Here is a 62,778-nt window from a genome sequence, read left to right on the forward strand (position 1 = left end):
ATAACTGGCCGACCCCTCACAGTGTTCAAGAGAGAACTGGATAAGCACCTCCAAAGGATACCTGATCAACCAGGCTGTGACTCATACGTCAGGCTGCGAGCAGCTCCGTCCAACAGCCTGGTTGATCAGTCCGGCAACCAGGAGGCCTGGTCGACGACCGGGCCGCGGGGACGCTAAGCCCCGGAAGCACCTCAAGGTAACCTCAAGGTAAGGTAACCTCCCAGGAGTTGTTGGAAATATCCAACATTTATTTCTCATTTAGCACTCTGCTAAATTATATTTGTGCTAATAATTATAATTTACTGAAATTACTAACCAGTAGTTTACTAATATTAATTCATATCCTATCACAATACAATTTTGCTAAATCTTTTCTAGTATTTTATGGCGCATCGTAGATAGCAAGCCTGCCACAGGCAATAATTTTCCACATATTTGTGGATCAAATTGAGTTCACTTATTTACTTACCATTATTAAGGATAATCATTTATTAATAAGTTTACTTTATTTAGTATACTGCAGTTTACTGGAATTCCCTTACCCAGCTAGATAGCTGTTCCAGTGACTAATATTATAATACAAATTTCTCTCCATTTAAATGATTCTCGTTCATTTTGCGCTGTTTGAATTAACCAACTTTCCCTACAAGAAAATATATTACAATATAACACATTTATTTATGACATAAATATTCGTCAAAACCACTTTCTTTCCTATTTAGGATTTAATGCATAAATATAATTTATGCTCAGGGGGGCCCCTACTGGGAGCTTTTGCGCATGCGCGTCCCCGAGAGAGGACTCGCCATTTTCAATCTTCTGGCAGCAAGGTGTACCGAAGCGGCCCTACCAAATCTACCAATTCTGCAAGCATCCATACATCTCCGGGCTTCAGATTGAGGGTGCGGCTTATCCAAATCACGGACACAAGTTTCGGTAGGCATTTACCACTTAGTATTATTTTTGAGCTCATAAATATGTTCCTAATGTAGGTATCCTGTCGTGACGCTGCAGGCGAATTTAAACCCCCATGTAAGTGCTGCTTCCACCCCTCCAATTATCTTAGATCTTGCATTTAAATGTGTGAATACTAGTTTGGAGTAGAAATTATGTAAGTTAATTATTTCAGCATGGTGTAAGTCAACTGAGGAGGCGTGTGACTGTCCCCATGATCACGTGTCCTAAGGATTACTATCACCCAGCTGGTTTCAACATGTTATAGAGATTGGACGCATTCTACGTTCCTCTAAACCAGCTGAGAATGTTACCAGTATTAATTGTAGATAGTACCTTTTAATTAGTGAGAATGATGACACTTCAATTATTATTTGCATATTAATTATATACATGATTTGATCATTATTATGCATAACATTTACATTGCATTTAACTAACCATTACACATGCATAATTTGTATTCTATGTATCTGCATTTATTATTCTCATTACGTTGACTAACCTCATAAAGACCCCCCAAAATGTGTTATGGGAAGCGGCTCTAGGATATATTGAATTTACAGTTCATTATTGCATAAGAATAGAATCTTTAGGATTTAACTACATATAATCATAGAGATCCATAAACCACTGGTTCTCTCATTCTTTATCTCATTCTGGTCCTTCGAGCATCTTAGCATATAAACTAGAACCAGATTTCCCCACACTCCTTCCCCAGCCTCGGGACCCACACTCTCCTCCCCCAGCCTCGGGACCCACACTCTCCTCCCCCAGCCTCGGGACCCACACTCTCCTCCCCCAGCCTCGTGACCCATGCTCTCCTTCCCCAGCCTCATGACCCATGCTCTCCTCCCCCAGCCTCGTGACCCACACTCTCCTCCCCCAGCCTCGTGACCCACACTCTCCTCCCCCAGCCTCGGGACCCTCACTCTCCTCCCCCAGCCTCGGGACCCACACTCTCCTCCCCCAGCCTCGGGACCCACACTCTCCTCCCCCAGCCTCATGACCCACACTCTCCTCCCCCAGCCTCATGACCCACACTCTCCTCCCCCAGCCTCGGGACCCACACTCTCCTCCCCCAGCCTCGGGACCCTCACTCTCCTCCCCCAGCCCCGGGACCCACACTCTCCTCACCTAGCCTCGGGATCCTCTCTCTCCTCCTCCAGCCTCGGGACCCACACTCTCCTCATCCAGCCTCGGGACCCTCACTCTTCTTCCCCAGCCTCGGGACCCACACTCTCCTTCCCCAGCCCCAGGACCCACACTCTCCTCCCCCAGCCTCGGGACCCTCACTCTTCTTCCCCAGCCTCGGGACCCACACTCTCCTCCCCCAGCCTCGGGACCCTCACTCTCCTCCCCCAGCCTCGGGACCCACACTCTCCTCACCTAGCCTCGGGATCCTCTCTCTCCTCCTCCAGCCTCGGGACCCACACTCTCCTCCCCCAGCCTCGGGACCCTCACTCTTCTTCCCCAGCCTCGGGACCCACACTCTCCTTCCCCAGCCTCAGGACCCACACTCTCCTCCCCCAGCCTCGGGACCCTCACTCTCCTCCCCCAGTCTCGGGACCCTCACTCTTCTTCCCCAGCCTCGGGACCCACACTCTCCTCCCCCAGCCTCAGGACCCTCACTCTCCTCCCCCAGCCTCGGGACCCACACTCTCCTCCCCCAGCCTCGGGACCCTCACTCTTCTTCCCCAGCCTCGGGACCCACACTCTCCTTCCCCAGCCTCAGGACCCTCACTCTCCTCCCCCAGCCTCGGGACCCTCACTCTCCTCCCCCAGCCTCGGGACCCTCACTCTCCTCCCCCAGCCTCGGGACCCACACTCTCCTCCCCCAGCCTCGGGACCCACACTCTCCTCCCCCAGCCTCGTGACCCACACTCTCCTCCCCCAGCCTCGTGACCCATGCTCTCCTTCCCCAGCCTCATGACCCACACTCTCCTCCCCCAGCCTCGGGACCCACACTCTCCTCCCCCAGCCTCGGGACCCTCACTCTCCTCCCCCAGCCCTGGGACCCACACTCTCCTCACCTAGCCTCGGGATCCTCTCTCTCCTCCTCCAGCCTCGGGACCCACACTCTCCTCATCCAGCCTCGGGACCCGGCCTCACTCTTCTTCCCCAGCCTCGGGACCCACACTCTCCTTCCCCAGCCCCAGGACCCACACTCTCCTCCCCCAGCCTCGGGACCCTCACTCTTCTTCCCCAGCCTCGGGACCCACACTCTCCTCCCCCAGCCTCGGGACCCTCACTCTCCTCCCCCAGCCTCGGGACCCACACTCTCCTCACCTAGCCTCGGGATCCTCTCTCTCCTCCTCCAGCCTCGGGACCCACACTCTCCTCCCCCAGCCTCGGGACCCTCACTCTTCTTCCCCAGCCTCGGGACCCACACTCTCCTTCCCCAGCCTCAGGACCCACACTCTCCTCCCCCAGCCTCGGGACCCTCACTCTCCTCCCCCAGCCTCGGGACCCTCACTCTTCTTCCCCAGCCTCGGGACCCACACTCTCCTCCCCCAGCCTCAGGACCCTCACTCTCCTCCCCCAGCCTCGGGACCCACACTCTCCTCCCCCAGCCTCGGGACCCTCACTCTTCTTCCCCAGCCTCGGGACCCACACTCTCCTTCCCCAGCCTCAGGACCCTCACTCTCCTCCCCCAGCCTCGGGACCCTCACTCTCCTCCCCCAGCCGTGGGACCCTGACTCTCCTCCCCCAGCCTCGGGACCCACACTCTCCTCCCCCAGCCTCGGGACCCTCACTCTTCTTCCCCAGCCTCGGGACCCACACTCTCCTTCCCCAGCCTCAGGACCCTCACTCTCCTCCCCCAGCCTCGGGACCCTCACTCTCCTCCCCCAGCCTCGGGACCCTGACTCTCCTCCCCCAGCCTCGGGACCCACACTCTCCTCCCCCAGCCTCGGGACCCACACTCTCCTCCCCCAGCCTCGGGAACCTCACTCTCCTCCCCCAGCCTCGGGACCCACACTCTCGTCCCCCAGCCTTAGGAGCCTCTCTCTCCTCCCCCAGCCTCGGGACCCACACTCTCCTCCCCCAGCCTCAGGAACCTCACTCTCCTCCCCCAGCCTCGGGACCCACACTCTCGTCCCCCAGCCTTAGGAGCCTCTCTCTCCTCCCCCAGCCTTATGACCCTCTCTCTCCTCCCCCAGCCTCGGGACCCACACTCTCCTCACCCAGCCTCGGGATCCTCTCTCTCCTCCCCCAGCCTCGGGACCCACACTCTCCTTCCCCAGCCTTAGGACCCTCTCTCTCCTCCCCAGCCTCGGGACCCACACTCTCCTCCCCCAGCCTCAGGACCCTCACTCTCCTCCCCCAGCCTCGGGACCCACACTCTCCTCCCCCAGCCTCGGGACCCCTCACTCTCCTCCCCCAGCCTCGGGACCCACACTCTCCTCCCCCAGCCTCGGGACCCCTCACTCTCCTCCCCCAGCCTCAGGACCCTATCTCTCCTCCCCCAGCCTCGGGACCCACACTCTTCTCCCCCAGCCTCGAGATCCACACTCTCCTCCCTCAGCCTCGGGACCCACACTCTCCCCCCCAGCCTCAGGACCCTCACTCTCCTCCTCCAGCCTTAGGACCCACACTCTCCTCCCCCAGCCTCGGGACCCTCTCTCTCCTCACCCAGCCTCAGGACCCTCTCTCTCCTCCCCCAGCCTCGGGACCCACACTCTCCTCCCCCCAGCTTCGATACCCACACTCTCCTCCCCCAGCCTCAGGACCCTATCTCTCCTCCCCCAGCCTCGGGACCCACACTCTCCTCCCCCAGCCTCGAGATCCACACTCTCCTCCCCCAGCCTCGGGACCCACACTCTCCTCCCCCCAGCTTCGATACCCACACTCTCCTCCCCCAGCCTCAGGACCCTATCTCTCCTCCCCCAGCCTCGGGACCCACACTCTCCTCCCCCAGCCTCGAGATCCACACTCTCCTCCCCCAGCCTCGGGACCCACACTCTCCCCCCCCAGCCTCAGGACCCTCACTCTCCTCCACCAGCCTCAGGACCCTCTCTCTCCTCCCCCAGCCTCGGGACCCTCTCTCTCCTCACCCAGCCTCAGGACCCTCTTTCTCCTCCACCAGCTTCAGGACCCTCTCTCTCCTCCCCCAGCCTCGGGACCCACACTCTCCTCCCCCCAGCTTCGATACCCACACTCTCCTCCCCCAGCCTCAGGACCCTCACTCTGCTCCCCCAGCCTCGGGACCCTGACTCTCCTCCACCAGCCTCAGGACCCACACTCTCCTCCTCCAGGTTCAGGACCCCCACTCTTCCCCCCCCCCAGCCTGTGTGGGGAGCAACATACTCCTGGTGTATTACCAGGGGCCGGACAACATCTGGCTCGTGTGTGGGGGAGCAACATACTCCTGGTGTATTACCAGGGGCCGGACAACATCTGGCTCGTGTGTGGGGGAGCAACATACTCCCGGTATATTACCAAGGGCCGGACAACATCTGGCTCGTGTGTGGGGGAGCAACATACTCCCGGTGTATTACCAAGGGCCGGACAACATCTGGCTCGTGTGTGGGGAGCAACATACTCCTGGTGTATTACCAGGGGCCGGACAACATCTGGCTCGTGTGTGGGGAGCAACATACTCCTGGTGTATTACCAGGGGCCGGACAACATCTGGCTCGTGTGTGGGGAGCAACATACTCCTGGTGTATTACCAGGGGCCGGACAACATCTGGCTCGTGTGTGGGGAGCAACATACTCCTGGTGTATTACCAGGGGCCGGACAACATCTGGCTCGTGTGTGGGGAGCAACATACTCCTGGTGTATTACCAGGGGCCGGACAACATCTGGCTCGTGTGTGGGGAGCAACATACTCCTGGTGTATTACCAGGGGCCGGACAACATCTGGCTCGTGTGTGGGGAGCAACATACTCCTGGTGTATTACCAGGGGCCGGACAACATCTGGCTCGTGTGTGGGGAGCAACATACTCCTGGTGTATTACCAAGGGCCTGACAACATCTGGCTCGTGTGTGGGGAGCAACATACTCCTGGTGTATTACCAGGGGCCGGACAACATCTGGCTCGTGTGTGGGGAGCAACATACTCCTGGTGTATTACCAGGGGCCGGACAACATCTGGCTCGTGTGTGGGGAGCAACATACTCCTGGTGTATTATCAAGGGCCTGACAACATCTGGCTCGTGTGTGGGGAGCAACATATTCCCGGTGTATTACCAAGGGCCTGACAACATCTGGCTCGTGTGTGGGGGAGCAACATATTCCTGGTGTATTACCAAGGGCCTGACAACATGTGGCTCGTGTGTGGGGGAGCATAAATGGTGGCGTAAAACATGAGAGCTGGCATCCGCCCGCCTCTTCAAGGTCTTTCCCATCCAGAATATTGTTAGCGTTCATTCCCAGCCCACACAACCCCTAGTGCAGCACTGTCCCTCCTGCACCACTCTTGCGTGTTGTTGAGTGTTTACACCAGTACCAGGTGAGGCACAGCTATTGTGTGATGTTGTGTGTTTACACCAGTACCAGGTGAGGCACGGCTATTGTGTGATGTTGTGTGTTTACACCAGTACCAGGTGAGGCACGGCTATTGTGTGATGTTGTGTGTTTACACCAGTACCAGGTGAGGCACGGCTATTGTGTGATGTTGTGTGTTTACACCAGTACCAGGTGAGGCACGGCTATTGTGTGATGTTGTGTGTTTACACCAGTACCAGGTGAGGCACGGCTATTGTGTGATGTTGTGTGTTTACACCAGTACCAGGTGAGGCACGGCTATTGTGTGATGTTGTGTGTTTACACCAGTACCAGGTGAGGCACGGCTATTGTGTGATGTTGTGTGTATACACCAGTACCAGGTGAGGCACGGCTATTGTGTGATGTTGAGTGTTTACACCAGTACCAGGTGAGGCACGACTGTTGTGGAATGTGGTTTCACATCACAAAGTGTTATTGATAACGATATACGGCTTCATAATGGTCCAGGGCGAACCGAAACATAGTCGTCTCTTCATCTGGTGTGTGGTTTGGTCATTAAAATTGTGATTATAGTGTTAAGTGTGAGTAATACAACAGTAGGAGTATTCACAGTCAACAACAGTAGGAGTGCACACACAGGCAACAACAGGAGTATACACACAGGCAACAACAGGAGGAGTATACACACAGGCAACAACAGGAGGAGTGAACACAGGAGTGTGTACAGGAGTGTACACAGAAGTGTACTCTCCTGTGTACACAGGAGTGTTGAGAGGAAGGGGAGAAGGCTGGTGGAGTCAAAGTTAAACAACTGGATGAACATAGAGTATTAATTGTACAAATGAATATGCATTTAACACCAAGGTCCGACTTGTGGAACTTTGTATTCATAAAGATATACTAATATGACTTGCAGATATGTTCAGGTGGTGAGGTGGGTGGCTGGTGAGGTGGGTGGATGGTGAGGTGGGTGGTTGGTGAGGTGGGTGGTTGGTGAGGCGGGTGGTTGGTGAGGTGGGTGGTTGGTGAGGTGGGTGGTTGGTGAGGTGGGTGGTTGGTGAGGTGGGTGGTTGGTGAGGCGGGTGGTTGGTGAGGTGGGTAGTTGGTGAGGTGGGTGGTTGGTGAGGTGGGTGGTTGGTGAGGTGGGTGGTTGGTGAGGTGGGTGGTTGGTGAGGTGGGTGGTTGGTGAGGCGGGTGGTTGGTGAGGTGGGTGGCTGGTGAGGTGGGTGGATGGTGAGGTGGGTGGTTGGTGAGGTGGGTGGTTGGTGAGGCGGGTGGTTGGTGAGGTGGGTGGTTGGTGAGGTGGGTGGTTGGTGAGGTGGGTGGTTGGTGAGGTGGGTGGTTGGAGAGGTGGGTGGTTGGTGAGGTGGGTGGTTGGTGAGGTGGGTGGTTGGTGAGGCGGGTGGTTGGTGAGGTGGGTGGTTGGTGAGGTGGGTGGTTGGTGAGGCGGGTGGTTGGTGAGGTGGGTGGTTGGTGAGGTGGGTGGTTGGTGAGGTGGGTGGTTGGTGAGGTGGGTGGTTGGAGAGGTGGGTGGTTGGTGAGGTGGGTGGTTGGTGAGGTGGGTGGTTGGTGAGGTGGGTGGTTGGTGAGGTGGGTGGTTGGTGAGGTGGGTGGTTGGTGAGGTGGGTGGTTGGTGAGGTGGGTGGTTGGAGAGGTGGGTGGTTGGTGAGGTGGGTGGTTGGTGAGGTGGGTGGTTGGTGAGGTGGGTGGTTGGTGAGGTGGGTGGTTGGAGAGGTGGGTGGTTGGTGAGGTGGGTGGTTGGTGAGGTGGGTGGTTGGTGAGGTGGGTGGTTGGTGAGGTGGTTGGTTGGAGAGATGGGTGGTTGGTGAGGTGGGTGGTTGGTGAGGTGGGTGGTTGGTGAGGTGGGCGGCTTGTGAGGTGGTTGGTTGGTGAGGTGGGTGGTTGGTGAGGTGGGTGGTTGGTGAGGTGGTTGGTTGGAGAGGTGGGTGGTTGGTGAGGTGGGTGGTTGGTGAGGTGGGTGGTTGGTGAGGTGGGTGGTTGGTGAGGTGGGTGGTTGGTGAGGTGGTTGGTTGGAGAGGTGGGTGGTTGGTGAGGTGGGTGGTTGGTGAGGTGGTTGGTTGGTGAGGTGGGTGGCTTGTGAGGTGGTTGGTTGGTGAGGTGGGTGGTTGGTGAGGTGGGTGGTTGGTGAGGTGGTTGGTTGGAGAGGTGGGTGGTTGGTGAGGTGGGTGGCTGGTGAGGTGGGTGGCTGGTGAGGTGGGTGGTTGGTGAGGTGGGTGGTTGGTGAGGTGGGTGGCTTGTGAGGTGGTTGGTTGGAGAGGTGGGTGGTTGGTGAGGTGGGTGGTTGGTGAGGTGGGTGGTTGGTGAGGTGGGTGGTTGGTGAGGTGGGTGGCTGGTGAGGTGGGTGGTTGGTGAGGTGGGTGGCTGGTGAGGTGGGTGGTTGGTGAGGTGGGTGGTTGGTGATGTGGGTGGCTGGTGAGGTGGGTGGTTGGTGAGGTGGGTGGATGGTGAGGTGGGTGGTTGGTGAGGTGGGTGGTTGGTGAGGTGGGTGGTTGGTGAGGTGGGTGGGTGGTTGGTGAGGTGGGTGGTTGGTGAGGTGGGTGGCTGGTGAGGTGGGTGGTTGGTGAGGTGGGTGGCTGGTGAGGAGGGTGGTTGGTGAGGTGGGTGGTTGGTGAGGTGGGTGGTTGGTGAGGTGGGTGGTTGGTGAGGTGGGTGGTTGGTGAGGTGGGTGGTTGGTGAGGTGGGTGGTTGGTGAGGTGGGTGGCTGGTGAGGTGGGTGGTTGGTGAGGTGGGTGGCTGGTGAGGTGGGTGGCTGGTGAGGTGGGTGGTTGGTGAGGTGGGTGGCTGTTGAGGTGGGTGGTTGGTGAGGTGGGTGGTTGGTGAGGTGGGTGGTCGGTGAGGTGGGTGGTCGGTGAGGTGGGTGGTCGGTGAGGTGGGTGGTTGGTGAGGTGGGTGGTTGGTGAGGTGGGTGGCTGGTGAGGTGGGTGGCTGGTGAGGTGGTTGGTTGGTGAGGTGGGTGGCTGGTGAGGTGGTTGGTTGGTGAGGTGGGTGGCTGGTGAGGTGGGTGGTTGGTGAGGTGGGTGACTGGTGAGGTGGGTGGCTGGTGAGGTGGTTGGTTGGTGAGGTGGTTGGTTGGTGAGGTGGGTGGCTGGTGAGGTGGGTGGTTGGTGAGGTGGGTGGCTGGTGAGGTGAGTGGTTGGTGAGGTGGGTGGTTGGTGAGGTGGGTGGTTGGTGAGGTGGGTGACTAGTGAGGTGGGTGACTAGTGAGGTGGGTGGTTGGTGAGGTGGGTGGTTGGTGAGGTGGGTGGTTGGTGAGGTGGGTGGTTGGTGAGGTGGGTGGTCGGTGAGGTGGGTGGTCGGTGAGGTGGGTGGTCGGTGAGGTGGGTGGTTGGTGAGGTGGGTGGTTGGTGAGGTGGGTGGCTGGTGAGGTGGGTGGCTGGTGAGGTGGTTGGTTGGTGAGGTGGGTGGCTGGTGAGGTGGTTGGTTGGTGAGGTGGGTGGCTGGTGAGGTGGGTGGTTGGTGAGGTGGGTGGTTGGTGAGGTGGGTGACTGGTGAGGTGGGTGGCTGGTGAGGTGGTTGGTTGCTGAGGTGGTTGGTTGGTGAGGTGGGTGGCTGGTGAGGTGGGTGGTTGGTGAGGTGGGTGGCTGGTGAGGTGAGTGGTTGGTGAGGTGGGTGGTTGGTGAGGTGGGTGGTTGGTGAGGTGGGTGACTAGTGAGGTGGGTGACTAGTGAGGTGGGTGACTAGTGAGGTGGGTGGTTGGTGAGGTGGGTGGTTGGTGAGGTGGGTGGTCGGTGAGGTGGGTGGTCGGTGAGGTGGGTGGTTGGTGAGGTGAGTGGCTGGTGAGGTGGGTGGCTGGTGAGGTGGGTGGCTGGTGAGGTGGGTGGTTGGTGAGGTGGGTGGTTGGTGAGGTGGGTGGTTGGTGAGGTGGGTGACTAGTGAGGTGGGTGAATGGTGAGGTGGGTGGTTGGTGAGGTGGGTGGTTGGTGAGGTGGGTGGTTGGTGAGGTGGGTGGTTGGTGAGGTGGGTGGTTGGTGAGGTGGGTGGTTGGTGAGGTGGGTGGCTGGTGAGGTGGGTGGCTGGTGAGGTGGGTGGTTGGTGAGGTGGGTGACTGGTGAGGTGGGTGGCTGGTGAGGTGGGTGGTTGGTGAGGTGGGTGGTTGGTGAGGTGGGTGACTGGTGAGGTGGGTGGTTGGTGAGGTGGGTGGCTGGTGAGGTGGGTGGTTGGTGAGGTGGGTGGTTGGTGAGGTGGGTGACTGGTGAGGTGGGTGGTTGGTGAGGTGGGTGGTTGGAGAGGTGGGTGGTTGGTGAGGTGGGTGGTTGGTGAGGTGGGTGGTTGGTGAGGTGGGTGGTTGGAGAGGTGGGTGGTTGGTGAGGTGGGTGGTTGGTGAGGTGGGTGGTTGGTGAGGTGGGTGGCTTGTGAGGTGGTTGGTTGGTGAGGTGGGTGGTTGGTGAGGTGGGTGGTTGGTGAGGTGGTTGGTTGGAGAGGTGGGTGGTTGGTGAGGTGGGTGGTTGGTGAGGTGGGTGGTTGGTGAGGTGGGTGGTTGGTGAGGTGGGTGGTTGGTGAGGTGGGTGGTTGGTGAGGTGGTTGGTTGGAGAGGTGGGTGGTTGGTGAGGTGGGTGGTTGGTGAGGTGGTTGGTTGCTGAGGTGGGTGGCTTGTGAGGTGGTTGGTTGGTGAGGTGGGTGGTTGGTGAGGTGGGTGACTGGTGAGGTGGGTGGCTGGTGAGGTGGTTGGTTGGTGAGGTGGTTGGTTGGTGAGGTGGGTGGCTGGTGAGGTGGGTGGTTGGTGAGGTGGGTGGTTGGTGAGGTGGGTGGCTGGTGAGGTGGGTGGTTGGTGAGGTGGGTGGTTGGTGAGGTGGGTGGGTGGTGAGGTGGGTGACTAGTGAGGTGGGTGGCTGGTGAGGTGGGTGGTTGGTGAGGTGGGTGGTTGGTGAGGTGGGTGGCTGGTGAGGTGGGTGGTTGGTGAGGTGGGTGGTTGGTGAGGTGGGTGGCTGGTGAGGTGGGTGACTAGTGAGGTGGGTGGCTGGTGAGGAGGGTGGTTGGTGAGGTGGGTGGTTGGTGAGGTGGGTGGTTGGTGAGGTGGGTGGTTGGTGAGGTGGGTGGTTGGTGAGGTGGGTGGTTGGTGAGGTGGGTGGTTGGTGACGTGGGTGGCTGGTGAGGTGGGTGGCTAGTGAGGTGGGTGGTTGGTGAGGTGGGTGGCTGGTGAGGTGGGTGGTTGGTGAGGTGGGTGGTTGGTGAGGTGGGTGGTTGGTGAGGTGGGTGGTTGGTGAGGTGGGTGACTGGTGAGGTGGGTGGCTGGTTAGGTGGGTGGTTGGTGAGGTGGGTGGTTGGTGAGGTGGGTGGCTGGTGAGGTGAGTGGTTGGTGAGGTGGGTGGTTGGTGAGGTGGGTGGTTGGTGAGGTGGGTGGTTGGTGAGGTGGGTGGCTGGTGAGGAGGGTGGTTGGTGAGGTGGGTGGTTGGTGAGGTGGGTGGCTGGTGAGGTGGGTGGTTGGTGAGGTGGGTGGTTGGTGAGGTGGGTGGCTGGAGAGGTGGGTGGTTGGTGAGGTGGGTGGTTGGTGAGGTGGGTGGCTGGTGAGGTGGGTGGTTGGTGAGGTGGGTGGATGGTGAGGTGGGTGGTTGGTGAGGTGGGTGGTTGGTGAGGTGGGTGGTTGGTGAGGTGGGTGGTTGGTGAGGTGGGTGGTTGGTGAGGTGGGTGGTTGGTGAGGTGGGTGGCTGGTGAGGTGGGTGGTTGGTGAGGTGGGTGGCTGGTGAGGAGGGTGGTTGGTGAGGTGGGTGGTTGGTGAGGTGGGTGGTTGGTGAGGTGGGTGGTTGGTGAGGTGGGTGGTTGGTGAGGTGGGTGGCTTGTGAGGTGGTTGGTTGGTGAGGTGGGTGGTTGGTGAGGTGGGTGGTTGGTGAGGTGGTTGGTTGGAGAGGTGGGTGGTTGGTGAGGTGGGTGGTTGGTGAGGTGGGTGGTCGGTGAGGTGGGTGGTTGGTGAGGTGGGTGGTTGGTGAGGTGGTTGGTTGGTGAGGTGGGTGGCTGGTGAGGTGGGTGGTTGGTGAGGTGGGTGGTTGGTGAGGTGGGTGGCTGGTGAGGTGGTTGGTTGGAGAGGTGGGTGGTTGGTGAGGCGGGTGGTTGGTGAGGTGGGTGGTTGGTGAGGTGGGTGGCTGGTGAGGTGGGTGGTTGGTGAGGTGGGTGGTTGGTGAGGTGGATGGTTGGTGAGATGGGTGGTTGGTGAGGTGGGTGGTTGGTGAGGTGGGTGGTTGGTGAGGTGGGTGGTTGGTGAGGTGGGTGGCTGGTGAGGTGGGTGGTTGGTGAGGTGGGTGGCTGGAGAGGTGGGTGGTTGGTGAGGTGGGTGGTTGGTGAGGTGGGTGGCTGGTGAGGTGGGTGGTTGGTGAGGTGGGTGGATGGTGAGGTGGGTGGTTGGTGAGGTGGGTGGTTGGTGAGGTGGGTGGTTGGTGAGGTGGGTGGTTGGTGAGGTGGGTGGTTGGTGAGGTGGGTGACTAGTGAGGTGGGTGGTTGGTGAGGTGGGTGGTTGGTGAGGTGGGTGGTTGGTGAGGTGGGTGGTTGGTGAGGTGAGTGGTTGGTGAGGTGGGTGGTTGGTGAGGTGGGTGGTTGGTGAGGTGGGTGGCTGGTGAGGTGGGTGGTTGGTGAGGTGGGTGGCTGGTGAGGAGGGTGGTTGGTGAGGTGGGTGGTTGGTGAGGTGGGTGGTTGGTGAGGTGGGTGGTTGGTGAGGTGGGTGGTTGGTGAGGTGGGTGGTTGGTGAGGTGGGTGGTTGGTGAGGTGGGTGGTTGGTGAGGTGGGTGACTAGTGAGGTGGGTGGTTGGTGAGGTGGGTGGTTGGTGAGGTGGGTGGTTGGTGAGGTGGGTGGTTGGTGAGGTGAGTGGTTGGTGAGGTGGGTGGCTGGTGAGGTGGGTGGCTGGTGAGGTGGGTGGTTGGTGAGGTGGGTGGTTGGTGAGGTGGGTGACTGGTGAGGTGGGTGACTGGTGAGGTGGGTGGCTGGTTAGGTGGGTGGCTGGTTAGGTGGGTGGTTGGTGAGGTGGGTGGCTGGTGAGGTGAGTGGTTGGTGAGGTGAGTGGTTGGTGAGGTGGGTGGTTGGTGAGGTGGGTGGTTGGTGAGGTGGGTGGTTGGTGAGGTGGGTGGCTGGTGAGGTGAGTGGTTGGTGAGGTGGGTAGTTGGTGAGGTGGGTGGTTGGTGAGGTGGGTGGTTGGTGTGAAGGGTTGGCTGGTGAGGTTTGTAGCTGGTGAGGTGGGTGGCTGGTGAGGTGGGTGGCTAGTGATGTGGGTAGCTGTTGTGGTGGGTGGCTGGTGTGAAGGGTTGGCTAGTGAGGTGGGTGGCTGGTGTGTGGGTAGCTGTTGAGGTGGTGGCTGGTGTGGTGGTTGGCTGATGAGGTGGGTGGCTGGTTTCTTTTTCTTTACTTCGAACGAAGATTACTTTCTGAGAAATCTTCTTCCAATTAAACCAAGATGCAAGAGCACTAGTCATGAGGATAGAAGCCCTAAACAAGAAAATAATCAATACAGAATATGTATTAATTGTCAATGAAACATGAATAAATTAATTCATATTCAATTGAATAAATGAATTCAAAAAGAAAGGTGAAACGCTATTCAACCTCTGAAGAGTCAACTAACACAACACCTGTACCCCCCTATTAGACTATTTTACAGGAACTTCTTTTCGACAGCACATAAAACGGAGGAAAGGGTCCTGAAAGATATTATTGATAGGAACGTTATCCCTACAGTCAAAAATCAGAAAATAGAATTGACAATTTACTACAAAAACAAAAAAACGGTTAACCTTCTCAAGGAAAACACCCCAGACACTAAACAGAACGCCCTGAAGGAAACCAACGTCGTCTATGCCTTCACATGCCCGCTTTGGGACTGTAAGCCCCAAAGAACTCAGTATATAGGCAAGACGACAGACATATAATCTCTTTCCAGGGGATTAACAATGCATAAACTACAGGGCTCCATAAAGGAACATATAATCTCCTCTCACAACCATACCATCACCAGAGAAATCTTAACAAGCAATACAGAAATCATCAATAAATACAGCAATAGCAGGAGACTCGACATCAGCGAGGCACTACACATCAAAAAGCCAACACCAGGAATCAACAGCCAATTAATGCACAACTATATTCTACCCACTTCAAGACCCCGAACCAACATAGAAGCAGCAAGAGGAGGTATGGGCCAATAGGTCTTCTTCAATTACTTCCATTCTTATGTTTTCATACCCATTGTTTCGTGTTCTGTCTTAGCTTTGTCCCCTCACCCAAAACTTTTGTGCCATATCACCTCACCCAAAACGAGTATAAGTATGATGTATTTATGTGTAAACTAAGTATTTGAAAATGTAATAAGCATTATGAAACGCATTCAAGCATCAGACTATAAATAAAGAATGAATTTTGAAGAGTTAATTTATCAATTACCGTCGGCAGTGAAGAAGAACGTAAAAAATATTGAGAAGATTCGTGTTAGAATTGTTAATCTTACCCTTTCGGTCATATTTAACAACATATGTTTACAAGAAAGACTGCTACCAAAATATACTAATATTAAAACACACGACCCAGCAGCAAGAAACCAAGCCTTCACGATAAAATATCGCCAAGATCTGATTCGAAATCAGATACACAAGGCAGAAAATGAGATCAACGATGGCAAAACGCAACTACTTCATGCTACAGACCAATGGAGAAACACAAACATCGACGAAGACACCTGTACTCGAATCGACCAACACCTCGACATCCTTACAGATCGACATCGCCACAACACCGAAACCAGGATCATCCAGAGACTGACAGCATTATTTGGAGGACCTATTGCGATTCCATGACCCCGAGATGACTTCACAAACCTTGCTGGAATCAACCTCACTGAGGACCAAATCACTCTCTTAAATCTGGGTATAAACTGTCATTGGGCTCTCAGAAACAGCTCAGGATGGAAGCAAGTCGATGAAGAACTCTGTAGGGTAAGGCAGGTCCTAGTCAACAATAGCTTCTCTAACGGTTTTGTTGAAGACATTATAAAAAGAAAGGTGAAACGCCATGCAACCTCTGAAGAGTCAACTAACACAACTTGTACTCCCTATTAGACTATTGTACAGGAACTTCTTTTCGACAGCTCATAAAACGGAGGAAAGGGTCCTGAATGATATTTTTAATAGGAATGTTATCCCTACAGACAAAAATCAGAAAATATAATTAACAATTTACTACAAAAACAAAAAAACGGCCAACCTACTCATGAAAAACACCCCAGACACCAAACAGAACGCCCTGAAGGAAACCAACGTCGTCTATGCCTTCCACGTGCCCGCTTCAGGACTGTAAGCCCCAAAGAACTCAGTATGTAGGCAGGACAACAACGTCTCTTTCTAGGCGATTAACCAAGCACAAACAACAGGGTTCCACCAAGGAATATATAATCTCTTCTCACAACCAGACTATCATCAGAGAAATCTTAACAAGCAACACAAAAATCATCGATAAATTTAGCAATAGCGGGAGACTCGACATCAGCGAGGCACTACACATCAAAAAGTCAACACCAGCAATCAACAGCCAATTAATGCACAACTATATTCTACCCACTTCATGATCCCAAACCAACATAGAAGCAGAAAGAGGAGGTAGGCCTCTTCCAATAGGCCTTCTGCTGTTCCATTCTTATGATTTCATACCCATTGTTTCGTGTTCTGTCTTAGCTTTGTCACCTCACCCAAAACGAGTATAAGTATGATGTATGTTATGTGTAAACTAGTCTTTGAAAATGTAATAAGCATTACGAAACTCGTTCAGGCGTCAGACCAAAATTAAAAGAATGAATTTTGGAGAGGTAATTTTTCAATTACCCTCGACAGTGGAGAAAAACGTAAGAAATATTGAGAAGATTCGTGTTAGAAAGGGAAGCAGTCCTCACTGCAGTCCAGGAACATTGCCCAAGCATTCTCCCGTTTGTGTCAGCAGGCTACAGCAAAGACTCAACCCTCCTGTTTGGCAAACATGAAGTCACCTCAGCAGAGGAAATTCAACAGGGAGACCCACTTACACCCTTCCTCTTTTGCATAGCGGTTCGAGAAATTACAACCAGACTGTCCAGTGAGTTCAACATCTGGTTCCTGGATGATGGCACTCTGACAGGCACACAAGACTCCCTGCTGGAAGACCTGCAGCTGGTGAAGACACAAGGGGAGACCATGGGTCTCGTTTTTAACCCCTCCAAGTGGGAAATTATTGCAACCAGTGAGGTAATTATTAGAGCAGTGAAATCAGTTTTACCAAAAGCCTCAGTCATTAAACCCACCGACAGCACACTACTTGGAGCACCTCTGGGCCACAATGCCATTGCTGCAGTCCTTGACGAAAAGTTTAGAAACCTAAAGAGGATGGAAGCAAGAATAGGGGACTTGGACTCCCATGATGTCCTCTACCTTCTCATAAAGTGCTTTACCTTGCCCAGGCTAACATACTTCTTAAGGTATGTGCACCAACTTTTGGCAACCCACTTCTAAATCAATATGATGAGCTCCTCAGGTCAATATTCAGGAAGGCGCTCAACCTAGATTTAGATGACAGTCAGTGGGACCAAGCAACACTACCAGTGAGATTAGGGGGGATAGGCATACGAAAGGCAACTGAGGTAGCACTTCCAGCATTCTTATCCTCATGAACAGCAGCCAACGAATTGGTAGGGCAGATCCTATCAGAGCGTATGAGAGAGACAGCGGGAACTCATGATCAAACGTTCATCGAAGCAGCCAGACAATGGGACACCATTGCACACCCTCAACCCCGACCACAAGTCCCAAAAGACCACAAGCAGGCCCACTGGGATAGCCCCATAATGAAAAAGACTGTCACATCAATGATTGACAATGCTGATGCTGAAAGCAAAGCCCGCCTCCTAGCGGTAACAGCACCCCACGCCGGGGAATTTTTATTTGCTGTGCCCAATGCAGCCCTGGGAACTCGCCTCAGTCATGACGCTCTCCGCATTGGAGTTGCCCTTCGCCTTGCTGCCCCCATCCTCACCGAACATAGGTGCATCTGCAGAACTGCGATGGCAGACCAATATGGTCGTCATGGTCTGGTATGTCGTAAATCACAGGGTAAGATTGCAAGACAATGAGAAGTCAACGACATCATCAAGAGGAGCCTCGCCACAGCCCGGCACAAAGAGAACCACACTTATCCAGACCTAACGACCCTCAGAAGCGCCCAGATTGGGTCACCTTGCTTCCTTGGAAGGATGGTAAGCAAGTGGTGTGGGACTACACGTGCACTGCCACACTGGCCAGTACCTACCTCCACTACAGCACACGTGAAAGCGGTGGTGCTGCTTCTTTCAGGGAATTGCAGAAAAATATTAAATACAGAGGTCTGGTACACTGCTACAGCTTTGTTCCGATCTGCTCGGAGACCCTCGGTTCGTAGGGAAAATGTGCTTTGAAGTTCCTGAAGGAATTGGGCGACAAATTGATCAGCGCTAAAAAATACCAGAGAGCAAAGAGGTTCTTGTTCCAGCGCCTCAGTGTTGCGATTTAGAGGGGAAATGCCTGTTGCGTATTGGGCACTAGTCCAATTTCAGAGGAATTCGAAGAAGTATTTAACCTTGCAACAATGATCGAACCCGTCTGTGACATTCTTCAATATTTCCCATTCTCGTGTTTTTCAAGAGATCCATAACCTAATATATATATATATATATATATATATATATATATATATATATATATATATATATATATATATATATATATATATATATATATATATATATATATATATATATATATATATATATATATATATATATATATATATATGCAATTGCCGATCACAAAACACTGATCATTTTATGCGGAAAATCCACAGAGAAATATGAAATGAGGTGAACGTTTCGGCTTTGTTAAAGCCTTTGTCCTTTGGACAAAGGCTTTAACAAAGCCGAAACGTTCACCTCATTTCATATTTCTCTGTGGATTTTCCGCATATATATATATATATATATATATATATATATATATATATATATATATATATATATATATATATATATATATATATATATATATATATATATATATATATATATATATATAGACATATGTCGTACCTAGTAGCCAGAACTCACTTCTCAGCCTACTATGCAAGGCCCGATTTGCCTAATAAGCCAAGTTTTCATGAATTAATGTTTTTTCGTCTACCTAACGTACCTAACCTAACCTAACCTAGCTTTTTTTGGCTACCTAACCTAACCTTACCTATATATATAGGTTAGGTTAGGTTAGGTAGGGTTGGTTAGGTTCGGTCATATATCTACGTTAATTTTAACTCCAATAAAAAAAAATTGACCTCATACATAGTGAAAAGGGTAGCTTTATCATTTCACAAGAAAAAAATTATAGTAAATATATTAATTCAGGAAAACTTGGCTTATTAGGCAAATCGGGCCTTGAATAGTAGGCTGAGAAGTGAGTTCTGGCTACTAGGTACGACATATATATATATATATATATATATATATATATATATATATATATATATATATATATGTCGTACCTAGTAGCCAGAACGCACTTCTCAGCCTACTATTCAAGGCCCAATTTGCCTAATAAGCCAAGTTTTCATGAATTAATGTTTTTTCGACGACCTAACCTACCTAACCTAACCTAACCTACCTTTTTCGGTTACCTAACCCAACCTAACCTATAAAGATAGGTTAGGTTAGGTTAGGTAGGGTTGGTTAGGTTTGGTCATATATCTACGTTAATTTTAACTACAATAAAATAAAATTGACCGCATACATAATGAAATTGGTAGCTTTATCATTTCATAAGAAAAAAATTAGAGAAAATATATTAATTTAGGAAAACTTGGCTTATTAGGCAAATCGGGCCTTGCATAGTAGGCTGAGAAGTGCGTTCTGGCTACTAGGTACGACATATATATATATATATATATATATATATATATATATATATATGTCGTACCTAGTAGCCAGAACGCACTTCTCAGCCTACTATGCAAGGCCCAATTTGCCTAATAAGCCAAGTTTTCATGAATTAATTGTTTTTCGACTACCTAACCTAACCTAACATTTTCGGCTACCTAACCTAACCTAACCTATAAAGATAGGTTAGGTTAGGTTAGGTAGGGTTGGTTAGGTTCGGTCATATATCTACGTTAATTTTAACTCCAATAAAAAAGTGACCTCATACATAATGAAATGCATAGCTTTATCATTTCATAAGAAAAAATTAGAGAAAATATATTAATTCAGGAAAACTTGGCTTATTAGGCAAATCGGACCTTGCATAGTAGGCCGAGAAGTGCGTTCTGGCTACTAGGTACAACATATATATATATATATATATATATATATATATATATATATATATATATATATATATATATATATATATATATATATATATATATATATATATATGTATATATATATATATATATATATATATATATATATATATATATATATATGTATATATATATACATATATATATATATATATATGTATATATATACATATATATATATATATATATATATATATATATATATATATATATATATATATATATATATATATATATATATATATATATATATATATTATTAAATATGACCGAAAAAGTAAGATTAATAATTCTAACACGAATTTTCTCAATCTTTCGTACATTTCGTTTCACTCTTGGAGGTAAATCAAAAATCAATTCTCCAAAATTCATTTTTATTTCTAGTCTGACGCGACACGGGCGCGTTTCGTAAAACTTATTACATTTTCAAAGACTTTAGTTCACAAATACACAACTGAATAGAACTTACGCATCTCCGATTTTATATCTACATTTGAGTTAGGTGGAAGGGGTGATGTGGCATTAACACAAGACAGAACAAGATGTGGTATTAATAGGGTATTAATTTCATCAACACAAGACAGAACAAGAGTATTAATAGGGTATTAATTTCATCAACACAAGACAGAACACGAAACAATGGATATGGAATAGAAGTGTTTGTAGAAAGCCTATTGGTCCATATTTCTTGATTCTTCTATATTGGAGCGGAGTCTTGAGGTGGGTAGAATATAGTTGTGCAATAATTGGCTGTTGATTGCTGGTGTTGACTTCTTGATGTGTAGTGCCTCGCAAACGTCAAGCCGCCTGCTATCGCTGTATCTATCGATGATTTCTGTGTTGTTTACTAGGATTTCTCTGGCGATGGTTTGGTTGTGGGAAGAGATTATATGTTCCTTAATGGAGCCCTGTTGCTTATGCATCGTTAAACGCCTAGAAAGAGATAGGCGTATTCTATATATATATAGGCGTTAAACGCCTATATATATATATATATATATATATATATATATATATATATATATATATATATATATATATATATATATATATATATATATATATATATTATATAAATATATATATATATATATATATATATATATATATATATATATTCTATATATATATATATATATATATATATTCTATATATATATATATTCTATATATATATATATATATATATATATATATATATATATATATATATATATATATATATATATATATATATATATATATATATATATATATATATATATATATATGGCATGTCAAACGCCTCGTCAGCTTGGTCGACGTCATACCTATGTACTTACATTGAAGGTTACATCCTTCGTGGGGGCAAGTGTACATGTATACAACGCTTGACTGCTGTAGAGGGTTCTCCGTCGGCTTCGGGCTGTTTTTGATAAGGAGTTCGGAAGTCTTCTTGGTTTTGTAGAATATTATCAGGTTTATGTTTTGGTTAGGAGTAGTGCTTTTTACTCCTTTACGGATTATTTCTTTCATTATTCTTTCCTCTTTTATATGTTCACTGTGCATGGTTGATTTGTAATATAATTTTATTGGGGGTGTTGTGGTTTCTGTTCTAGGTTCTGAATTATACCAACGGTCCAAGTGTCTTCTTATAGCAGCGTTTATTTCCGCGTTGCTATATCCGTTGTTCACCAATACCTGAGTTACTCTTTCAAACTCTCTACTCACGTTGCTCCATTCAGAGCAGTGGGTAAGCGCTCGACGAATATAAGCATTGAGAACACTGGCTTTGTATCTTTGGGGGCACTCACTTCTACCGTTCAGGCATAATCCTATGTTGGTGGGCTTGGTATATACGTTGGTGCTTAAAGAGGTTCCTGTTTTTGTTATTAGTACATCCAAGAATGGCAGACTGTTATTTTCACTATTTTCATGTGTAAATCGGAGTACTGACTCTCTCTCTAGGTGTCTTTTTAGGTCAATTAGTTCATCTGAGTCTTTTACTATTACGAATATGTCATCTACATAACGGCAGTATACAGTTGGTTTTTGTCTGCTACTGAAGACCCTATCTTCGATGGTTCCCATATAAAAATTAGCAAATAAAACTCCTAAGGGGGAGCCCATTGCTACTCCGTCTATTTGTAAATACATGTCTCCTTGTGGACTGATGAAAGGGGCTTCCTTTGTACATGCTTCGAGAAGACTTTTCAAGTGTGGCTCAGGTATGTCTAATTTGGGGGTGCTCTCGTCTCTGTATACTCTGTCCAGTATCATTCCTATGGTTGTGTCGACTGGGACGTTGGTAAAAAGGGATTCAACGTCCAGGGAAGCGATGATTCCATCGGGCTGGGTAGATTTGATCAATTCTAGGAAATCTGCTGATGATTGTAGACTAAACTTACTTGGAGTGTATGGAGTTAGGAGTTCATTGAGTTTCTTTGCCAGGTGATAAGATGGGGTTGGTATTTGGCTGATTATAGGGCGTAGTGGGTTACCTGGTTTATGCGTCTTAACATTGCCGTAGGCATATCCTAAGCCATAGTCGCCTTGAAGTTTATTGAAATGCACACTACCTTTCTTTGCGTTGATTGCTGTAATTGTTTTGTTTACTTTCCGCTTAAGGTCTTCTACGGGGTTCCTCGTGATTCGTTGAAATTTGGAGTCGTCACTTAGGATGTCGCTAATTTTGTTCATGTATTCATGGGTAGGAATCAATACATATGCTGCTGTTTTGTCGGCTTTTCTTATTGTTACGTTTCGACATATATATATATATATATATATGTCGTACCTAGTAGCCAGAACGCACTTGTCAGCCTACTATGCAAAGCCCGATTTGCCTAATAAGACAAGTTTTACTGAATTAATATATTTTCTCTAATTTTTTTCTTATGAAATGATAAAGCTGCCCATTTCATTATGTAGGAGGTCAATTTTTTTTTATTGGAGGTAAAATTAACGTAGATATATGACCGAACCTAACCAACCCTTCCTAACCTAACCTAACCTATCTTTATAGGTTAGGTTAGGTTAGGTTGCCGAGAAAGTTAGGTTAGGTAGGTCAGGTCGTCGAAAAAACATTATTTCATGAAAACTTGGCTTATTAGGCAAATCGGGCCTTGCATAGTAGGCTAAGAAGTGCGTTCTGGCTACTAGGTTCGACACACACATATATATATATATATATATATATATATATATATATATATATATATATATTTATATATATATATATATATATATATATATATATATATATATATATATATATATATATATATATATATATATATATATATTGGCAGGTGGAGTCCGGATTTCTTGGCGTTCACAGTTTCGATCAGTTTGTTGACCTTTGCCTTTAATTCGGCTGTAGTGTCCTTCGTTACCCTTTTCGTTATCTGGCGAAAATGAACATCATACTCTCTGACCAAACTAAGTTCCAAAGGGTAACGAAGGACACTACAGCCGAATTAAAGGCAAAGGTCAACAAACTGATCGAAACTGTGAACGCCAAGAAATCCGGACTCCACCTGCCAAAGATCATTGGGGAATATAAACCTGGATATGCGTATGGAAATGTCAAGACACACAAGCCTGGAAACCCACTTTGGCCAATCATTAGCCAGATACCCACACCCACCTACAGACTGGCGAAGCGACTCAATGGCCTGCTGACTCCTTATGTTCCTTGCGCCTTCAGCCTGAAGTCTCCAAAGGAATTTGTTGACTTACTGCGGGGCACACGGGCCACAGGGATAAGAGCCTCGTTGGACGTAGAAGCGCTGTTTACCAACGTACCTGTGGACGAGACAATCGGGATGATAGCCGAAAGAGTGTATTGTGATCCAGCCTGTACTCCTCTTGACATACCAGAAAATATTCTAAGGAAACTACTCCAAGCTTGTACTAAAGAGGCACCCTTCTTGAGCCCGGATGGGCACATGTATAAGCAAGTAGATGGGGTCGCCATGGGTTCTCCCCTAGGTGTCCTGTTTGCAAACTTCTACATGGGTACCATCGAGCAAAAAGTCTTAGTCGACATGAACTTGAAACCGGCCATATACTGCAGGTATGTTGACGACATTTTTACACAGGTACCTGATGTCAGACATCTGCAGGAGCTGAAGGAGGCATTTGAGCAGAGTTCCGTGCTGCGTTTCACTTACGAGATGGAAAAGGATGGGAAGCTGCCCTTTCTAGATGTAACAGTCATGGAAAAGAGCGGAGGTTTCCACACTGCAGTCTACACTAAGGAAACGAACATAGGAATGTGCCTAAATGCCAACAGCGACTGCCCAGACAGGTACAAGAGGAGTGTTGTTAACGCTTATGTCGACCGTGCTCTCAGCCACAGCTCAGAATGGAAGCAAGTCGACGAAGAACTCTGTAGGGTAAGGCAGGTCCTAGTCAACAACGGCTTCTCCAATGGTTTCGTCGAAGACATCATAAGAAGGAAAGTGAAATGCCATGCAACCTCTGAAGAGACAACTAACACAACACCTATACCCCCTATCAGACTATTTTACAGGAACTTCTTTTCCACAGCTCATAAAACGGAGGAAAGGGTCCTGAAAGATATTGTTAATAGAAACGTTATCCCTACAGACAAAAATCAGAGGATACAACTGACGATTTAATATAAAACCAGAAAAACGGCCAGCCTACTCATGAGAAACTCTCCAGACACAAAACAGAACGCTTTAAAAGAGACTAACGTCGTCTATGCCTTCAAATGCCCTCTTGGGGACTGTAAGCTCCAAAAAACCCAGTATATAGGCAAGACGACAACAACATCTCTTTCTAGGCGTTTAACGATGCATAAGCAACAGGGCTCCATTAAGGAACATATAATCTCTTCCCACAACCAAACCATCGCCAGAGAAATCCTAGTAAACAACACAGAAATCATCGATAGATACAGCGATAGCAGGCGGCTTGACGTTTGCGAGGCACTACACATCAAGAAGTCAACACCAGCAATCAACAGCCAATTAATGCACAACTATATTCTACCCACCTCAAGACTCCGCTCCAATATAGAAGCATCAAGAAATATGGACCAATAGGCTTTCTACAATCACTTCTATTCAATACCCATTGTTTCGTGTTCTGTCTTGTGTTGATGAAATTAATACCCTATTAATGCCACCTCTTGTTCTGTCTTGTGTTGATGAAATTAATACCCTATTAATGAACCTCACCCCATCCACCTCTCTCAAATGTAGATATAAAATCGGAGATGCGTAAGTTCTATTCAGTTGTGTATTTGTAAACTAAAGTCTTTGAAAATGTAATAAGTTTTACGAAACGCGCTCGTGTCGCGTCAGACTAGAAATAAAAATGAATTTTGGAGAATTGATTTTTGATTTACCTCCAACAGTAAAAAGAAATGTACGAAAGATTGAGAAAAGTTGTGTTAGAATTATTAATCTTACTTTTTCGGTTATATTTAATAATATATATATATATATATATATATATATATATATATATATATATATATATATATATATATATATATATATATATATATAATATATATATATATATATATATATATATATATATATATATATATATATATATAATATATATATATATATATATATATATATATATATATATATATATATATATATATATATATATATATATATATATATATATATATATATATATATATATATATGTCGTACCTAGTAGCCAGAACGCACTTCTCAGCCTACTATGCAAGGCCCGATTTGCCTAATAAGCCAAGTTTTACTGAATTAATATATTTTCTCTAATTTTTTTCTAATGAAATGATAAAGCTACCCATTTCATTATGTATGAGGTCAATTTTTTTTTATTGGAGTTAAAATTAACATAGATATATGACCGAACCTAACCAACCCTACCTAACCTAACCTAACCTATCCTTATAGGTTAGGTAGCGGAAAAAGTTAGGTTAGGTTACGTTAGGTAGGTTAGGTAGTCGAAAAAACATTAACTCATGAAAACTTGGCTTATTAGGCAAATCGGGCCTTGCATAGTAGGCTGAGAAGTGCGTTCTGGCTACTAGGTACGACATATATATATATATATATATATATATATATATATATATATATATATATATATATATATATATATATATATATGTCGTGTATATATATATATATATATGATCATATATGTGATCTTTGGTGTATTTAAATACTCCGAAATTACCATCTCTTTTAAGGGTCTGAGCGGGTGGTGGAGCGGGTTAAGGCGTACCTGTTATGCCAGTTGCTGGAAGGCTTCTGTGCTGGCTAGGGTTCGAGTCTCCTGGTGGGAAAGTGTTCTAAAGTTCTATACTTCACTCTCGTGTTTAGGAGAGTTTGCCTTAAGCATAGACACTGTGTCTTCCCATATTAACAGGGACTTGATGAAATTAACGTCTAAATGACCCCTCACTTGCTCTAGTGCTCTTGGGAGGTGTGATCTTTGGTGTATTTAAATACTCCGAAATTACCATCTCTTTTAAGGGTCTGAGCGGGTGGTGGAGCGGGTTAAGGCGTACCTGTTATGCCAGTTGCTGGAAGGCTTCTGTGCTGGCTAGGGTTCGAGTCTCCTGGTGGGAAAGTGTTCTAAAGTTCTATATATATATATATATATATATATATATATATATATATATATATATATATATATATATATATATATATATATATATATATATATATATATATATATGTCGTACCTAGTAGCCAGAACGCATTTCTCAGCCTACTATGCAAGGCCCGATTTGCCTAATAAGCCAAGTTTTCATGAATTATTGTTTTTCGACTACCTAACCTAACCCTACCTAACTTTTTCGGCTACCACTCCACCATCCACCACTCTTCCTTCCCACCATGCCCAACTTCCCTGTCCCTTTGTCCTCCCCACCATTCTCCATTCCCCCATCCTCACCGTCCCCACCATCCCAAATTCCCCCGTCCCCTCGTCCTTCCCCACCATTTCCCCATCCCTTGTCCCCTCATCCTCCCTACCATCTCTCACTTCCGTCCTCTCGTCATCCCCACTATTCTCCACTCCCTCGTCCGGTGCCTTCCCAACTGGTCTGATGTTCCCATCAGAAAATTTGGAACATCAAGTGATCTGATGTTCCTATCACTGAAATATAAGAAAAACAGTTAAAAAATGAAATGAAAATTTGAAAAAATAAACTATACTCATGAAATGAATGGTTAGGTAAACAAAACAGGTAAATTCCAAAGCAATGTCAAACTAAATAATTAAATCAAAATGAAAATAAATAAAAATCTATGAGAATTCAATTTATCAATGCATTCAGAAACATTGAAATGTAATCGTAATGTTTTAAGTATTGTGTGTGTTGCTTACGTGCAATAGATGACGCTGTTTAAAAAAAAATATGGTTTTACCTGTCGCAGGTGTGGCATCTATGCTTATACTCATGAAATGAAGAGTACGGTAAACAACAAAGCTCACTTCCAATGCAATGTCCCACAAAATAATTAAATCGAAATGAAAATCAATCAAAATTTATGAAAATTCAGTTTATCAATGAAATCGGAAACATTGAAATGGAATTGTAACATATGTTGAACTGGCGTGTGTTGCTCGTACATGCAACAAATGGCGCTGTTTTTCAAAAACGCATGTTTTTACCTGTCACAGGGTAGGCATCTATATAGTAAGTATATAAAAAAGACGGGCATATTCAAATGGAACGTTGTGTCAGAATTTCAAAGCAATCAGTGAAGAACTTTGGGAGATTACAGCATGTGTTGCTCTTACATCCAACAGATGGCGATGTTTTTCAAAAAAAGTATGTTTTCTCCGGTCACAGGTAGGGCATGTATATAGTAGGTATATAAAAACACACGCCTATTTGAATTCAATGTCGTGTCAAAATTTCAAAGCAATCGGTAAAGAGGTTTCGAAGATTTCTCTCACACGAAAAACACATGAAAAACAGTTTTTTCAGAAAAAGCATGTTTTTTACCGTCACAGACGTGACATCTATATAGTATGTATATAAAAACCTGCTCGCATGCGAATGGAAGTTCTCATCAGAAAATTGGGAACATCAAGTGATCTGATGTTCCCATCACTGAAATATGAGAAAAACAGTTAAAAAATGAAATGAAAATATGAAAAAATATGAAAATAAAGTATACTCACGAAATGACCAGTCTGGTAAAGAACACAGCTTAATTCGAATGCAATTCACACAAAATAATTAAATGAAATTGAAAATAAATCAAAATCTTTGAAAATTCAATTCATCAATGCAATCAGAAACATTGAAATGGAATTGTAACATATCTAGTATAGCATTTGTGTTACTCTTACATGCAACAGATGATGCTGTTTTTCAAGAAAAGCATAGTTTTATCTGTCACAAGAGTGGCTTCTATACTTATACTTAAGAAGTGAACAGTATGGTAAAAAATACAGCTCTATTCTAACACAATGTCTCAAAAATAATTCACTAAAATATAAAATAAATCGAAATCAATGAAAATAAAATTTATCAATGCAATTGAAAACATTAAAATGGAATTCGTGACATATCTGGTATAACGTGCATGTTGCCATTATGTGCAACAGATGGCGCTGTTATTCACAAACGCATGTTTTTACCTATCACTGAGGTGGCATCTATATAGTAGGTATATAAAAAGACGCGCCTATTTGAATGCAATGTTGTTCCAAAATTTCAAAGCACTTCATGAAGAACTTTCGGATATTACAGCGTGTGTTGCCCTTACGTCTAACAGATGGCGCTGTTTTTCAAAAACAGCATGTTTTTTCCTGTCACAGGTGAGGCATGTATATAGTAATATATAAAAAGTTGTGCCTATCCGAATGCAACGTTGTGTCAAAATTTCAAAGCAATCGGTAAAGAGGTTTTGAAGATTTCTCTCACATGAAAAACATATGAAAAACAAAGTTTTTCAGAAAAAGCATATTTTTACCGTCACAGACATGACATCTATATAGAATGTATTTAAAAACCTGCTCAGATGCGAATGGAACGTTGTGTGAAAATTTCAAAGCAATCGGTTAAGAACTTTCGGAGATTAGCGATTTTGAACAAACGAACATTTCCATTTATATATATTTATATATATATATATATATATATAATATATATATATATATATATATATACATATATATATATATATATATATATATATATATATATATATATATATATATATATATATATATATATATATATATATATATATGTCGTACCTAGTAGCCAGAACGCACTTCTCAGCCTACTATGCAAGGCCCGATTTGCCTAATGAGCCAAGTTTTCCTGAATTAATATATTTTCTCTATTTTTTTCTTATGAAATGATAAAGCTACCCATTTAATTATGTATGAGGTCAATTTTTTTTTATTGGAGTTAAAATTAACGTAAATATATGACCGAACCTAACCAACCCTACCTAACCTAACCTAACCTAACCTATCTTTATAGGTTAGGTTAGGTTAGGTGGCCGAAAAAGTTAGGTTAGGTTAGGTTAGGTAGGTTAGGTAGTCGAAAAACAATTAATTCATGAAAACTTGGCTTATTAGGCAAATCGGGCCATGCATAGTAGGCAGAGAAGTGCGTTCTGGCTATTAGGTACGACATATATATATATATAGACATATGTCGTACCTAGTAGCCAGAATGCACTTCTCGGCCTACTATGCAAGGCCCGATTTGCCTAATAAGCCAAGTTTTCCTGAATTAATATATTTTCTCTAATTTTTTCTTATGAAATGATGAAGCTACCCATTTCATTGTGTATGAGGTCAATTTTTTTTATTGTAGTTAAAATTAACGTAGATATATGACCGAACCTAATCAACCCTACCTAACCTAACCTAACCTATCTTTATAGGTTAGGTTAGGTTAGGTAGCCTAAAAAGTTAGGTTAGGTAGGTAGGTAGTCGAAAAACAATTAATTCATGAAAACTTGGCTTATTAGGCAAATCGGGCCTTGCATAGTAGGCAGATAAGTGCGTTCTGGCTATTAGGTACGACATATATATATATATATATATATATATATATATATATATATATATATATATATATATATATTATATATATATATATATATAATCTTTGGACAACACCCACCAGTGGGACTCGAACCCAGAAAGCACAACTACCTTCCAGTAGCTGGCATAACTAGTATGCTTTAACCCACTACGCCATCAGACCTTACAAAAGAAGTAGATAGTTCGAGATATATATATCTCAAACATCTCTACCTCCCGAAGGCACCAGATGAGTGAGGGGTCAGTCTGCAATTTTCGTCAAGCCACTGTCAATGTGAGAGAACTCGTGTCCAGCTTATAAGCCTATACTTGCATAAACCACAAGTGAAGATAAACAATCTTTGGACAACACCCACCAGTGGGACTCGAACCCAGAAAGCACAACTACCTTCCAGTAGCTGGCATAACTAGTATGCTTTAACCCACTACGCCATCAGACCTTACAAAAGAAGTAGATAGTTCGAGATATATATATCTCAAACATCTCTACCTCCCGAAGGCACCAGATGAGTGAGGGGTCAGTCTGCAATTTTCGTCAAGCCACTGTCAATGTGAGAGAACTCGTGTCCAGCTTATAAGCCTATACTTGCATAAACCACAAGTGAAGATAAACAATCTTTGGACAACACCCACCAGTGGGACTCGAACCCAGAAAGCACAACTACCTTCCAGTAGCTGGCATAACTAGTATGCTTTAACCCACTACGCCATCAGACCTTACAAAAGAAGTAGATAGTTCGAGATATATATATCTCAAACATCTCTACCTCCCGAAGGCACCAGATGAGTGAGGGGTCAGTCTGCAATTTTCGTCAAGCCACTGTCAATGTGAGAGAACTCGTGTCCAGCTTATAAGCCTATACTTGCATAAACCACAAGTGAAGATAAACAATCTTTGGACAACACCCACCAGTGGGACTCGAACCCAGAAAGCACAACTACCTTCCAGTAGCTGGCATAACTAGTATGCTTTAACCCACTACGCCATCAGACCTTACAAAAGAAGTAGATAGTTCGAGATATATATATCTCAAACATCTCTACCTCCCGAAGGCACCAGATGAGTGAGGGGTCAGTCTGCAATTTTCGTCAAGCCACTGTCAATGTGAGAGAACTCGTGTCCAGCTTATAAGCCTATACTTGCATAAACCACAAGTGAAGATAAACAATCTTTGGACAACACCCACCAGTGGGACTCGAACCCAGAAAGCACAACTACCTTCCAGTAGCTGGCATAACTAGTATGCTTTAACCCACTACGCCATCAGACCTTACAAAAGAAGTAGATAGTTCGAGATATATATATCTCAAACATCTCTACCTCCCGAAGGCACCAGATGAGTGAGGGGTCAGTCTGCAATTTTCGTCAAGCCACTGTCAATGTGAGAGAACTCGTGTCCAGCTTATAAGCCTATACTTGCATAAACCACAAGTGAAGATAAACAATCTTTGGACAACACCCACCAGTGGGACTCGAACCCAGAAAGCACAACTACCTTCCAGTAGCTGGCATAACTAGTATGCTTTAACCCACTACGCCATCAGACCTTACAAAAGAAGTAGATAGTTCGAGATATATATATCTCAAACATCTCTACCTCCCGAAGGCACCAGATGAGTGAGGGGTCAGTCTGCAATTTTCGTCAAGCCACTGTCAATGTGAGAGAACTCGTGTCCAGCTTATAAGCCTATACTTGCATAAACCACAAGTGAAGATAAACAATCTTTGGACAACACCCACCAGTGGGACTCGAACCCAGAAAGCACAACTACCTTCCAGTAGCTGGCATAACTAGTATGCTTTAACCCACTACGCCATCAGACCTTACAAAAGAAGTAGATAGTTCGAGATATATATATCTCAAACATCTCTACCTCCCGAAGGCACCAGATGAGTGAGGGGTCAGTCTGCAATTTTCGTCAAGCCACTGTCAATGTGAGAGAACTCGTGTCCAGCTTATAAGCCTATACTTGCATAAACCACAAGTGAAGATAAACAATCTTTGGACAACACCCACCAGTGGGACTCGAACCCAGAAAGCACAACTACCTTCCAGTAGCTGGCATAACTAGTATGCTTTAACCCACTACGCCATCAGACCTTACAAAAGAAGTAGATAGTTCGAGATATATATATCTCAAACATCTCTACCTCCCGAAGGCACCAGATGAGTGAGGGGTCAGTCTGCAATTTTCGTCAAGCCACTGTCAATGTGAGAGAACTCGTGTCCAGCTTATAAGCCTATACTTGCATAAACCACAAGTGAAGATAAACAATCTTTGGACAACACCCACCAGTGGGACTCGAACCCAGAAAGCACAACTACCTTCCAGTAGCTGGCATAACTAGTATGCTTTAACCCACTACGCCATCAGACCTTACAAAAGAAGTAGATAGTTCGAGATATATATATCTCAAACATCTCTACCTCCCGAAGGCACCAGATGAGTGAGGGGTCAGTCTGCAATTTTCGTCAAGCCACTGTCAATGTGAGAGAACTCGTGTCCAGCTTATAAGCCTATACTTGCATAAACCACAAGTGAAGATAAACAATCTTTGGACAACACCCACCAGTGGGACTCGAACCCAGAAAGCACAACTACCTTCCAGTAGCTGGCATAACTAGTATGCTTTAACCCACTACGCCATCAGACCTTACAAAAGAAGTAGATAGTTCGAGATATATATATCTCAAACATCTCTACCTCCCGAAGGCCCCAGATGAGTGAGGGGTCAGTCTGCAATTTTCGTCAAGCCACTGTCAATGTGAGAGAACTCGTGTCCAGCTTATAAGCCTATACTTGCATAAACCACAAGTGAAGATAAACAATCTTTGGACAACACCCACCAGTGGGACTCGAACCCAGAAAGCACAACTACCTTCCAGTAGCTGGCATAACTAGTATGCTTTAACCCACTACGCCATCAGACCTTACAAAAGAAGTAGATAGTTCGAGATATATATATCTCAAACATCTCTACCTCCCGAAGGCACCAGATGAGTGAGGGGTCAGTCTGCAATTTTCGTCAAGCCACTGTCAATGTGAGAGAACTCGTGTCCAGCTTATAAGCCTATACTTGCATAAACCACAAGTGAAGATAAACAATCTTTGGACAACACCCACCAGTGGGACTCGAACCCAGAAAGCACAACTACCTTCCAGTAGCTGGCATAACTAGTATGCTTTAACCCACTACGCCATCAGACTTTACAAAAGAAGTAGATAGTTCGAGATATATATATCTCAAACATCTCTACCTCCCGAAGGTACCAGATGAGTGAGGGGTCAGTCTGCAATTTTCGTCAAGCCACTGTCAATGTGAGAGAACTCGTGTCCAGCTTATAAGCCTATACTTGCATAAACCACAAGTGAAGATAAACAATCTTTGGACAACACCCACCAGTGGGACTCGAACCCAGAAAGCACAACTACCTTCCAGTAGCTGGCATAACTACTGCCAGGTAGTTGTGCTTTCTGGGTTCGAGTCCCACTGGTGGGTGTTGTCCAAAGATTGTTTATCTTCACTTGTGGTTTATGCAAGTATAGGCTTATAAGCTGGACACGAGTTCTCTCACATTGACAGTGGCTTGACGAAAATTGCAGACTGACCCCTCACTCATCTGGTGCCTTCGGGAGGTAGAGATGTTTGAGATATATATATCTCGAACTATCTACTTCTTTTGTAAGGTCTGATGGCGTAGTGGGTTAAAGCATACTAGTTATGCCAGCTACTGGAAGGTAGTTGTGCTTTCTGGGTTCGAGTCCCACTGGTGGGTGTTGTCCAAAGATTGTTTATCTTCACTTGTGGTTTATGCAAGTATAGGCTTATAAGCTGGACACGAGTTCTCTCACATTGACAGTGGCTTGACGAAAATTGCAGACTGACCCCTCACTCATCTGGTGCCTTCGGGAGGTAGAGATGTTTGAGATATATATATCTCGAACTATCTACTTCTTTTGTAAGGTCTGATGGCGTAGTGGGTTAAAGCATACTAGTTATGCCAGCTACTGGAAGGAAGTTGTGCTTTCTGGGTTCGAGTCCCACTGGTGGGTGTTGTCCAAAGATTGTTTATCTTCACTTGTGGTTTATGCAAGTATAGGCTTATAAGCTGGACACGAGTTCTCTCACATTGACAGTGGCTTGACGAAAATTGCAGACTGACCCCTCACTCATCTGGTGCCTTCGGGAGGTAGAGATGTTTGAGATATATATATCTCGAACTATCTACTTCTTTTGTAAGGTCTGATGGCGTAGTGGGTTAAAGCATACTAGTTATGCCAGCTACTGGAAGGTAGTTGTGCTTTCTGGGTTCGAGTCCCACTGGTGGGTGTTGTCCAAAGATTGTTTATCTTCACTTGTGGTTTATGCAAGTATAGGCTTATAAGCTGGACACGAGTTCTCTCACATTGACAGTGGCTTGACGAAAATTGCAGACTGACCCCTCACTCATCTGGTGCCTTCGGGAGGTAGAGATGTTTGAGATATATATATCTCGAACTATCTACTTCTTTTGTAAGGTCTGATGGCGTAGTGGGTTAAAGCATACTAGTTATGCCAGCTACTGGAAGGTAGTTGTGCTTTCTGGGTTCGAGTCCCACTGGTGGGTGTTGTCCAAAGATTGTTTATCTTCACTTGTGGTTTATGCAAGTATAGGCTTATAAGCTGGACACGAGTTCTCTCACATTGACAGTGGCTTGACGAAAATTGCAGACTGACCCCTCACTCATCTGGTGCCTTCGGGAGGTAGAGATGTTTGAGATATATATATCTCGAACTATCTACTTCTTTTGTAAGGTCTGATGGCGTAGTGGGTTAAAGCATACTAGTTATGCCAGCTACTGGAAGGTAGTTGTGCTTTCTGGGTTCGAGTCCCACTGGTGGGTGTTGTCCAAAGATTGTTTATCTTCACTTGTGGTTTATGCAAGTATAGGCTTATAAGCTGGACACGAGTTCTCTCACATTGACAGTGGCTTGACGAAAATTGCAGACTGACCCCTCACTCATCTGGTGCCTTCGGGAGGTAGAGATGTTTGAGATATATATATCTCGAACTATCTACTTCTTTTGTAAGGTCTGATGGCGTAGTGGGTTAAAGCATACTAGTTATGCCAGCTACTGGAAGGTAGTTGTGCTTTCTGGGTTCGAGTCCCACTGGTGGGTGTTGTCCAAAGATTGTTTATCTTCACTTGTGGTTTATGCAAGTATAGGCTTATAAGCTGGACACGAGTTCTCTCACATTGACAGTGGCTTGACGAAAATTGCAGACTGACCCCTCACTCATCTGGTGCCTTCGGGAGGTAGAGATGTTTGAGATATATATATCTCGAACTATCTACTTCTTTTGTAAGGTCTGATGGCGTAGTGGGTTAAAGCATACTAGTTATGCCAGCTACTGGAAGGTAGTTGTGCTTTCTGGGTTCGAGTCCCACTGGTGGGTGTTGTCCAAAGATTGTTTATCTTCACTTGTGGTTTATGCAAGTATAGGCTTATAAGCTGGACACGAGTTCTCTCACATTGACAGTGGCTTGACGAAAATTGCAGACTGACCCCTCACTCATCTGGTGCCTTCGGGAGGTAGAGATGTTTGAGATATATATATCTCGAACTATCTACTTCTTTTGTAAGGTCTGATGGCGTAGTGGGTTAAAGCATACTAGTTATGCCAGCTACTGGAAGGTAGTTGTGCTTTCTGGGTTCGAGTCCCACTGGTGGGTGTTGTCCAAAGATTGTTTATCTTCACTTGTGGTTTATGCAAGTATAGGCTTATAAGCTGGACACGAGTTCTCTCACATTGACAGTGGCTTGACGAAAATTGCAGACTGACCCCTCACTCATCTGGTGCCTTCGGGAGGTAGAGATGTTTGAGATATATATATCTCGAACTATCTACTTCTTTTGTAAGGTCTGATGGCGTAGTGGGTTAAAGCATACTAGTTATGCCAGCTACTGGAAGGTAGTTGTGCTTTCTGGGTTCGAGTCCCACTGGTGGGTGTTGTCCAAAGATTGTTTATCTTCACTTGTGGTTTATGCAAGTATAGGCTTATAAGCTGGACACGAGTTCTCTCACATTGACAGTGGCTTGACGAAAATTGCAGACTGACCCCTCACTCATCTGGTGCCTTCGGGAGGTAGAGATGTTTGAGATATATATATCTCGAACTATCTACTTCTTTTGTAAGGTCTGATGGCGTAGTGGGTTAAAGCATACTAGTTATGCCAGCTACTGGAAGGTAGTTGTGCTTTCTGGGTTCGAGTCCCACTGGTGGGTGTTGTCCAAAGATTGTTTATCTTCACTTGTGGTTTATGCAAGTATAGGCTTATAAGCTGGACACGAGTTCTCTCACATTGACAGTGGCTTGACGAAAATTGCAGACTGACCCCTCACTCATCTGGTGCCTTCGGGAGGTAGAGATGTTTGAGATATATATATCTCGAACTATCTACTTCTTTTGTAAGGTCTGATGGCGTAGTGGGTTAAAGCATACTAGTTATGCCAGCTACTGGAAGGTAGTTGTGCTTTCTGGGTTCGAGTCCCACTGGTGGGTGTTGTCCAAAGATTGTTTATCTTCACTTGTGGTTTATGCAAGTATAGGCTTATATATATATATATATATATATATATATATATATATATATATATATATATATATATATATATATATATATATATATATATGAGACAATGTCAGACCACGGAGGAAAAATGAAACAGGAATTTCCTTAAGTACTTTCGTATATTAATACATCTTCAGAAGAAGTCTCCTTCTGAAGATGTATTAATATACGAAAGTACTTAAGGAAATTCCTGTTTCATTTTTCCTCCGTGGTCTGACATTGTCACATTTTTAAATCACGTGTTTATTTTGATGATATACACACATATATATACATATATATATATATATATATATATATATATATATATATATATATATATATATATATATATATATATATATATATATATATATATGTTTCATTGAATATGACCGCATATTCTGTATTTATTATTTTCTGGTTTAGGGCTTCTATCCCTCTAACTATTTTCTTAGCATCAGGGCTTAATTGGAATAGGAGTTCTCCAAAACTCATTTTCGTACTTTTAAGGTGAAGAAAAGAAGTGATTTACTATAGAGTGTATTACACTTATTTGTATAATTTGCACGACGTTTCGAACCTCGGTTCGAAACGTCGTGCAAATTATACAAATAAGTGTAATACACTCTATAGTAAATCACTTCTTTTCTTCACCTTAAAAGTACGAAAATGAGTTTTGGAGAACTCCTATTCCAATTAAGCCCTGATGCTAAGAAAATAGTTAGAGGGATAGAAGCCCTAAACCAGAAAATAATAAATACAGAATATGCGGTCATATTCAATGAAACATGTTTGAAAGAAAACCTGCTGCCAGTATACACCAATATATATATATATATATATATATATATATATATATATATATATATATATATATATATATATATATATATATATATATATGTATATATATATATATATATATATATATATATATATATATATATATATATATATATATATATGTATATATATATGTATATATATATATATATATATATATATATATATATATATATATATATATATATATATATATATATATAACCGGTGGGGTGGTTCAAATAGCCTCGACTATCACCTCATTATGTCCGGTCGTGATGGTCAAGTAGATTAAGGCGTCTTGTACATACCAGTTGCGTTGCTTCTGGGAGTATGGGTTCGAGTCACTTCTGGGGTGTGAGTTTTCAGTTGCATATTGTCCTGGGGACCATTCAGGCTTGTTCGCATATATATATATATATATATATATATATATATATATATATATATATATATATATATATATATATATATATATATATTCCTGTAAAATAGTCTAATAGGGGGTATAGGTGTTGTGTTAGTTGTCTCTTCAGAGGTTGCATAAGAAGGAAAGTGAAAAGTCATGCAACCTCTGAAGAGACAACTAACACAACACCTATACCCCCTATTAGACTATTTTACAGGAACTTCTTTTCCACAACTCATAAAACGGAGGAAAGGGTCCTGAAAGATATTGTTAATAGAAACGTTATCCCTACAGACAAAAATCAGAGGATGCAACTGACGATTTACTATAAAACCAGAAGAACGGCCAGCCTACTCATGAGAAACTCTCCAGACACAAAACAGAACGCTTTAAAAGAGACTAACGTTGTCTATGCCTTCAAATGCCCACTTGGGGACTGTAAGCTCCAAAAAACCCAGTATATAGGCAAGACAACAACATCTCTTTCTAGGCGTTTAACGATGCATAAGCAACAGGGCTCCATTAAGGAACATATAATCTCTTCCCACAACCAAACCATCGCCAGAGAAATCCTAGTAAACAACACAGAAATCATCGATAGATACAGCGATAGCAGGCGGCTTGACGTTTGCGAGGCACTACACATCAAGAAGTCAACACCAGCAATCAACAGCCAATTATTGCACAACTATATTCTACCCACCTCAAGACTCCGCTCCAATATAGAAGCATCAAGAAATATGGACCAATAGGCTTTCTACAAACACTTCTATTCAATACCCATTGTTTGTGTTCTGTCTTGTGTTGATACTTTTAATACCCTATTAATATCCCCTCTTGTTCTGTCTTGTGTTAATGCCACATCACCCCTCCCACCTCACTCAAATGTAGATATAAAATCGGAGATACGTAAGTTCTATTCAGTTGTGTATTTGTGAACTAAAGTCTTTGAAAATGTAATAAGTTTTACGAAACGCGCCCGTGTCGCGTCAGACTAGAAATAAAAATGAATTTTGGAGAATTAATTTTTGATTTACCTCCAACAGTGAAGCGTAATGTACGAAAGATTGAGAAAATTCGTGTTAGAATTATTAATCTTACTTTTTCGGTCATATTTAATAATATATATATATATATATATATATATATATATATATATATATATATATATATATATATATATATATATATATATATATATATATATATATATATGCAAGAATGATCACAAAAACACTGATCCAAGTATGCAGAATAACCACATATGAAAAATAGAAAATGCTTAACGCGTTTTCGGCTAATTCGCCTTCATCTACTACTTCTACTTCGACTTGATTCTACTTTGCTCTGATGAAGGCGAATTAGCCGAAAACGCGTTAAGCATTTTCTTTTTTTCATATGTGGTTATTCTGCATATATATGTATATTTATATATATATATATATATATATATATATATATATATATATATATATATATGTGTGTGTGTGTGTGTGTGTGTGTGTGTGTGTGTGTGTGTGTGTGTGTGTGTGTGTGTGTGTGTGTGTAGTATTTTCCTAGCAGGCATTTAATTGTTCTTTAATTTACTTATATTGAATTATTGATATATTGAATTTACTTTAATTTATTAGTATTACTTCAAAGTGGACTGTATATTTAAAAGTTATCCTGCTAGGCGTTTTCCTGATCACAAGTATGGGGGGTGTTACATACATAGCTTATTAATCAAATAAACTACTGAATAAGGTTCTACTATTTAAATGGGTTCGTATTACAGCTAAAATATATTAATTAGATATTGGTCTCAGCTGTCTGGTTGCTAGTGTGAGAGCTGGTCTTCCTACATCAGACTATGGTTTGCCACATGAGGTCCGTCCTGGACTTGAATTAATGGCAGCTGTTGGTCCTTGTTAGAGCTAGTATCTGTACAGTATTTTGTAGGTGTTAACAGCTTTCTGTGATTATCTTCAGTTCGTCAAAGGTTACCTGCCGAATATTTACACCGTAACAATTGCACAACAATATAGTCAATAAAATATGACGTTTAATAATGGGGATTATGTTATTGGTAAAACCAGGCTCACCATTGTTTGGTGCTCTCATGCAGCATAATCATATAAGCAAAATTATACAATGAAATAACAGCTCTACAAAGCACTTAGTATACTGTATGGATATTATGTCTTCCCTGGTTGATAGATTAGGTCGTTGTGGTAAAATCATTGATGGGCGATCTATATTTGAGATCTTTGTAGTGTTGCATAGTACCGACCTCTCTCTGAAAGCCTATGTTTACATACAATCTAGCCAGCTGAATCCTTCCTGGGAGCGGCGTCTCGGAGAGCCAGATTCACGAAGCAGTTACGCAAGTACTTACGAACGTATACATCTTTCTTCAATCTTTGACGGCTTTAGTTGCTTTTATTAAACATTTTACAAGCATGAAAACTACCCAATAAACTGTTGTTATTGTTATGAATAGCCTCCTGGTGCATCGGAGCTCATTAACTGTCTAATAATTGTTAACAAAGCCTCCAAAGATTGAGAACAGATGTACAGGGGCCAGATTCACGAAGCTGTTACGAAATCACTTACTAACCTTTACATATTTTCTCAATCTTTGGCGGCTTTGTTTACAATTATTACACAGTTAATGAGCTTCGAAGCACCAGGAGGTTGTTTATAACAATAACAACAGTTGATTAGAAGGTTTTCACAGTTGTGAACTGTTTAATAAATGTAACCAAAGCCGTCGAAGATTGAGGAAAGGTGTACACGTTCGTAAATACTCAGGTACCTGCTTCGTGAATCTGACCCCAAGTTCGTAAGTGCTTGCGTAACTGCTGCGTGAATCTGGCCAGAAATGTTGTTCTATTTCTGACTTATTGACTTAGGGAGCTAGACTTTAGTTTTATTGATATATATATTTGATCCAGTCATTTAGAATACTGTTTTATTAAGTTTAATCACTAGACTGTTAGTTTAAAGGATACTAATTGTGCTTAAATAATTGTTTTGATGTCAATTATTTAAAATTTCTCGTTTTCTGTAATCCTTTATGACTAACTAATTTTAGTATGTTAATATTTAGTGTCGTAATTTCCGACATATGTGTTAGAACATCTACTTCCTAATGTGTATAGTCATGTGCCTTGTATGTGATAGACCACATACTTCGTAATGTCTAGACATGTGAAATACCTTTTAACTAAAATATAAAGCTTTAAAATATTACAGAATACTTACATAAAACTTAATATCTCAATTTTTTTTACAGTTCCTGTGTCACCATAGTGTCAACACCAGGAACACTTGGTCCATGTGTTAACACCCAGGTCTACATAGTTCGTGGAGTGTCAACACCCAAGACCACATGGGCCACGTTTTGTCAGAAATACTGTAAACACATTGTGTCAACAATATGTGGATGACATCCTCTGGGCTAACACTTAACATGCTGCAGCGCGCCCCAACATCCTGGCTGTAATATAACGTCCTCAGAGCTAACACTTAACATGCTGCAGCGCGCCTCAACATCCTGGCTGTAATATAACGTCCTCAGAGCCAACACTTAAAATGCTGCAGCGAGCCTCAACATCTTGGCTGTAATATAACGTCATCAGAGCCAACACTTAACATGCTGCAGCGCGCCTCAGCATCCTGGCTACCACGTCCATAACTGCCTTTACGCGTTACTTCATTCTTGCACATATTGATGTCCAGCATTATTGCACATTTCTAAAAAGATTATTCATGCACTTCTAGTTCTGAGCATGTATAGTCAATAAGGTGAGGGTTTCTCATTCTGAACATGTATAGTTAGTATAGGGTTGCAGTGTATCATACTGAACATGTATAATATAGGGTGGGGGCATGTCATGCTGAGCATGCATAGTCAATATAGTGTGGACGTATGTCAACATTGTGAAGACGGTCGAGCCCTGAGAACAACGCAGAGGTATTAATTAAGAAACACAATACAACATTTTACATTGTGAAGACTACTTAATTTTGTATATAAATCTGATGCACAATGTAATAAAGGCATCTCATTCAAGAACTGAGTGAAGTAATTTTGTTGTATTATGTAAATAATGTCCCCACTTGACGTAGTCCCTTATCGTTGTACCTTGATGTGCCACACTCTGGTTCACAACTGTATTAAGTGCTTGCGGTGGTCTTGACAACTTGAAACATGGATGGCAAGAGATGAAAGTCTGAAGTGAATTGTGAGATCATTCATAGAAAAGTGCCATATTAAGGCCTATTGATTAAAATAATTACAACTTTAGTGCACTACTTGTGCTTTATGCAACAACCCCGAATGTACAGTGTTGCCAGGCTCTGTACTCAGCATAGTGACGTACAGTGTTGCCAGGCTCTGTACTCAGCATAGTGACGTACAGTGTTGCCAGGCTCTGTACTCAGCATAGTGACGTACAGTGTTGCCAGGCTCTGTACTCAGCATAGTGACGTACAGTGTTGCCAGGCTCTGTACTCAGCATAATGATGCACAGTGTCGCCAGGGCCTATACAGGGCATAATGCAGGTTCACTGAGTCTATATTTCCTGTGAACAATTTCAAATAGTAACTAAACTGTGCTCAATATCGTAGAAGTATTTCATATAGATACTACATTTGTGTCATGTGGGATTATATTTCCTAGCTTAAGGATTTCACCAAGTAAAATGTAAGTAGATTAAGAGGAATATATTAAAATGTTAGTAGAGTGCTTGACAAAATGTATAATATAAGTAGACTATTGGGAAGACTTCATTTTGTAAAATAAAATTCAGAGAGATAATACAGTCAAACTAGATTAACAGAACGATAAAATCTGTAATAAAGTTGTTTCGTAGAGATTGTTCCTATTATAAGTGATAATTAAAACATAAGAGGCCTTGGCGTAGCAAACTTCCATCAGTGACATGATTATTTTATTTATAAAAATATATAATAAAACTATGTTGCTGATGAAACTAACTGGATGAAGAATAACTATTCCTCATAATTAATATACATGATGAAATATGATATACAACTATTTGTGTTGATAATATTTATTTTTTGTCATGGTCAACTAATAGAAAATAAGTGAGTTCTCACGAGAAACTCTCGGCATTGTCTCTAAAAGAAATTAAATAGCATCCATGTTGATAAATCATGGAAGATGACAAAGATGAGGAGTCATATCAGTGTTCGCAATGTTTAAAAGATTTTGACGAAAAGTCTTTTCTAATACAACATATGAAAGTTCATGTGAAAAAGAAATCATATCAATGCTCTGAATGTTCAAAAGAATTTTATGAAAAAGCCCATTTAATACGACACATGAAAGTTCATACAGGAGAGAAACCATATCACTGTACAGAGTGTCTAAAAAAATTTGCCTATAAATCATCTGTAGTGAAACATATGAGAATTCATTCAGGAGAGAAACCGTATCATTGTACAAAGTGTCTAAAAGATTTTTCCCAAAAATCACACCTAATACGACACATGAGAGTTCATAGACGAGAGAAACCATATCAGTGTTCAGTTTGTTCAAAATGCTTTTATGATAAGTCACTTCTAAACTCACACATGCGAGTGCATACTGGAGAGAGACCTTATCAGTGCTTAGAATGTTCAAAAAAGTTTTCTGATAAGTCATACCTAATACGACACTCAAGAGTTCATTCAGGTGTTAAACCATATCAGTGTTCAACGTGCCTTAAAAATTTTGCCCAAAAATCTTACCTAATACAACACATAAGAATTCATTCTGGAGAAAAACCCTATGAATGTTTGGTGTGTCATAAGAACTTTTCCCAAAAGTCGTATTTAATACAACACATTAGAGTTCACACAGGAGAAAAACCATATAAATGTTTAATGTGTCTTAAGGACTTTTCCCAAAAATCAAATCTAATGCAACACAGGAGAGTTCATGCAGAAGAAAAACTATATCAGTGTTCAGTATGTTCAAAAGAATTTCCAAGAAAATCACATTTAATAAAGCATATGACAGATCATTCGGAATACAAACTAAATCAGTGTTCAGTGTGTTTAAAAGACTTTTACGATAAATCTCATCTGTTGCGACACCTTAAAGTTCACACAGGTGAAAAACCGTACCAATGTTCATATTGTTCAAAAGAATTTTCTGAAAAGTCAAATTTAATAAAACACTCGAGAGTTCATTCAGGAGAGAAACCATTTCAATGTTCAACGTGCTCTAAAGATTTTTCCCAAAAGTCACATCTTGTGCAACACATGAAAGTTCACACAGGAGAGAAACCATATCACTGTTCAGAGTGTACAAAACACTTTAATATAAAGTCCCATCTCGTCAAGCATATGAAAGTTCACACAGGAGAAAAAATATATCAATGTTCTGAGTGCTCGAAAGACTTTCCTAAAAAATCTGATATTATAAAACATATGCGAATTCACACAGGAGAAAAACCATATCAGTGTTCTGAGTGCCTAAAAGACTTTTCTCAAAAATCACATCTAGTACAACACATTAGAATTCACACAGGGGAGAAACCATATCACTGTTCATTATGTTCAAAATGTTTTTCTGGGAAATCTCATTTAATACTACACATGAGAGTTCACACAGGAGAAAAACCATACCAGTGCTTAGTGTGCCTTAAAGAATTTTCCCATAAATCAACTTTAACAAAACACACGAGAATTCATACAGGAGAGAAGCCTTATAAATGTTCACAGTGTTCAAGAAACTTTTCTGTGACCTCACATCTTATACAACATATGAGAGTTCATACTGGCGAAAAACCGTATCAATGTTTAAAGTGTTTAAAACACTTTTCCCAAAAATCAACTCTAATAAAACACATGAGAGTACACACACAGTAAAGAGTTCATAATAATACATATGAGTGTGCACACAGTAAAGAGTTCATAATAAAACACATGAGTGTTTTTTATTATGAACTCTTTACTGTGCACACTCATGTGATTTATTGTGAACTCTTTACTGTACTCACCAATTAGGTGAATACAGTAAAGAGTTCACAATAAATCACATGAGTGTGCACAGTAAAGAGTTCATAATAAAACACATGAGAGTGCACACAGTAAAGAGTTCATAATAAAACACATCAAATCAAATCAAATCAAATGTTTATTTAGGTAAGGTACATACATACAAGAGATTTTACAAAGAGTGATGGATTTATAGATAGGGCTAGTACATACAATGCCTAAAGCAAAGCATTTCGGGCATGAAAAACTTAAATGACTAAAGCTTAATACTAATTGAGCATAAAGAGTAAAATGAAAACATGGAATAAAAACATAGCTGAAAAAGCAGCACAAATACAATTCTGTCGACAAACAGTTCTCTTTAAAAAAAAACAGACATTGGTTGACAATAGAGGGGTAAGGTAGGTTACAGGGAATTTATTAGGTATAACATAAATGTGCACACAGTAAAGAGTTCATAATATAATTCAGAGTTCATAACATCAAAAGAATATCATCAGCGGCGTACGTAAGGCTGGCTTACATAAGAACTGCCTTTAGAAATCTGTGTAAGGAATCATTCAAAATCTTGTATATCACATATATCAGACCAATCCTGAAGTATACAGATCCAGCCTGGAGTCTATACCACATGAAAGTACATACAGTAAAGAGTTCATAATAAAATCCTTTCTGAAACTTTGTATTTATTTTAACATTGGTGATACAGGGTTGTACAAAAGTTGTACAGGGTTGTACAACCGTTGTTATCTGTTGTATCTGAAGTCGCATGGTGCCTAACCTTCCTTTTGATGATTTCCTAGACATATCCATTAAAGTATCCATTAATGGTCAGGACCTGCCTTACTCTACCGAGTTCCTCGTCGACCTGCTTCCTATTGGAGCTGTGTGTGAGGACACGGTTGACGTAGGCATTGACAACACTCCGCTTGTACCTATCAGGGCACTCACGTTTAGCATTAATAAAGCACATTCCCATGGTGGTCCCCTTAGTATAAACTGCAGTGTTAAAGCCACCATTCCTTTCCCAGACTATTACATCTAGGAAAGGTAGTCTTCCTCCACTCTCAATCTCGCAAGGGAACCTTAGCATTGAACTTCGTTCGAATGCATCCTTAAGCAGCAGCAAGTGCTCAATATCAGGTACCTGCAGAAATATATCGTCTGCAAATCTACAGTATACAGTCGACTTTAGGCCCATGTCAACGAGGACTTTCTGTTCAACGGTACCCACGTAAAAATTAGCAAATAGGACTCCAAGTGGGACCCCATAGCAATGCCGTCTACTTGCTTACACATGCGCCCATAAGGACTCGATGAACTCTGTCCATCATAATTTCAATAGTCTCATCTACGGGCACATTGGTGAACAGCTACTCTATATCAAGAGACGTTCTCACTCCTGATGCCTGCGTCCCCCGGCAATAAGTCAACAAATTTCCGTGGAGACCTATGGCTGAAATTGTGGCAGGTATGGAGTTACTATGGAGTTGAGTCGCTTAGCCAGTCTGTACGTGGGCGTTGGTCACTGGCTGATTTTTTTTTTTTTTTTGCATGGACATTCCTGCGCGGGCCCTAAGCCTCTGGCTGGCCCACTAAGTGTTGCTTGTTTCTGTTTTACTTGGGCGGAGTATGAGTATTTATGACTCGTATGGTCGCTTCAGTAAGATTTTGCCATATGTGTTTAACAACTTCTGCTCTGTTGAATCTAAGTTGAAGTCTTAATGGGTTTGTAACTGTGCACTGTGTTAGATAATGTTCCAGTGGTCTGTCGAGCATTTCTCCACAGTGTTGACATTTCCTCTCATCTTCCGGAACCTGTAAGCCTATTTCCCATGCACATGGATATCCAAGCCTGATGCGATGTAAGTGTACTTCTGTTGCTCTACTGCTCCCTTTCATCAAACTAAGTGTCTCAGAGTTGGTTGAATTCTTGTACCAACCCACAGATCCTGATGTTGCAACTGCTGTGTTGTGGTCACTGTACATCTTTTACATTGCTGTATGTATGTAAATGTCTACATTTCTTCTCTTAGTTGCAAGTTTTGCAGCTTCGTCTGCAATGTCATTTCCTATTATTCCCACATGACTTGGCACCCAGTTGATAAGTACCCGCCGGCCTTGTCGTTTGAGTGTTTGCATTAATGATATGACATTTGTGATCAGATGTATGTTATCACATATGTGTTCTTGTTGCAAGGTTTCAATGGTGGTTCTCGAATCTGTATGTATGATAACATGTTGTCGGTATTCAGCAAGAGCATGTTCCAAAGCCTTTTGAATGGCTAGCATCTCTGTAAAGTCGAACACCCATTTGAGAATCTCCAACTATTTACAGAGTTTCCTACTTTAACTGCAGCTCCGGTTTCTTGTCCCTCCTGGCTGATGATGGGATGAAGTGGGTTTCCAGGTTTGCAGGTCTTGTAGTCTCATATGTATATTCAAATTTGTACTCTCCAGTAGCTTCCGGCAGGTGAAGTCCAGACATTTTGTCATTAACAGTTCCAACCAATCTGTTTACCTTTGTTTTTAGCTCGGCTGTAGTGTCCCTAGTGATCCTTTTAAATTTAGTTTAATCAGAAAGGATGAGGTTTATTTTCTCCATATATTCATTCTTTATAAGCATAATATATTAGCGATTTATGACCTCTTGTGACAAGTATTTCCTTGTTCTCACGAAGCTTCTTAGCTGCCGCTCTTAGCTCAGGCGACAGTATTGTGCTTCTGTGGTTACCACCAGTCTTTCCTCCATCCGCCAGAAGCTCTGCTTAGAATGTATCCTTGGTAGTGACCAAGGATACCTTTAGTGGTGACCTTCCTTTGGCAGTGACCTTCCTTCGCGTCTCAAGGTAGCATATATCTGTAACACGGGAAGGGTGTTCTCGTAATGTTCTTTCCTGCTTTTTCCCCCTCTACCCGTATTCTTACTTTTTATTCACTACAAGGGACTCCAAAACTTTTACTAAAGCCGACTCCACGCCACGTGGTCCTAAGACGATTGACCGACTTAGGATTCTACAACCCGTATGACGTGACATAGGCTTCGAGCAAAACTCTAGAGTCGCCTCCGCCGCCACCACCAGACCAGTAACACAGAGCAATGATCGAGGCCTGGATCGATCATGCTAATTAATCAACCTTGGGGCTTGATCCCCACTATAACCGATGATCTTGGAACTTGAGTGTGGAATTAATTAAACGGGAATGATGAATTCCGATTCGATGTTAGAATTGGCGATCAATTCAACTCTGCCTCGTGTGGACCACGTGACGAGGACCAATTCATATACATATAACAAACACATGGAAATAATAAAAATGCAAATTTACTAGCTATTAATTTATTAAAAGAAAAACTAAAACAAAATCTAAATGTGTGCATTCCCTATCAATCTACCACTCCCTACTTGGCAATGAATTGACTATCCCTATAAGAACTCATAAAGCAACTCTACCTTGGGCGAGCAGCTAGATGTTCGTGCTGTCGGGAGGCCGATGATGGTAAGGCCACCTGCCCGAGTTGTTTCTCAAACCACACTAACTGTCCTCTCTCTGGTCTTCCCCAGACTAGAGCATTGTATTGTTCCGCTTCGTTTACCAAGTTACTTAGCAAGGTTTAAGTTATAACAATTAACCTCTGTTGTACTTAATTGATCCAGATTGGTTGAATTATTTTACTGAAGTTAAATTACACAAGCATCTAACGGCAGAGCTGTTCCCGATCACCAAATGGCTATTTGACCTTTGAGAAATAGTGGACATGTCAACTCTGATGACCTATGACCGCCGGTCACTCCGCCTAACAACTTAGATCTGGTTCGCGACGTCACTGATGGTGACTTAACTCAAGTCTCCTAATAATTAGAATACTCTTGGTACTATAACCAGGAATATTATACAATACCATTTTAATACAAAATGAATAAAGGCTAATTTCTCTAAATAAGTGAATACTATAGAATGGTTCATTATACAAAACTCTGAATAAGGCGTCAATTATTTTCACCGCGAATTCCCAGGGGTCAGGTCCCGGGTCACCACGCGGGTCCAGCTTCCCATTCTCCCTTGTAGATAAAACATTCTGAATAATTCTTACAACCAGCCTAGTTTGTTACATATCATCCAGCAGGATCTTCATCTCTACCTTCCGGGACATCTCATTTATTCTGGACATAACGTGACCGAGTATTCCCAAATTAAAGAGAGTGATTTGGAGATGCTGAATTATTCACATCGAAGAGAATCTTCATGATCTGTTATTCATATCCATGATAATCAGACACGTTCTCTTATGATATTGATATCCATGGCAGAGCAGAGAACGCCACATCAGTTAGTCACATCTCATTCAGGCAATCTGAATCTTCTAACACCACTCATGTCCCCATCCAGACGCAGAAATATGTAGGTTACATACATATTGCTTAATATGTAATATGAGAACGTGTGGCGCCAGGGACCATGCCCGGTGGTCCACTGAATGTTCCATGAAAACAATAAGTTATTCACATATCCCACCATTCCCCAAGCACCCAGCCTCATCACCTCTATCTCCCACCACCCAGCCTCATCACCTCTATCTCCCACCACCCAGCCTCATCACCACCATCCGTCGAGCACTCAGCCTCACCACCACCATACCCTCACAACCCAGCCTCATCACTACCATCCCCCCTGAGCACCCAGCCTCATCACCACAATCCGCCGAGCATCCAGCCTCATCAACACCATTCCCCAAGCACCCAGCCTCATCACCTCTATCTCCCACCACCCAGCCTCATCACCACCATCCCCCAGCACTCTGCCTCATCACCACCATCCCCAGCACTCTGCCTCATCACCACCATCCCCTAGCACTCTGCCTCATCACCAGCATCCCCCGAGCACGCAGCCTCATCACCACCATACCCCAGCACCCAGCCTCATCACTACCATCCCCCAGCACCCAGCCTCATCACCACCATCCCCCATCACCCAGCCTCATCACCACCATTCCCCCAGCATCCAGCCTCATCACCACTATCTCCCACCACTCTGCGTCATCACCACCATCCCCCAGCCTCATCACCACCATCCCATGAGCACCCAGTCTCATCATCACCATCCCCCGAGCACCCAGCCTCATCACCACCATTCCACGAGCACCCAACCTCACCCCCACCATCCCCCATCACCCTGCCTCATCACCATCACCTCCCTAGCACCCAGCCTCATCACCACTATACCCCAGCCTCATCATCACCATCCCCCAGCACCCAGCCTCATCACCACCATCCCCCAGCACACAGTCTTATGACCACCATCCCCCATCACCCAGCCTCATCACCACCATCCCCCATCACCCAGCCTCATCACCACCATCCCCCAGCATCCAGCCTCATCACCACCATCCCCCATCACCCAGCCTCATCACCACCATCCCCCAGCATCCAGCCTCATCACCACTATCCCCCATCACCCAGCCTCATCACCGTCATCCCACGAGCACCCAGCCTCATCACCACCATCCCCCAGCACTGCCTCATCAACACCATGCCCCCAGCACTCTGCCTCATCACCACTATCCCCCAGCACTCTGCGTCATCACCACCATCCCCCAGCACTCTGCCTCATCTCCACCATCCCCCAGCACTCTGCCTCATCACCACCATCCCATGAGCACCCAGTCTTATCATCACCATCCCCCGAACACCCAGCCTCATCACCACCATCCCCCAGCACTCTGCCTCATCACCACCATCCCCCAGCACCCAGCCTCATCACCACCATCCCATGAGCACCCAACCTCATCACCACCATCCTACGAGCACCCAGCCTCATCACCACCATCCCACGAGCATCCAGCCTCATCACCACCATCCCATGAGCACCCAACCTCATCACCACCATCCCACGAGCATCCAGCCTCATCACCACCATCCCACGAGCATCCAGCCTCATCACCACCATCCCCCAGCACTCTGCCTCATCACCACCATCCACCAGCACCCAGCCTCATCACCACCATCCCCTAGCACCCAACCTCATCACCACCATCCCCCGAGCACGCAGCCTCATCACCACCATCCCCCAGCACCCAGCCTCATCACCACCATCCCCCCAGCACCCAGCCTCATCACCACCATCCCCCCAGCACCCAGCCTCATCACCACCATCCCCCCAGCACCCAGCCTCATCACCACCATCCCCCCAGCACCCAGCCTCATCACCACCATCCCCCAGCACCCAGCCTCATCACCACCATCCCCCAGCACTCTACCTCCTCACCACCATTCCCCCAGCACCCAGCCTCATCACCACCATTCCCCAACACTCTGCCTCATCACCACCATCGCCCAACACTCTGCCTCATCACCAACATCCCCCACCACCCAGCCTCATCACCACCATCCCCCATCACCCAGCTTCATCACCACCATCCCCCACCACCCAGCCTCATCACCACCATCCCCCATCACCCAGCTTCATCACCATCATCCTCCAGCACCCAGCCTCATCACCATCATCCCCAGCACCCAGCCTCATCACCATCCTCCCCAGCACCCAGCCTCATCACCACCATCCCCCAGCACTCTGCCTCATCACCACCATCCCGCAGCACTCTGCCTCATCACCACCATCCCCAGCACCCAGCCTCATCACCATCATCCCCCAACACTCTGCCTCATCACCACCATCCCCCAGCACTCTGCCTCATCACCACCATCCCCCAGCACTCTGCCTCATCACCACCATCCCATGAGTACCCAGCCTCATCACCACCATCCCACGAGCACCTAGCCTCATCACCACCATCCTTCCCTAACACCAACACGTATTGCTCTTTCCCTTCGACACTCCCAATGGAGGGATATTAAATCCTAGGCTCCCGTGAAGACCAGGTATGGAGGGGGGGGGGGGTGTCGATGGATAAAACGAGTCATTGTATACATACAATGACTCGTTTGGCTCCCTCCCGGAGAGGCGTTTCTCGTGGCAAGGTTCTATCTGCGTCTATTATTTGGCAATAGGCGGGAGCCAATAAGTTTATGGTATATTTCTTTAAGTTAAAGCATAGAAAACACTTTTCTAATGATTCTAATGCTTAGACTGGTAGTTTAAGGAATACTTGTGGTGTTAAATGAATAAAAGGTGATGACATCACAGATATCCCATTTTCTGTAATCCTTTTATGACAAACTAATGTAACTAGTATAACCAGGATTGCTGGTTATATTGAGTGCTAGTTATCTTAGTATGTTAATATGTTAATGTCCAGTGTCGGAATTTCAGACCTATTCAAGAGGGGAGGGAAGTGGGGGGATATGTGTCGAAGTCCAATAATTAGGACCACCGAGCACTTCAGCCCTCTCCTTCAAAATTATGTTGTTTTAATCTCAACTTGCACTGTTGTGCAGCAGTCCTTACTAGACAGATGTCCCGTATGGGAGCAGTGGGTGCTGGAAGTCTTTCAGCGACTCCTTTTCCTGCCAGCTCTAAAAGAACTAGTGTCTCTAAGGTTTTGAGAGTAGTGGTGCCTCAGCACTTTACTTTCACTATTCTCCAGATGCTGTGGTTGTCTGGCTATGCAGAGACTAAACAACCTATTGGCCACTCTGAGCGTGGTCCATCACTGTTCACCAGAACAATGTCACCAGGGTTTAAGTTAATTTCGTTGTAGGGGTTGTTTGCCCCGTAATGATACTCCCTCAGATCAATTAGGTATTCTCGAGTCCATACATCATTCCACCGACCTATCACTCGTGACAGATGTTTAAAGCACTGTACCAAGTTACCATCTCCGACATATGAAGGATCTTCTGGTCCCTCGTCCGTGAGAGACGCTAGAAGGCTGAGAAGTCCTCCATACATCAGATGAGATGGACTTTAGGGGCTCATGCTGCAAACGATTGTCAGAGAGGTAAATCAGTGGTCAGTTATTGACCCGAGACTCAATTTCTGTGACAACAGTTTGGAACTTCTGGAGATCGATTTTTTGGTGATGTAGCGTTTACCTAAGACAACATGTGACTGTACCCACCATTCTCTCGTAGAAGCCTCCATGCTGCGGTGCTCTGGGGTTGTAAACTTCCAGTGGCACTGCCGTTGATTCAGGCCAGTGTGAACCACTGGATGGCTCCAGACTTCCCTCAGACATCTTTCCCTGCAACCAAGTTGGACCCATTGTCTGAGATCATCAACTTGGGGCAGGATCGACACCCCAGCAAACCTGTGGAAAGCCTGTATGAATGCCTCGGCACTCATGTCGGTAGTCACTTTTAAATGTACTCCGCTTCTTGTGGCATAAGTGAATAGGCAGATGTACGCCTTCACCGGGACTTTGTCCTTGGTGCCTGTTAGTGTTAGGGACTCCTGTGAAGTCTACACCAGTGGTCTTAATGGGACGAAGGTGGACAACTCGTTCCTTAGGGAGTGGTGGAGGTCCTGGATAAGGACACCCACCCGAGCGTCGTACCTCCTGCAGATTACACAGGATTTGATTATGGTCTTTACAGTCTGGCGACCATGAAGAAGCCAGAACTGTTGTCTTATGTCAGTGAGGGCATCTAGCACCCCACCATGCTGAGTGTTGTGCTTGTGTATGTGTAACATATTTAGCTTGCTTACTATGTGGTGAAGAAGGAGTAACATTGGATTTTTTATTCCAGCTCAATGGTGGAATACTGTAAGCGGCCCTGCACCATATTATGTTATAACTGTCTGGGTCAAACCAGAGACCCAGATTATTCATTATTTTATCAGGGAGGTTTTCAAGATCCATCCCATATGTTTCTGTTTGGGCTCGTTTGACAAAGTACTTTAAGGAACTAGGGAATTGATGTTTGATTCCTATTATGTTTATGAAATCAAACACCACTTGTGTGACATCTAGTAGTTTGTTCAATTCAGAGTACCGATTAGGATCAATTACCAAAGTCCGAGGTGGTTCTGGTTTCTCAGTGGGAACAGTGACATTGGTCACAATGACTTGTGGCTTTTGTTTAGGCCACTGGTCGCTGACTTGCCACTGAGGTCTATTGAACCACATCTCTGCTTTAGCTAATTGCTGTAAAATAAAGCCTCTGGAGATAGTCAGCTGAATTTTCCTTGGTGGGTACATATCTCAGTTTGTACCCTGCTGGCAACTCTCCTATTTCCTTAACGGGATTACTCATGTAAGGAGTTTTACTATTGTTATTTTTCACCCACTGTAGTACTGCCTCATTATCAGACCATACCACTGTTTCTTCAAAGTGGATGTTATTGACCAGATAATGAGCTATTCTTACATCTAGCAGAAGGGCAGTTAATTCCAGCTGTGGCAGTGACTGTTTCTTCAATGGTGCCACCCTGGCCTTTGATGAGAGCAAATTTGCTTGATCATTCGTGATTAGGTAAACTACTGTGCCATAAGCCTATCCTGAGGCATCACAGAACTGGTTGAACTATCCTGAGGCATCACAGAACTGAGGCATCACATGTAGCTTAACTGGTTGATTTTGATGTACTGTGTTCCGAGGGAGCTTGACAGACTCTAGGACACTTAGATCCTTCACTAGTCCCTTCCACTTTTCTTGCAAGGTAGTTGTTAGTGGAGCATCCCACCAATCTTCGCTTGCCAGCATTCCTGCATTTTCAACTTCCCATTTATCAAAATGGGACTTAATAGTTCCAAGGGGGTCGAAGGGTTTGCTGACTTGGGATAATAGTTTCCTCGTTGTTAGAATGGTGATATCTGGTTCCACCGATTTGATGGTCAACTGATCCGAAGTTGTATCCCATTCGATACCTAGTACCTTTAACTTCTGGGGTACCATGTAGTTCAGAAATTCTGCTTTGACCAGTTGTTTGGTATTATTAATATATTACTGGTATTCAATTGGTGTTATTGGAGGCCCATGACTGGAGAGGCATATTTGCTCCCAACAACTCTCAATTGGCCTTATTGTATATGTTCAGCAGTTTTTCTTCACTGCTAGTTGATCCTTGAAAATTACCCACATACAGGTTATTGCTAATTTCAATTTTATTTGGGCTATTAAATGTCTTCAAGTGCATATCTAAGCTTGCTTGAAGCAGAAACGGTGACGAAGTAGCTCCAAAGAAAACCGAAGAAAACCTGTATGTGATTAATTCACTGTTTGGATCACTAGGATCCTTGATCCATAGTAACTTTGTGTAGTTATGATCTTCTTCCTGGAGACCTACCCTAAGGAATGCCTTACTGATGTCAGCCGTGCATTCATAAGTCTCTATGCAGAACTTTAACAGAACGTGGTACTGCCTTTGTGTCAGGCTAGGGCCTGTTTGAAGGCAGTCATTCAATGATACATTATTCTGCCTGGTTTGGCACTGCAGTTAAATACTATCCTTAGTGGGCTAGAGGCTGAATTTTTTAGAACTGCATGGTGCGGCAAATAATGTCCTTCCTTATGGTCATCATTGGTTACAACTTTAAGTTGTTATCGAGTTGTTATTGCATTATACCATGGTACAATTTTAGGTTCTCAGGTTGTCTGTTTAAGCACATCACCTGAGACCTTAATTGGTTTTGTGTCATGAAATGGTTTACTGGCAGCTGAGGATGATTCAACTTCCATGGCAACCTGACCCAGTATTGGTTGTTCCTGTAGACAACTGAGTCCAGGTATTGTTTGAGAGTCCAGTCATCATCCAGACAAGGTTGTTCAGGGACTATGTCTAAGGTTGCTAGATCCCATAATATATGTACTGGGGGATCAAGCTCATCTTCAAACATGTTTCTGAATTTGAGTGATGACTGTTCTTCACCTTGTCATGCAACCATCACTGGGTTCATTCCCTGCCGTTTAGTACTTCCAGTGATGAAGTTATGGTATGTCAGATGGGATTTCGTCTACGACAATGACCCATACAATTCGGGCATAACTGCCTAAGCATACTTTGTAGTTGGATCACTTTGTAGACTTGGTGTCCTGTCTTGGGAAGGAATCCTGATATGTTCAATTTCACCTGTCAAACAGGTTTTAGTTTTACGGCTTCTGCCACTTCCTTTGTGACAAATGTCTTTTGGAATCCTTGGTCAAACAACCGATGTGTGGTGACCTTGAACCTTCTGTTTTTTAATGAGTAGTTGGGCAGTGGGCAAAGCTGCATTATTATCAGACTTTTGTTGAAAGGACACTTACATCCTGACGTACTTTACAAAACTGTACTGTAGTGGAAGATTCTTCCTCCATCTGGGGTTTGGGAGACCTTGGTGTTAAGTCCTCGCACAGTGCCGTATGGTGTTGACCCTTATTGCACCAATTGCAGGTGCACATTTGAGATCTACAGGTATTGGAGCTATGTGACTTGACACACCTGGTGCATTTATGCCACTTTTTGAGACGCTTTACACATGTAGCACGATCAGGGTATATAATGCAGTTGTTTATAGAATATTCTTCATCACAGAATAAACACATCATCCAACCTACATCACCTTTGTTAGTCATCGCCTTGGGTGACACAGTTACTGTAGATTTGGAGGGACCCTCTGCATATGTTCCCACTCTGCCTTGTTTCTATCTTGGAGTGGAGGTAGATGTTTTAGGTTTATTTGGAGTACTGTGAGTACTCTGTGATTGACTGTGGGTGGTTAACGAAGGTTTAGGTGTTGATTTACCATCTGTATTTACTCTCTGTCATTCTATGATGGAGCGTAAATCATCTGTAATCTCCTGAACTGTCAGGGAAGATTTGTTATGTAAGAAATACAACTTATCCAGTGTTTCACTGGGTAACTTGCATCTTCCAATAACTTTAGTTAACCAGTCCGCGCTATCTAGCTCAACCTTAAGGCTGAGTGCCTAGAGTAATGACTCTAGCTCCAATTTAAAGACTTGGAGTGAGTCAGAGGTTTTATCTGTGGATGGTAAGTCCAACAATTTTTGGACTAAAAATGTGACAGTTCGCTCTGTGTTAGCATAATTATCCTTAAGGGATTTAACTGTGAGATCATAGCTATCACTATTTAATGTTAAATTGGATACCACCTTTAAAGCTTCTCCCCTAAGTTGAGCTTGTAAGTATGTAAATTTGGTGGTTTTTGGGGTAGTGGGTTTAGAGTCCACTGAATCAACAAATTTGTTTCAGAAGTTATCCCAACTTTCATCCTCAGTACCAGAGAATGTGGGTAAACTGATTGAAGACAGTTTAACTTCTGGCTGGGTTAGGTTAGGGGAAGCTGTTGTTGTTGTTGTTGCCTTACAATGGGCAATTATTTCGATGAAAGACTGTAACCTGGCCTGGGTGACATCCTCATAATCTGCCAGATTAACCATAACATCGTCTAATTCTTTTTCTAGTAATGTATTGGCAAGTTCAGCCAAATATTTCTCTATTTGACTTGCTCAAATTTGCTTGCTGCTGCTTGATAGTAGCTTTCCAGTTCATTATAATCAACAGGAGAGTGTTGTGACAGATCTTTGCATTTATTAATCTGCCTAGTTAGGTGGTCTTTAAGATGTGCGAGGGTCCTTTTCAGATTGGTTGTTTGTTTAAGCCATGTTGAGCTTGTACTATGGGTGTTCATAAATGCTGAACAAGGACTGTTGCTAGTAGCCTAGTGTTAAATTCACTGTCACTAAGCTTAAATCCTATCTCCTAGGAGGTTAGCATATAAAAATTATATGTATAATCATACACACAAATTATTTGAGTGGTAACTAGTTTTAATGTTATAGTATCTCAAGGATGATCAAAATTACCCTTAACTGGTACTTAGAAACTCATTAACACTCAGAGGTGAAATGATTACTATGACATAAAGTATGGTAATATTACACTAAAATAATTACTAATGGACAACACAATTCGTGTTGTCAATGAGTATAGATATCTGCACAATGTTTAAAATACTTGCTAGACTGTACTATTAGTTCAATGCTAGACAAGTGTGATATCCTACCCTTGAACCAGGTTAGCACATTTAATTAGATTAGACTAGATTGATTAAATTTAAAATTTAAATTTTGCTCCGAGGGGCGAGTTTATTGGACAGCGCCACTCATCTTGTGAGTGGACATACCGCCATAGCAGCATGTACAACACTCCCCAAAAGGAAGAAAACCCGCTGGGTTGTTCATCCTGTCACTTGTACCCAGACACAGCTGGGACTTGCTTAACTGTCTCAAGTGACTAGATTGATCAACAGCACTAGTCTAATATTGTTCCACCCTTCTATAAGAGTTGGCACTAGTTAAATGGTATATTATGCAGTAAAATGGTGCAATATTTATAATTTATATGTTAAATGTTTCTTTCTAAATTCAAGATATATATATATATATATATATATATATATATATATATATATATATATATATATATATATATATATATATATATATATATCGTACCTAATAGCCAGAACGCACTTCTCAGCCTAATATGCAAGGCCTGATTTGCCTAATAAGCCAAGTTTTCATGAATTAATTGTTTTTCGACTACCTAACCTAACCTAACCTAACTTTTTCTGCTACCTAACCTAACCTAACCTATAAAGATAGGTTAGGTTAGGTTAGGGAGGGTTGGTTAGGTTAGGGAGGGTTGGTTAGGTTTGGTCATATATCTACGTTAATTTTAACTCCAATAAAAAAAAATTGATCTCATATATAATGAAATGGGTAGCTTTATCATTTCATAAGAAAAAAATTAGAGAAAATATATTAATTCAGGAAAACTTGGCTTATTAGGCAAATCGGGCCTTGCATAGTAGGCTGAGAAGTACGTTCTGGCTACTAGGTACGACATATATATATATATATATATATATATATATATATATATATATATATATATATATATATATATATATATATATATATATATATATATATATATATATATATATGGGTAAGTAAGTAATTATCAAACATTTATGGGCAATAGCCTCTTATCAACCTCTTATGTTATTATGGTGTAAATTAATTATGAGACTAATTAAGAGCTGCTGTTAATATGTTAATATTTTGTTAGCAGCAGTAGATTCAAGCACTGCTATTTAATTACACATATTTTTGTTCTTTAGTCCATTCCTTGGAACAATGATGGTGTTTGTTGTTTGCAGGAAGTTCTGTGTACGGCTGGTTGAGGTTGACTGAATGAGGCTACAGTGTTTACATTTTGCAGTTTTACTTTTGCTGCTATATTTAATAATTTATATATGTAGATTGCATTGGTTATTTATGGATGATCTAGTTCTTAGACCCTCTAAGTTCAAAAGACCAAACTTCTGTGGGGTATTTACTAGCAGGCATTTAATTGTTTTTTATTGACTTACTTTAATTTATTCAGATTACTTCAAACTGGACTGTATTTTAATAGTTATGCTGCTGTTTATGTTTACCTGATCACAAGTGGGGGGTTATACATATAGCATATACCAAAAATAGTAGATTTAATAAACTACTGATAATGTTATTGTTAAAATGGGTTCGTATTACAAGTATGAATGATTAGTTAAGTGGTTAAATTGTTCTCAGCTGTATTGTGGTTTGAGAGCTGGCCCTCCAACATCAAACTGGTTTGCCACATGCCGTTCATCATTGTGGTGTTTTGTGTTGCTGTGGAGGTCTTGACTGTATTGCTAATATATAGCTATTGCTTGGTTACTGACTTTAATACTTATAATGATACATGACTATCAACGTCCAAGTGTGGTGGGCGTCCTGCATGCTCTCCTGTTGTTTACATACTCTCTTGCCTATGAAATGCAGCGCATACAAACGGATGGTGCTGTTTGCTATGAACATGACATCCCTCCTTTTCTTTAAAAAGAATGAATATAGGATGTCTACCATGTTTTTTTTACCATAGTCCCTTTTACACTCATTGCTTTACATAGTTTTGTATCATATGACATATCTTCTTTCCCTCTTTTTTTCTTTTTAACTAGACCGGTGTCTCCAACCTTAATGAATTGTTCCTTTGCACGTTGATCATGAGCAATGTTCATTTTGCCTTTGGCTAGTGCATTCTTCTGAGCAAAACGTTTATCCGTTATCTCAGCTGGCATGACAGGTAGTGCGATCCTCATAGGACGTCCATATAAGAGTTCATCAGGCGACTTGCCCAGTGTTCCATGTGGTGTTGCACGGTACTTCCTGAGAAAAGCATACATAGCTTGTTTCCAGGACCGTCCTTCCGCATGAGCACAGCGTGCCGCCTTCTTGAGTGGTTGCATGAATCTCTCGACTTCTCCATTTGCTTAAGGATGTAGTGGCATTACATGGCGGTGTTAGAATTCAATATACTCAGCAAAATTGACGAAGTCTTTCCATTTCCATTGACAATGGCGGTCCATTGTCCGTCTTGATAAGTTCGGGAATGCCAAAATTTGAAAAGATCTTGTCGAGTTTCGGGATGACAGCCTTTGCAGATGTGGAAGTGATGATTTCTACTTCTGGATAACGTGCGTGATCATCAATGACTACCATCAAGTACTCTCCAGTTGGTAGCGGTCTGCAGAAGTCCACCGATACTTCCATCCATGGTCCAGCAGGTAGTAGTAGTGAAGGTTGTAGAGGTGTTGGTGTTGAAGTATCCTCTGCAGCTTGGTAAGGGACACAGGCATCATGCATGTCCTTTGCTTGACGATCAATGCCAGGAAAACACACCTTTTCCTGTAGCAGCTGTTTGGTCCTAACAATTAAGACCTTGGTGTCCTTGATGTGCAAGCTTCAGAGTTCGCTGCTGGAGAACAGCTGGAATGACGATACGAGTACCTCGCAGCATGGTGTTGCGTTGATGCATAACACTTAATTCTGTCTTGATGCGTTCAAGTGCTTTTAATGCATCATAAAGTATCCACGCATCCCACTCCTGAGAGTGGGATGCGTGGAGACGTTTTCTTGGTCAATGCATCCACTGTTGCTTGCAGAGTTGGGTCCTCTAGGGTTGCAGTACGGATTTCATCAAGAGTGAGAGCCTTAGGGACTGCATCACAGGTTACAGAATGTACATATTCCATGGCAACTTGCTGATGTTTGGGGATGGTGAAACTGTACGCAGAATGTCGACTGATATAATCAATGTGATTGCCTGCACCCGGCTTATAGTACACAGTAAAGTTGTATGGTTGCAGAAGAGCCCATCTCTCAATGTGAGCTGGTGGTTTGAGCTCCGGATTATTGACGATGGTCTCCAACGGCTTGTGGTCAGTAACCATCGTGGTGAAGGGTGCACCAAGCAGATACACATTGAAGTGGTCACAACCCCATGCAAGAGCAAGAGCTTCTTTCTCTGACTGTATCGTTGTTCAACATCTCTGAGAGAACGGCTGGCATAGGCAATTACTACTCTGGAATCTGGATGACCAAGTTTGTGTTGAGCTAAAACAGCACCTAAACCAACAGTACTAGCATCGACCAGGACTAGACTACATCATTACGTTATCATCATCACCACATCATTACGTTACGTTTCATTAGACTACATTATTCAACCCGCTCTCGCACAAGACAGCACATATATGACTTAATGCTTAAAGTCAATATGTTGAATATGAATTAGTACATATGTGGTACATTCCCAGTTACATTTTTTTCCAAGGCCCAAACTCTTCCTCAGGTTCAACTCCAGGCTCAACTCCAAACTCTTCCAACACAACACATAACTAAGAAAGTCTCTAAGACAGTTGGTATACTCTCCAAAATCAGATATTATGTTCCTAACTCTGCTCTCCTCTCACTATATTATGCACTAATCTACCCCTATCTTAATTATGGTATCTGTGCATGGGGGTCTACCACTGCAAACCACCTTAAGCCCATCATCACACAGCAAAAATCTGCTATCAGAATTATAACTAACTCTGCTTTCAGACAACACTCAGCTCCCTTGTTTAAATCCCTAAACTTGCTAAATATTAACTCCCTCCACACATTCTCTTGTGTCAACTACATTTACAAAACCCTGTTCTTAAATGCAAACCATGCTCTGAAACTCTCCCTGGACAGATGTAATAGGACCCATTATCACCACACCAGAAATAAATATCTCTTTGATATCCCCAGGGTCAAACTTAATCTGTGTAAACACTCTATGCAAATTAAGGGACCTGGTCTATGGAACTCACTCCCTAGTGAATTGAAAAACTGTAAAACTTTTGCCTTATTTAAAAGCAAAACCAAAAAGTACCTAACTTCATCTTCTTAGTTTCCTACACTGAGCTTTAAATTTGCTCTGTACCTAGTGTTACCCAATCTCCTAATTTTTATGTAATATCAAACAACCTTATCATTGTGTTCATTGCTGTCTTCTTTTATGTGCTAGCCATATGCTGTATTGTGACTACCAATTTTTGTCAACTACCATTCAAGCTGTCATTGCAATCAATCTTATATTGTTTCTGCTGTATTGTGCCTACCAATTTGTTGTCAACTACCATTTTAAGCTGTCATTGCAATCAATCTTAGCTACCTATGTGCTTTAATATACTGTACCTACAATTTTCTCTCATCTTTTTTTTTTTTTTTTTTTTTTTTTTTTTTTCATTTCATGTAATCTGTTATCATTTTTTTGTCTATAAATTTTGCATGTATTTACCTCCTTAAAATTTTCTTAGATTAAGGACCTGCCCGAAACGCTGCGCGTGCTAGTGGCTTTACAAGACTGTAATTACCATATTTGTATCCTCACATTCCTTATGTACATTCTTGTATATGCATAAATAAATAAATAAATAAATAAATAAATAAATAAGGTACCAATTTACGTCTCACAGTACCCGTCCATCGCCAAAGACAGCAGAATAATCGTGATTGGTTCAATTATAATGAAAATTGTAGTTTTCAGGTCCCACATGGGTTGTGAAATTTACCTACTATTGTCCATGCTCTTAGAATATTACAGATCAGCTACATCCTATTGAAGGCTCGTAGTTTTGTTTTGAGAAATATTAGTTGTTCTTAGTAAATTATAATAAGCACTATAAATTATTACATAGAATAATAGTGCTTCACCAATCAACATTATATACATTAGTTTGTGCTTTAAAAATCTTTAAAAAATGTATTGTAGGAACGTCAGCAGAAAACGATGTTTCGTTGGAATATCTATAGGGTAAACTACTGCAAACAGGATGGTATAGTGTCTACTACCTACTGTAAGACGGGTCAACTACTACATGCTTCCCCTTCTACCATAAGTACCTAC

The 62,778-nt window shown here is 43.5% G+C and overlaps 1 protein-coding gene across 1 annotated transcript; it reads left to right on the forward strand.

Moving 5' to 3' along the window:
• Positions 1–6,334: 6,334 nt before the first annotated feature.
• Positions 6,335–45,297, forward strand: LOC123755352 (zinc finger protein 271-like). Its single transcript, XM_045737893.2, has 2 exons — positions 6,335–6,411; positions 40,903–45,297. The coding sequence occupies exon 2, from the start codon at positions 42,790–42,792 to the stop codon at positions 44,488–44,490; it is 1,701 nt and encodes a 566-aa protein (XP_045593849.1). The 5' UTR covers positions 6,335–6,411; positions 40,903–42,789; the 3' UTR covers positions 44,491–45,297.
• The last annotated feature ends 17,481 nt before the right edge of the window (positions 45,298–62,778 follow it).

The sequence above is a fragment of the Procambarus clarkii genome, chromosome 20 (genome assembly GCF_040958095.1).
Source record: "Procambarus clarkii isolate CNS0578487 chromosome 20, FALCON_Pclarkii_2.0, whole genome shotgun sequence".
Taxonomy (NCBI): Eukaryota; Metazoa; Arthropoda; class Malacostraca; order Decapoda; family Cambaridae; genus Procambarus; species Procambarus clarkii.

Coding starts and splice junctions, on each gene's coding strand:
- LOC123755352 (XM_045737893.2), top strand. CDS start 42,790: ATGGAAGATGACAAAGATGAGGAGTCATATCAGTGTTCGCAATGTTTA.